This window comes from Myxocyprinus asiaticus, chromosome 3 (genome assembly GCF_019703515.2).
Source record: "Myxocyprinus asiaticus isolate MX2 ecotype Aquarium Trade chromosome 3, UBuf_Myxa_2, whole genome shotgun sequence".
Lineage (NCBI taxonomy): Eukaryota > Metazoa > Chordata > Actinopteri > Cypriniformes > Catostomidae > Myxocyprinus > Myxocyprinus asiaticus.
In genome coordinates this window covers 60,580,007-60,634,386 of record NC_059346.1, presented here as the reverse complement: position 1 = coordinate 60,634,386, position 54,380 = coordinate 60,580,007, and the positions used below count along the sequence as shown (strand labels likewise).

At 36.6% G+C, this 54,380-nt stretch overlaps 1 protein-coding gene and 1 long non-coding RNA gene across 3 annotated transcripts; one reads left to right on the top strand and one right to left on the bottom strand.

Annotated features, from left to right (window-relative positions):
• The first annotated feature begins 2,125 nt into the window (after positions 1–2,125).
• On the top strand, positions 2,126–47,320 carry LOC127426463 (transcription factor COE2). Of its 2 annotated transcripts, none has more exons than XM_051673308.1 (16): positions 2,126–3,050; positions 4,978–5,134; positions 5,657–5,714; positions 6,066–6,121; positions 6,240–6,313; positions 8,186–8,254; positions 33,463–33,544; positions 36,387–36,528; positions 36,882–37,012; positions 37,137–37,263; positions 37,717–37,805; positions 39,612–39,677; positions 40,460–40,637; positions 41,403–41,588; positions 43,809–43,976; positions 45,859–47,320. In XM_051673308.1, the coding sequence occupies exons 1-16, from the start codon at positions 2,917–2,919 to the stop codon at positions 45,888–45,890; spliced, it is 1,749 nt and encodes a 582-aa protein (XP_051529268.1). In that variant the 5' UTR covers positions 2,126–2,916; the 3' UTR covers positions 45,891–47,320. The 2 variants fall into 2 exon arrangements, with proteins under 2 accessions (XP_051529268.1, XP_051529259.1); XM_051673299.1 differs by having other exon boundaries at positions 5,651–5,714.
• LOC127426516 (uncharacterized) lies at positions 4,641–22,498 on the bottom strand. Its single transcript, XR_007894791.1, has 3 exons — positions 22,317–22,498; positions 5,301–5,400; positions 4,641–5,084 (listed from the first exon to the last, which is right to left on the bottom strand). It is a non-coding gene; the product is annotated as an uncharacterized LOC127426516 (long non-coding RNA).
• Positions 47,321–54,380: the final 7,060 nt, after the last annotated feature.

Below are 54,380 nucleotides of genomic sequence, written 5' to 3'. Positions count from 1 at the left end.
TAGGTAACAGTACAAGCAACATTAATGTATTTTTAGTAGAGTCCAGGAAGTGTTGTAACACATTTAGTTTTAAAAATCTACAGCTCTCATATTTCCAACTGATTGGTTAATTGGTGTTAACCTCACCCCTCACCTAACAAAAAAAGTATTTCTACATGATACATAGGGCTATAATATAATAAATAAACTCAGAAAATATGCAGCTTGTCACAACTATTTTAATGTGATCAATTAACGTCTCCAAGTTATCAACAATCCTCAAATTTTGGGCTTATAGAAAAACATTGAATAAAACGCTTAAAATTCTTGCTATTTTAAAAGATAAAATGCCTCAAAATAATCATTTAAAAAAAAATCAATATAGGTCTAACGTAGGAAGCAAAATGTACAATTAAATAAGCTTATGAAACATGACATATTGCGTAAGCTATTTCAGCAATATGCCACTTTAAATAAATTGCCATTGAAGCAGAGCATGCTATAACCTATGCTTTGAACTGATATCCTAGAAATTCTTATTTCATCTTAAAAATAAAAAAAATCTCAAATTTTATAAATTGAAGAGAATTAACTTATGTGACTACTCGACCATTCGACTGATGATGGAATATTTATTTATTTTATTCATTTATTTGTCAGGGACTATGCACAAAAAAACCAGATTTAGCTACAAGCTAATTTCCATCTGCAGTCCCTGGACAGGTAAATAAAATACTATAAATAAAAAACATGCAAATAAATGTACATACATACACACTTATACATTAACAGGAAAATACTAACATCGTACAAAATTAATGATGACAAGTTTGAAGTTCTAAAAGACAATTTTTAACATTTCTGGAGAACGTATAAAAATCTACACAAATTTTAAGATAATCGGGTATCTTATTCCATTCTTTAATTGCCTTGTATGAAAAGGCAGATTGTGCAAATGCAGAATTCAATATTACGCATGTGAAAAACAAAAATCTAATTAACCTACAAAATAGACTTTATAATTATTATTTATAATTATGTTCTCTTAGAAAATCATGCTAGTATGTAGCCTAAAACACAATAATAGCCTATTAATTAGTCTTGAACCAACTTTTCGCCGAATATTGGATTTAAAAGTCCGAATAATAGCCGAAATATGTATTCAAATATTATAATGCGAACAGTAACACTCAGCTAATAAACACCTGCCGACAAAACATTATCACTGGAAAGATCATGACTTCAAACATCATCATGAATTCATATTACCGATATTATCGTATTTTTTATTTTTTTTATTTTTTTTTTTATGGAAAGGCGATAGCGTTAAAGTCGTCTTTTCAAGCTTAGACGGAATTTAAGACTGGGATTTTTAGAGCCCCAAAAATGCCTTTGTAGAGTTTTCATGGCCCAAGTTAGCGCAGAGTTCAATAAATTGTGACAGCTGGTATTGCAGCCGCTTGTAGAAAATATTAGCAGATATTAGTAAAATATTATATATATATATATATATATATATATATATATATATATATATATATATTTTTTTTTTTTTTTTTTTTTTTTTAACGCAACAAGCCTATTTATTCTTGATGACAAAATATTTTTTCATAAGGCATGCAAATGCGGTATAAAACAATAAGCAAGTTGCAGAATGCATGGATTCCGCAACAGGTCACATAATAGGGTGAACAGCTGACTTCGAGGCGTGCTGGCAGATGGTTGGTATAAGCCGGGTGGTGGTAGTGTGTGTGTGTGGGGGGGGGGGGGGGGGGGGGCTCTTACTTATTGTTTAGTTTTTTGAGCCTCACGCACAGACAATAACCCCATCCAGTAGCAAGAAAAGATGGAAAGGCTTCTTCTTACAGCGTGAGCGCAGTTTTGCCCGTCTGCTGCTTTTCTGCCCACAGATGTCAGTCTTTCAGACTCATTTACGATACGTTTTTCTTTGTAATAGATGCGTTTATTAAAAAGAAAAACTATAAAAAAACACGCACAGTTTGTACGAAATCAAAGCATGTAATCCTAGCTATTCATAACATTAAAACAATTAAATTTTAGAATTCATTTATTTAAAGAAAACACTATAGGCTCAAAAAGATAGGTGAATTTGTCGCATCCAATTTCTAGTAAACTATGCAGACTTTATTAAAAATACGAATTTCTATCATTTATTTACATCCATTACAACACACAACCTGTCTTATATAATAGCTAAGACTTGACATTTAAATAAGCCATTTTATTTCAATCCGTATGCCTCAAGAATGCCTCGATATCGTTAGTGTTCATAGACGTGTCCTCATTCCGGTTTATTAAGGAAGTTTCCATGAATTCTGAAGTCTAACTCTAAAATCAGACCTCAGCGTCCAAATATGACTGCGGGTTTTCTCCAAATACGGATTTGCCCCTCCTCTTTCTCGAGATCTGGCAGTGGAACCCATTCATAATCCAGGTCCCAATAGACACTGGCTGCATCATCACGTTGTCGTGGTTTTAAACGCCTGTTCGCTGCATCCTCATCATTTACAGGAGGTAATAGGCAGAGCACGCCGCCTCAAGTTTTGAGCCTCTTGTGGATGTATATTGTAGCAGTGTAACAGTATATATTTGCAGAGAAAGACACTATTTGGGAAGGGTTTGTTGCTCCTATAGAACATGTGACTGTAGTTAACGGACGAAGTACTTAACTTTGGCTTCAACAATGCATGGGTACCGAAAAAGGACAAGTCTACGCAGCAGGTTCCCTGATAACTTATAAAAAGAAGGAGAACATCACAGCCTTCTCTTGAAGAATATCGGAATTCTAAAAATCGGAGGAAATCGTGATATCTTGACATAGTGGCGAGCAGCATCTTCAGATACTTTTGAATTTTTGTAGTAGTCCTTCTGCAGTTTTTCACCGGAGGTTGTCTTGTCATTCCGATTTTATTTTAAATGTTTTGGAGTCAAGATCACTTGGCAAGAAACACCAGTGGGGCGAAAGTGCAAACTTTGGAAGAAGAAATGGATCCTGTCCGTTCTTGGGTGCGGAATGTTGGTGTTATTGATGCAAATATTGCAGCACAGAGGTAACTGACTTCTGTCATTTAGTTAAAGCTTTCATATATCAAAGTACATCACATAAAGACTGTATGAAATTGCCTTTAATGCTATCCATGTATCCCAAATAACAGAACCTAATAGAGCCCAACAGAGCAGAATTTGGGCTTATAGCTGTATTAACATATGCTAAATATTTGCCGCGCTAGTCTATATTATAAAATTTGCACGTGCGATTTCCGAGCACTGTTTATATATATATATATATATATATATATATATATATATATATATATATATATATAATGATAATTATTAAGCTAATTTCATTTATCATTTACAATTTAATTGCACATTTTTAAACATCCCCTTGCAAAAAAAAAAAAAAAAAAAAGTTGAAGCAACAGCAATCTCTTTGGCCGCGCAACCATAAAATGGTACAGAGATAAATAGCTCTGCTCGCCTATAGTGCTGCAATTAGCTGAGGGTGACACGAGCCGACTGAAAGAGCCAAAACAAAACAAGACAATACCACAAAACACGGGTTGTCTCACGGTGATTCACTCATTTATAATGTTATCTTATGACGCTTGAGCGCGTCACTTGAACGGCGGTTGCTTGTGGAACTTCTCGTTCCCCTTTCATTTCTTGCTCATCCAAACAGTAGTCGTTGTCTACTGTTTATTTTCGTTGTCCAACAATTATACCGTGCTTATAGCCTAAGCACAACTGACAAATCTCAATATTGAAATGTATTTATTTATTTTCATTCTTAGACTGCAGTAGTTATATCAATAGCCTAGTAATAACCATCTATTAAGTCTATTGTTAACGAATTTAAACTAACGTCTATTGCATTTGGATTTTTAAGTTTGGATCCGTCTGTTCTGGAGCCTAATGATAGTAGTTCTGTAAATAAATCGATGACAACAACCATCTGCGGTTGTTCGTTGGTCTACCTTCTTTTTCTTTTTTTTTTAAATATTAGCAGTCAATTAACAAGTTATCATTTCGGTCTCTGAACTAAATGTTAAAAGTTGTAGGTTTGAGGTGATAATTTTTATAGCAGTCAATATTCGTTAACGGTCAGCAATTTATTTAAAAGCTTTGATGGCTAATTTTGGATGGTGCAACAAGTCCATACTGTATTAAAGTTTAGACTTTTATGATGACTATTTCTGATGATGCTGCAAACACAAACGTTTGTTCCGAATCTTCACGTCACCCAAAATAAGTCGACGATTTTCGAAATCTTATAGAAGATTGAGTCTTATAATCCTGTGATTTAACCAATTTGAAAGTTTTAGAAATTAACGAGAGCACCTAAATATGCGGAATAAGGTCAATAGAGATTCAGATCCATGCTTCATTACATTATCTGTATTTACAAACGAGTCAGTGAAGTTAACAAGATGCTAATACGAATCTCGAAATCCTCATCGTTTTTGATACGTACATGCGCTCAAGGTGTTCACGTTTTTCAATGAGAACCCGACCAAGAGAAAATCATGAATTCCATAATAATAATAATAATAATAATAATAAAGCAATAATAATCTAAACTATGTAAATGGAGTTTTATGAAACAGCTATTCTATAAAACAAACTTTTAATCTCACAACTTTAAGATATTTTTTATCACCTTAGTTTTCTATTACTACATTATTAATGCAAACAGGTGAATATGTGAATTCATGCATCACAGAACTATCCAATTCTAAAATACAAATGTGGTTCAAAATCATGCGTTTTGTGCGCAAATGAGACCACTAACAACTAACAAATCTGGAGCTATATGACAGCAAGAGATTTCAGTGTGTGTGGAAGGATTTGAATTAAGAATTGTATTGAAGGCAATGTTGAGTGAGTGGTCAAGCTACAGTATGCAAATTGTGAAAGCAGTGTGTAAAAATATAAACCGTCTACTGTTTATTCTCCAAAACCCCTCATCCACAGTGGAGTGGCCTTATCCCGAGCTCACTTTGAAAAGCAGCCTCCCTCCAACCTCAGAAAGTCAAACTTCTTCCATTTCGTGCTGGCACTCTATGATCGCAATGGGCAACCTGTGGAGGTGGAGAGGACCGCATTTGTTGACTTTGTGGAGCAGGATAAGGTATATTCTTTATTATATTTTACATTGATTAGACATTACTGAATGGTAATCAATAGATTGAACATTACAAATGTTCTGTCTGTCTAATATACGGTATGTATGAAGGCAAATCCTACATTTTTTACCTAAAAATGAGTGTTATTGTTAGTTGTTGTGGTACTCTGACCTTATTTACTGTATATCTTATTCTCTGTCTCCCCATCCACTTTTCTTCTCTACTTTTCATCACTCCTTGGGCTTTGGTAGATTCTCTGTAGGCCAGTTAGCTGTCAAGTTAGAGAAGAAAGAAAAGGACAAAACACAGATTTTGATAGAACAGCCTTCAGAAAACATGTTCAGGGACTCTAAAACACACACATAAGAGTTTATTACCTGTTAGTTACTGTAGTCATTACTCAGTCATAAACTTGTATGTTTTCCTGTTTTGAATTTGGAATGCATGCAGTCTCCTAAATGTTAATTTAGCACAATCAAATTCTTTGTTCTTCTCGCATCTGTTTTTGCCATTGTTCGAAGGAGCAGACTGGAGAAAAGACCAACAATGGCACTCACTATAAACTCCAACTCCTTTATAGCAATGGTATGTTCATCAATTTTATCCACCTATATACCTGTATGTCTGTGTATATTTTTCTGTCCATTGGGACTTAAAGTTTATTCACTCAAACAAGCATTGATCTTGTGATCTATTTTATGCATTAAATGAACATTTTATATTGTTTATTGATGTTTCTCAACAAAGACACAACTGACTCTACACTACTGTAATAAAACTACTGACACATCTCACCCCACATGCTCCTGCTATTTGACCCAATTGCAATGTTGTTCCATATTTATCTGACATACCCTTTTCATTCGTCACATAATTTTTGCTTTCATTTAGCTAAGAGAGAGGTGTCAACAAAGTCTGTGTTGTTTCTGTTTACAGGTGTTCGCACAGAACAAGACCTTTATGCACGACTAATCGATTCTGTCACTAAACAGGTAATGCTCCACCTTGTGTTTCTGAGGCTAATGTCCAACTAGCAACATTAAAAACTTTCTTAGTTTTGCTCTACAGTGTGTTGATAACTCCTTTTAAATTCTCTTCTCCATGGTTTAGCCCATATCATATGAAGGACAAAACAAGAATCCAGAAATGTGTCGTGTTCTGCTAACTCATGAGGTTATGTGCAGGTGAGTAAAAAACACAAACCAATTCATACTTTTGCTGCACAGGTCTTTTTGTGTCTCCTGTTTCAGAAAAATTTAGCAAATCTGGTTTGCTTTAGCACTGTCTATAGTAATTTCAAGATCACTACTTACTAAAACCCCAATAAAGATTAAAAATGTTAGCGATGACTGGACTACCATTCAATTGAAGGTGACATTATTTAATATTATCTGTAATACTCAAAGCTCTCCTGTTAACAGTGCTTGCTGCACACAAACATTTCGGAGGTGATGGGAGTTCATTGCCAGAACTTTGCTCTGTCAGCATCCTGTGGGAAGTCATGCAACTCCTTGGTACTTTTGTGCCATGTAAATACACATTTGTCACCTATGTTTTAACAACACAGAAAAAAAAAATAAAAAATACTCTCATCGGCAAGGTATTGATGAACAAATTGTTTAACCCTACATCACTTTCAACAATGTTTAATATTTTCACCAACAGTAGTGTCATGACAACTCATAATAATTTGTATGAGATGGCAAAATCACAAGATATTATTATGTCTTGGCTAGTATGAAAAGGTATAACTTTTAGACCAACTAATCAACAAACATTATTTCAAATTGGTACAATACAAGCATCACATATTTGCTTGCCTCCAACCCAACACTTTATTTAAAAAAAAGGAAATGTCTGTGAACAAGTTTGGTCACTCATTCCACACTATTTATGCAATACAGAGGACTGATGTATGTCAAAAACTTTAAAATATGCTTTCCTCATCTAGTTAGACTTTACTGTTAGATTACTGTTTGGGTTTGGGTTATTTAAACTGTACAAAAAGGACTTTAAGACATTACAGCATAATTTTCTGTTAAGCTGCTTTGAAACAATATGTGTAGTGAAAAGCGTAAACAAATAAAAAATATTTGACTTAATTTCTTACAATTTCACCATCTCGTACATTTATTATTATTATTGGATTGGGTTGAATACCCCCCCCCCCCCCAAAAAAAAAAAAAACTCCCTAAATTAACCACTATTCACTGAAATGTAAAAAATAATGCATGCTATCATTGTTATCCACCTTGGGCAACTTGTACAAAACAGCAGTAGTAGCCACGCTGCTTGAATACATTAAAAAATCTATCATCAGGGAACATGCTGAGAGTCCAGCCTTCTTCTAAAATATTTTCCTAGACTGATTCTTACTCTAAACTTGTAACAATGACTCAATACACAAACGAGGTACGGTATCATAAGCAAAACATTTTCTGTACAGGACGAGCACAAGTTAATGTCTAAGAGCACACATGACAGCTGGGTTAAAAGAAAGATCGACAGAAAGTGTCACAGGAGACAGAAAGAACAGAGGGTGTGCGGTGACCTCAGGCTTGAGGACAGCATCAGGGAGGGCAAAGGGGGAGTCAGAATGGTTTCTGCCCCCATTGTGTAGCCAGCAGATGCCCGAGTGGGCGCTCACAGCTGGTTAATAACAGAGCTGATGGGGAAGGGGGTGCAGAGGGCAGGCGACACAGCTGGGGAGTGATTCTGTCTGACTGGGGGGGTTTGTGGGGCGGGGGAAAGGAGAAAGCATATAGGCAGATGGCCAGGGGTGGGGGGCACTTTTTTATGCTGGTGGCGTGGTGCAAGAAGGGGTGGGGGGGTGGGGGGGGGGTGGATGCCTGGTGTGTGTGGGTTGTCTGCTCTGTGTAGGGTCGTGTGTGTATGTTTTAGAAGCGGGGCTGAGCTTGATCATTCACAATCAATGTGACAGATTGCTGGCCTGCCTTTTTCTGCAGAGTCCCTTAATTATCTCAGTAGTAGTGGTTTTATGCTGCCTTTCAGAACAAGTCTTAACTCTTTCATTTTGTTCTCTTTTTCATACACAGTCGCTGTTGTGAGAAAAAAAGCTGTGGTAATCGCAATGAGACGCCATCTGACCCTGTCATCATTGACAGGTAAGTTCAGTTTATTAAACTAGGGCCACATCCACACCAATCTGTTTTTGATTGAAAACTCTGTTTCAGTTTCATCGTCGTTTTCCAAAGTATGTGGTAAAGAGAACGTTTTTGATGCGCTCCATTTTTGGTGGAGAAAAAACAACTTTCTATTGTGGACATTGCCTAAAACAAGTAACAAATAGTTTGTGTGATCTCCACAATTAGTTTGACTAAAGGGGAAAATAAACATGAGAAACTTTTATATTAAGAGGGTTTGTTTGAGAGTATGAGCCTGAGCTGCTTATCTCAATGTCAGTATAAAAGTCTTAATTATAAATGTAGAAATAGATATCAAAACAGATATTTTGTCTGTTTGGGTTGAAAACAGTTTGGTCAATTTACATTATGGTAAAAAATTCCACCACTGGAGACCACTAGTGAAAATGCTTCTATTTTGCATTATTTTCTCATTATTATTTCAATTTTAATTTTTTTTTGCTTACCAAATTATGGTTTTGGTGGACTTTTTGACCGCTCTGTACTGTTTGTTTTCAGTCAGTGTCTGTGATTTGTGTTTTTTATTATTTGCCTCCTGACTGAAATAGGATCAGTTTCGTACTTATTTTCGAAATAAGTACTTATTTCCACCATGCTACTTAAACTACAACTCAGTTTTAAAGGGATATTTCACCCCAAAATTAAAATTCTCTCATCATTTACTTACCTTCATGCCATCCCAGGTGTGTATGACTTTCTTTCTTCATCAGAACACATTTGAAGAAAAACAGAAAAATATCTGTAACAAGGTTCTTAAGATGTACAAGGAGGAGGCGGGAAACAGCTGAACAGTCGACGTAAAACTTTAATAACAAACTGAACTCAAACATAACATAAAATGAGCTTTGTGTGTGTCTCTCTCTCTCTTGAACTGACGTCTCCGGCCCCCCTTATCTCTCTCCCGCTGATTAGTCAACTCAGCAAAAGGCATGCATCATCAAGGCCCTGCCATGCCCCCCTCCTCATCACAATATCTTAGCTCAGTAGGTCCTTAAAATAAAAACGTACTTAAATATTGATCTTTTCCACAACAAAAGCGATCATTTCGCTTTAGAAGACATTAATTTAAATTATTTGGAATTTGGAATGCCCAATTCCCAGTGCGCTTTTAAGTCCTCTGGTCGCGTAGTGACTCGCCTCAATCTGGGTGGCGAAGGATGAATCTCATTTGCCTCCGCGTCTGAGACCATCAGCCCATGCATCTTATCACGTGGCTTGTTGAGCATGTTGCCACGGAGACATACCGCGTGTGGAGGCTTCACACCATCCACCGCAGCATCCGCGCTCAACTCAGCACACGCCCCACTGAGAACGAACCACATTATGGCGACCACGAGGAGGTTACCCCATGTGACTCTACCCTCCCTAGCAACCGGGCCAATTTGGTTGCTTAAGAGACCTGGCAGGAGTCACTCAGCACGCCCTGGGATTCGAACTAGCAAACTAGCGAACTAGGCGCGTAGCCAGCGTATTTTACCACTGAGCTACCCAGGCCCGCCCCCTTGCATTTTAAGGACTTACTGAGCAAAGATATTTTTCTATTTTTCTTCAGATGTGTTCTGATGATGGAAGAAAGTTATACACACCTGGGATATCATGAGGGATAGTAAATGATGAGAGAAATTACATTTTTAGGTGAACTAACCTTTTAAATGTCTGTGTGCGCTACATAAGCTACTTCTTTTGCTTTCTCATTCATTCTGAATCTCTCGCTGTCTCAACCTGATCACCCCCCAAGCTATCTCAAGTCAAGTCAAGTCAACCTTTATTTACAGAGCACATTTAAAAACAACAGAATTTGACCCAAAGCGCTTTACAAATCAATCAAATAAATATACAATCCCAGAATTATACACATAAAATAATAATAATAATAATAATAATAATAAATAAATAAATAGATACAATTAAAAACTGCATCAAGTATTTACCTAATTTAACCTATTAAAAAGTCCTATTCAAATGCTAAAGAATAAAAATACGTTTTCAAAGAGGATTTAAAAATGGCTATTGAAGAAGCTGACCTCACATGGTAACGGAGACTATTCCAGAGTTTAGGACCTACCACAGAGAAGGCACGATCACCCTTAGATCTATAGTGACAACAAGGAACCCTCAAAAGAAGTTGATGAGAAGACCTTGTTGCTCTGGTGGGGGAGTAAGGGATGAGAAGACCACTGATGTATTTGGGTGCGAGACCAGATAGTGCCTTGTAAACATAAAGCAGATTTTTAAAATCAACCCTGAATTTTATGGGAAGCCAGTGTAGAGATGCTAATACAGAGGTAATGTGATCCCTCTTTCTTGACCTTGTCAAAAGTCTAGCTGCTGCATTTTGAACCAGCTGTAGGTGGGATAACGCAGTTTGAGGGAGGCCAATGTATGATGAGTTATAATAATCTAACCTTGATGAAATTAGTGAGTGGATCACAATTTCCAGGTCTTTGCTGGAAAGAAAATGTTTGACTTTAGCGATAGATCTCAGGTGGAAAAAGCTACCCTTGACAATGGCACTAATTTGCTTATTAAAAAGTAATGATGAATTTAAAATCACTCCAAGACTTCTTACATGATCTTGTACATTCGATGACAGAGGACCTAACTGGGTGGCCAGGCCAGGTAAGGAGGACATGGAGGGACCTAAAATCAGAACTTCAGTTTTGCTTTTGTTTAATTTAAAAAAATTGTTTGCCAGCCAATGTTTAATATCTTCGAAGCAATTTAGGATGTTATCAAATGAACACTTCTTGTCTAAGCTCACTGGTAAGTAAAATTGGGAATCATCAGCATAACTGCTGTATATATGCTGTACTTCTGGAAAATAGAGCTCAGAGGAAGCATATACAAGGAAAATAACAAGGGTCCTAAAAGTGACCCTTGAGGGAAACCACATGATAAATGAGCCTATGTAGAAGAGAAATTCCCTACATTTACAGAAACATCTTACCTTTTAGATAAGAGGCAAACCACTGGAGGGCCATACCCTGGATGCCAACCCTACACTCGAGATGATTGAGAAGAATGTTATAGTCGATAGTGTTGAACGCGGCACCAAGATCTAACAAGACTAAGGCAACATGTAAGCCTGAATCCACGGAGAGAAAAATATCATTAGTAACCTTGAGCAATGCAGATTCACTGCTGTGCAAGGGTCTGAAGTCAGACTGAAATGTGTCTAAAATGCCAAATGTATTTAGATAAGAGTAAAGCTGTGAATAGATAACTCTCCCCAAGATCTTGGAAAAAAAAAGACAATTTAGAAATTGGCCTATAATTATTGTGTATTGCCAGATCCAAAGAATGCTTTTTTAACAAAGGATGTAGAATTGCATGCTTAAAACTGCTTGGAACAACTCCATTTACTAAGGAGTTGTTAACTATCGCTGTCACACTGGAACTAATAGTTGTAAAAACGTCTTTAAAAAGGCGCGGAGATAGAATATCCAGCTTGTAACTGGAACACTTCATCTTGGAGACTACATCTGCTAACTGTTCTGACGAAACTCAAAGTGAGGCAGAGAGCTGGATGTATTAGTGGTTGATCAAATTGTGGAGGTACAATAGCACCTTTAATATGCTCGATTTTGTGAGTAAAAATGTAAAAAAATTCATCACAGGTCTCTTGAGTAGCGTCCAAAAAAGCATCTGTCATGGGGTTTAAGACAAAATGGATAGTATTAAACAGTACTTTTGGTCGATATGGATATTACAGTTTCACTATATACAAGTCTATCACTGCATCCAAATATGCATATTTCCCTAATAGTATGCCAAAAACAGTATGCCAATGGAGTAGGGTGTCTGAATCTTCACTATTCATAAAAGAGTAAGTGCCATTTATACCAAAAAAGATGTTCCTTGTGCTTAAATTGTGCTTGTTGTTGTTATTATTGCGACATATATTTGGGTCATGAGACAATGCCCATGTTCCCAGATTAAGTATATCAGGAATGTATACATACTACTCACCTGCATACCTAAAAAACCTGCAGAGAAGTGCCTTCCTTCATCAAATGCAGTACATACTCTGAAAGTAAGCAATTTCAGATGCAGTGTATACAGTATATCCCTCTCTACCTCTCCCTACACTGTTCAAGCTAACAATGATGACAGAGCATCTCAGAGGATTTGCTCATGCTTTCGCGAAAAATGGTCTGATGTCTCTCAGATTTTCCCAGAATTTTTCAGCACCACAGCTGTTTTTATTCTTTGCTAAATTACTCTCCTCTCCTCTTCTCTCTCTCTCTCTCTCTCTCGCTCTCTCTCTCTCTCTCTCTCTCCATTTTCCTTCTATCTCTTCAGTTCTCCAAACAAGGCCAGACTTACCCAGAGGTTCCATAAAATGAAGGTTTTAGACAGCCATTTTTAGTATTGACAGATGTTTTGGGCTGTGTATTGCCTCATTAGTGAAACATTAGGATACCTTTTTAATTTGGCAACAGTATACAGTGTGTTGGAAGTGGTTGGCTTTTTGTTGTTGTTGCCATCTTTAGGGTGACTTACAACTCAGATCATCAGAATATATATTGTGTACAATTTTGAAAATCATTGGGTCAATGTAAATTTTTTAAACCAAACTGTACTGTGCAATATAATGTGTGAAAATAGCTAACATTGAGATTTGCACCACATCTTTTTCAATGACTGTGTAACAATATGAAACAACACAATAACTTTTGAAAGACCAAGAAGAGTTAAACAACAAATGAGATTAAGCAAAGAAGTTGGAAAAGGAGTTTAACACATCTGTTGGAAGCCATACTTAATTTTCAATACTAAATTCAGATTTATTGTAATTTTTATATTTTTTGCTAGTTATAGCCTGTACTAAAAAACAGAACAAACAAACAAAAAGCATATTCTTGATCAGTGCATTTGTCTTGTTTTTCTGTAAAAATATCTAAACATCCTTAAAACAAGATATTTTTTCCTGAGAAGCAAATCTGCATAACATATTAAGACTTCTTAAATGTAAGTGTATTTTTTCTCATTTAGTTGTCATGTTTTCTTTTGTTATATTTTGTTTATACTTAAAACAAGTGAAAAAAAAAAATCTACCAATGGAACAAGACAAAATACTCTTATCTATATCATACATTCTCTGAAAACAGGTTTCATGCAGTTTTGCTCTTTATTGGTAAACAAGACAAAGTCACTAATTAAGAATCTGAATATTTTTCACTTTAATAACCTTTGGTGTCTATGTTTACTCCTTTTCTTCTTGCCTTTCTTTTCCCTGCCACCTACAACCTTTTCCCCTAATATTGATATAATTAGTCAGCTCCATCAGGACACCCCCCCAGTCCATGTGGAAATTGAAATCCCAAAGCACCTACACCCCCCACCTTCTTTTATAATCTGCGTTTGTTTGGACCTGCTGCTCAGTCTGTCTCTCTCTTCTTCCCCCTTTCTGAACCCCCCCAAAACTAATCCTGTTATTAGTGAAAGGGGACAGAATAGCTCTCAGCTTATCCTCAAGGAGGCTTTTGTCACATTATGTTCCCCAAAAGTCCTCTTGGGCCTGCCAGGCTCATTGATGCCAATCAGTGTACTGTAGATAGAGCCGATTGTACATAAAAGGACCAAGATAACCAGGATAATTCTCTATTTCTTCTAATACTCTAATGATTATTTCACCTGGTGTCTGTAGAGACTTTTGGATCCACACACTAACATGTAATCTTTTGTCAAGGCTGGAAAAAGACATTTTTTTCCCCAGAATTTTGAGAATCCCCCAGTCATCATAGCAAAGAACAAAGGAAATTACATCATTGTGATAAGTCATCAATAATTATGACTTCAGATAAAGAGTCAGAACACTCGAACCCTTGTTTTATCTTTTTATGATATTTTTAAGTGTCTGATTTCCATCAGTATCCTATACACATTTTTTTTAAACACATTTGGAAACCTTCACTAGTTTTTTAGTTTATCTGCTTTACACATTCTTTTTTCAGAGGGTCTTATCATGTGGTTGCCATGTGTAAGTGATAAATTGATTGATAGACCAACTTAGTCAATTTAACACAATCAATGACTGATCAATAACACACCAGCAGGTTTGGCTATTCACTTTGATCCTGTGGATGCAAGCTGTTACTTCGAAAATGCTTTCATGCAAATTAGTAACAGGGGTGATATGTTAATGAGCATTTGGGTTTGCATACTTAGATCACGAGCTGTGTGTGTGAATCAGTGTCAATTATATTCACTTCATCCTAGTGTCATGCAAAGCATAAGTCAGGCAAATTAAAAGCACTTATTCCATATGGGTGCTAAGTAAATCACATGATAAAGGTTTCTCTGGGCATCATATATCTGAATTTCTCTAGTAGTGAACATACAGCTGTGTGGATAACAGCTTGAGGGTTAGCAAATCAGTACCACACTAGGTTCAATAAATGGATGCATATAGCCAGTGGGGGTTAAAAAGGAGCCGTTGAAAAGAAGCAGGAGAGGGTTGGAGTGGGTAATCAATTCCTTGCAATATCCCTTTAATTGATTGTTATAAGGAACAAAGCAGATGGTTAAACAAACAAAATAATCAATATGATACAATTTAGTCAATAGTTGCCTCTTAACCTCAAGAATAAGGCTATTGGATTGGTATACATACTTGTTTCATTTTATAATAACAGCCCTTCAATTGTGATTGCCATTGGTGGAGCTAGGGTGGGCTACTAGGTGTGTACTAGGTAGAATGTTTTTAGTAAAGCTAAGAAAGTTTTCAAAAGTGCCAGTACTTCGGTATCAAGTCGATACTAAAATATTAATATTATTTAATATTAAAAAATATATAAAAAGTAAGGGTACCAGTCTTTCCACGGTTTCAGTAATACCAAATACTACATGGCTGAGTGCATAGTATATTTTGTAAGTGCATAGTGTATAGTGTGTCATTTGGGACACAGCTACTATTTTCCTTGTGTTTGCCATCCAGCACTCACTGCGTATTTGCACGTCCAAGAAGAGCACTCACGACTCGTGATTGCATCTGTGTGTGAACGATCAAAATACCTATCTTTGGAGAGATATTGGATATTGGTGTTGACTTGGTCCATTTATATATATAATAAGTACCCAAAATGTAGATACATATCCATGAAAACAAACAGTAATATAGAGATGTGCTTGAGGAATGCGCAAACTTTTTCGCAAAACTCTTTAATGAAGACACGATGCCGTGGACCTCGCAAACTTCAATTCCAGCAAGTTTTTTTTTCTGCATTCACCACCAATTTTAGCCTATATAGCCAGCTAACCTCTTAACTAACTAAAAAAAATTAAAATAATACATCTCAAATTTAAGAGCCATCATACCAATTAAAGGACTTCCACTCATTAAAGAGTACTAACAAGCTTGAGTCTGTTTTTAGAGGTCTGAGGTAGAGTTTCATTTGCATCACTAGCTCTGTTCTGTTCTGTTCTGTAATGAGTGCACTGATCTATAAAATTCACACAGTGATAGGAATAGTAGCATCTGTCCCATCTCACTTTGCTAATCAAACCCAGGGGAGACCAAAACCATTAAATAGATGGAGAGAAAGATTTTGGACAAATCCTGATTAGGACATTTAGAGTGCACCAAATACAGCTACTTTTCTATATATTCTCTACTGTTCTGCAGTTACATTTCTACATTCCTTTATGATTAAACTAAATTTTATGATAAATAGATTTTATTATCCATAATAAATAGATCTCATTTGTTAGATGCTTTGAAAAAGAATGTCTTCTAAATGAATAAATGTAAATGTAATGTTCAACATAAATGTGTCTGTTGAAACCAGTAGTCACAATGAATGTGTTTACATGTACATCAATACGCAGATAACTACCAGAAATCAACTGATTTAAAATATCTGACAATGCAAGGAAGCCATGTTTACATTAGACTCTTCTTTTCTTGTCAAAACATAAATAGGCATATGTACAACAGTAGCGCACATTCAATATATCTGCAAGTGTTTAGAGGCAATGCAAAATCGGGATAATGGGCAAAAATCTACACGTGTAATTTAAGTTGTTTATGAATTTACCAAGAAAAAGGAAAACCATTTAGGGCGTTTACATGACAACATAAGCTGTCGGCTTATTAACATAATGGGATTGTGCATGTAAACACACTCATTGATAATGGCCTTCAACTGGATCCTATGGTAGATTTGTACCACTTACTGGACAGCAGGATTTAAAAACATTATTCTGGGCCCCGCCTAGTCACCGGGCATCATCGTGTGAGAGTATCATAAGTGCTTTTTTTTTTTTTTTACACTACAGAAGCACATGTAGAAAACTGCCTTATTTGTTTTGCCTTTTGTTTTTTCTACTTTGAACCATATCACTGCATATTCCCACATAGAATATTAAAGAGTGCTTAATTAACCACCCAGCAACCCTAGACATCTATGTGTTTACAGGTTTAAAACAAGCAACATTTATTTGCATTTAATCATTCAGTCATTTGCATTATTTAATAATTAATTACAATGTTAAAGGCCCAAACAGGATATAAAAGAGTTCATTTGAACCTAACTAGATCTACACTTCTTCAGCCAGTGATGAAGCCAGCCTTAAGTTCAGTTATGCAGCCATGTGTGAGGATGTGTATTTGTGCCTGTGTGTGTGTGTGATGGCACTGGTGTTTGACTGTCTTAAATTTCACTAATGAGTTAATTATGCCCCCCGCTGCTAGCCTGGCCCCTCTGTTTGTTTGTTTGTGTGTCTGCTTGGCAGCAATTGGGAGGAAATCCAGAAGATCTCATCCATGTGAAGGTCTCTGAACATTTCTGTTTGCCTTAACACCCCAACTTTCTTCCTTGTACATTCCTGTTTTTGTAAATACTGGAGGATTTGGTATTTGGACAAGTGATGTATTTGTGACTGAATAGATTGGCATATTGTACAAATGATAAAGACATGCCCCCCACAATATAGACATTTTGAATTTGATGAGCGGAAAAACTTTTCTTTTCGAAAGTAACTTTAAAGTAAAGTAATAAGTAATGTAATTATTTTTTTCCATGAAGTAATGAGTCAAGTAAACTGATTACATTTTTAGAGAAGTGATTAGTCATTTGTAGCGGATTAATTTTTTGAGTAACACGTTCAAACTTTTTTTGACTCAGAATTGCTTCTCTTGCCCTTGCCTTTAGGTCAGTGCTCAGTGTGCTTTGAGAGGATTTAATACTTTTATAATATAAAATCAAGAACTAAAGGGCATAACCTCAAAATCTAACTTTCTAATCCTTAGAAAGATAGTTGGGCATACAGCGTATCCTCCTGAGACCCGAGCATTACTGCTGTGTGCATTTTCCATTTCCCTTTTTGATTTGTAACTAATAGCACCTAATAAACAAGCAACAAAATAAAATAAAACTTTTTAGAGCAAATAGTTGTCCTCATATGTGGACAGTGAGACTACGTTGTGAAATTTTTAATAATACCAAGCTATAGAAAGTCTGTTTTTTTTTTTTTTATCAAATTGTTTATTTTTCCAGGAATGTTGGTTATTCATGTTTTTGAGATGTTACAGACATTACATCAGAAATTATCATAAATAATTCTGATTCATATCATTGACCAGCATCACTGCCAACTAGGGGTGTAACGGTACACAGAAGTCACGGTTCGGTACGTACCTCGGTTTTGGGGTCACGGTTCTATATCAGTTCGGTACAACAGGAAAAAGCAACAAATCCCAAATGTTAGGTTTCTTTTCATTTATTTTGAACAGACAGTAGTGCAAATTACAGTTTGTTCCACCTAGCGGCATTTAATCCCCCATGAGGTAATTGGTACAGTACAGCCTCCTTTAGTGTAGTAGCACTAAGCAGTAAACAGAATGCACTCTTGCATAGGCCATATTTTTTTGTAGGGTGGATAAAAAACAAAAGGTATTTGGTCACAATCAGCTACAAAACTGAAAAGCAACTCTTGTGTTATAAAAGTACAAAATAAATAGAATAATGAAAAATAAAACTTGTGCATTAGGAGAAGCCATTCTTGTTTTGGGTTGGTGCATAGATGGTCTCTTTTTCTTCTGCTCTTTTTCCTGTTGTGGTGGTTAGCAAACAGAGTTGCATTACCGCGCGCCCCCTTCTGGATTAGAGTGTGGATCGCCTGTGACTGACTCAGATGTATTCTTCGTCTGACTGCATGCACCGAACCGTGACGTCAGTACCGTGACGGTTCTGGACGAATACATGTACCATTACACCCCTACTGCCAACCATGCTAAAATAAAATTATATATTATAAATTATGAACTCAATCTATGAACTGATTACCATTGTCACATGTCTGCCAAACATGTTGAGTGGTCCAAACATAATCTGTAGCTTGAAACTGAACTTTAAATAGGAAGTAAATCCCTTGCTCCCTATTTAGTGAATGACTTAACCTCCAGTGTGCTGTTTGTCTGCATTGGTCTCAGAACAGTTTGAAATGCACCTTATTTTCATCCTTACTCCGTATACCGCCTCTGAATGGAACATTTTCCATCTTTTGGGTGCATCCATTGATTCTCAGTGTGATAATGCACAGTGAAAATAGGATGTTTTAAATTAAGCTGAGCATACAGTCCATGTACATGGTCATTGAGTTTAACAGTGTGTCATTTTGTGATAAATTGCTCAAATTTTAAAAATGGCATATTGGATGAAACTAGAGACTCTAATCTATTGACTCAAACAGGTTTCAATTAAAAAACTTAATTGGGTTTCTTACCAGATGTAGTTTTGTTGACGTTTCAACCAAACTCAATCTTCAGTGTGATCGGTGCCATGTTGTTTGGTCACATGACTCCATGCATCAAAAGTTTAACCCTTTTGTGACAGCACAGATTCTCCTGAACTGAGATCAGTCGGTTTAAATGAAATTAAATTATGCGTTGCGTATAGCGAAGCCAAAATACAGTGTCCACATGTGGACGCGGGGTTGCATGAGGTTAATGGATGTATGAAGCTAATGGAGGTGTCCTAGCAGAGTAACCATATGTGTATTTTATGACATTACATGTTTCACCAGTGTTTGACAGCCAGAAAATGGCCAGTATATCTATTGTTTTATCATTTAAAACCCAAATGGTGAAATGTATTACTTGGAAAGTGTACTTATGCTTACTTTCTTTAAAATTAATGCCACACTATGTGTGTGTGTGTGTGTGTGTGTGTGTAATTAATCGGTCAGGACTCAGGCCAGGGTTGATGGGGCCACTGACAGCCTCTCAGCAGGCCTGCTGTGAGCCCCGTTAGTCTCTCTACTCCTCTTTCTTTCTCCTATACCCCTCCAGCACAGTTCCTCCCTCTCCCTTTACTCCTGTCTGCATCTGTGCACATTTGCTATGGATTAGCCATGGACATTACATTACTGCCAGATCTCCACATATTCCGTCATGCAGTTTTTCTCTTATTATTATAGAATAATTATTTATAATATTATTTATTTGCATGGAAATAAAATCTGTACTTTCGACAGAGGCACTGTGGTGTTTATGCTCTTTAGCTTCTGCTTTTAAACAGCATAACATCTTTCGAATTTTACGTAGCCCTAAACCACAGAGTTGGTTGGAGCAACTACAGTGGAGAGAGACAGACAGTATCAAAATTTGTGAATGAATCAAGACAAGAACCTTTTTTTCTGTGATTTCTCGAGCATTATACTTCAGGCGAGGTGTCAGTGTCCAGAAGAGTGTGACGTCACTGCATTAACAACTAGTTGTTCAGGTTTTGAACATGCTTCACGGATTTTATGATAATTCGGTTGTCACTTCCTGAATTTTTAGGGCATGAGTTTGGTCCTAGAATGGTTCACCCAAAAATGAAAATTCTCTCATCATTTACTCACCCTCATGCCATCCCAAACGTGTATGACTTTCTTTCTTCTGCTGGACACAAACAAAGATTTTTATAAGAATATTTTAGTTCTGTAGGTGCTCACAATGCAAGTGAATGGGTACCAAAACTTTGAAGCTCCAAAAGGACAAAAAGGCAGCATAAAAGTAACCCATATGACTCCAGTGATTAAGTCCATACCTTCAGAAGCTATGATAGGTGTGGGTGAGATGTTTCTCAATATTTAAGTCCTTCTTTACTATCAGTCGCTACTTTCACATTCTTCTTCTTTTGTTTTTGGCAATTTGCATTGTTCATGCATATTGCCACCTACTGTGCAGAAAGGAGAATTTATGTTAAAAAAGACTTAAATATTTATCTGTTTTTCACCCACACCTACTATATCGCTTCTGAAGATATATATTTAATCACTGGAGTCTAATGGATTACTTTTATGCTGCCTTATGGGCATTTTTGTACCCATTCACATGCATTGTGAGGACGCACAGAGCTGAAATTTTCTTCTAAAAATCTTTGTTTGTGTTCAGCAGAAGAAAAACATTCATACACATCTGCGATGGCATGAGGGCGAGTAAATAATTAGAGAATTGTAATTTTTGTGTGAACTATCCCTTTAAGCTATCAAAATATGAGTAACACTTTGCATTAATGTTCCCATTGTAAAGGTTTATAAAGGGGTTCATTAATGACTAATAAGTAATTTACAAGATGAATAAAAAGAGTGACTAATGCTAAATAATGCTAAATGCAAAATGCTAAAAAATCCTCTTATTTATACTTATCTTAATCAAAACCATAAAATGCCCTTATTCATGCTTTATGTTGCAATGCAGCAAAAAAAAAAAAAAAAAACTATTATAAGGAATGTAAAGCTGAATACCTTATTCGGAAAGGTGCGAACAATGACTTCAAAGCGGATAACGAAATCTATCGAATAACAGAAAACATATTTATCAGACTGATTATCCAATAAGCACAGGGATAGAGCGATATTTTAAATCAGCATATCTAAAATGACAATGCAATGGTGAGTCTATGCACACTCCAAACGATTATAGAAAGATTAAAAGGAGAGATAATGTCATTTTGCTACAGTCCACTTTGTCTTTATATTAATTACTGTAATGCCTTGATTCACTTGTGTTGTCACTTTCCCTGTCACATTGATGCCAACAGAATGGTGCTACTCTGAGTGGTGTCCCAAGTTACCTAAAATCCTCTGTAAAAACACTTTTCAGGTCTTTATGTTCATTCACAGGCAGCATATATCATATAATAAAGCCTGATGATCATTACATCATACTGAACTTTATGATAATAGGTTTCTAATGTTGGCAACTCCTTAATAAATGCTTATTATGTGTCCACTTTCCATTAAAGTACATTTTCATAGGTTACTTATGTTGAATAAGTGTTATTAAGTAATTATAACATGCCAGGTAAATGGCTCACTATTTGGCAGGTATTGCATGAAAGTCACCCTTCTTGTATGTTGTTATAAATGCATATAAATTATTTATAATGCATTTGTAAATGCAATATTAGTCATTAATGAACCCCTTCATAAACCATTAAAGGTGCAGTATGTAAGATTCAGAAACCCTTGTTATTAATGACACCTGTGGCCGTTAAGTGAACTGCAGCCAGCTACCTGTTGCTCGTGCTCGCGCTCATGCACACACTCCATAGGGACACAAGCGAGCGTCAGCCAAAACAATGACGCAACGTACAAAGAGACTGAACGTGATCCACCGGCATCATGCTGACAGATGAGGTAACATAATTAAAATTACACAATTATGATTGTTTTACTACAAACTTTGAGACTAAACTAAAACTACTTATCAGCTAACATAGCATACTGATACACACATACAGCTACATACTACCGAATTATACCAGACAGTTTACTATTGCACTGCACTGTTATGTTGCACTATTGTATGTTTTGTATGTCATATGTTGTACTACGATCAAGAAACAATCGTATTTGCTTAAATTTATCCTGTTTACCTGACTTTTAGTATAAACAGAAGATTGTTGAAATTATTTAAGCAAGGTAGCTTGCAATTCGTCAGCGTTAGCAGGCAAGATCAAGTTAGCTAAAATTACACAGATCAATCCTTATGGCACTATATTTCACATGCTTTGCAGTTATGTAAGCTTACCTGTCCAATAAGTTTTGATCCCCAAAACCAAAAGAAGGTCCCTCCAGATATCAAATGCCCTGTCGATGTTCATTCTAGTTTTCAATCGACTGCAATCACGTTCCCGCTTAGCCAGACGGATTCAGTAGATAAATGTTTTGTTTTTTTTGGCTTACTCTGAGTTTGTGTAGGAGTCGGTGTTGTGCTGGGAGCCGGACGTTTGCTGGATTCCATCTCTAAGATAACGTTACATAGTGTTGCAGTTTGTTGTTGCTGTTGAATAGCGGAAGAGAAGCTATTACTGTCTGAGGCAAGGCTCTCGGGAGCACGCATAAACGTCACATCCTTTGGATTTTTCCGGCAAAACCGACCCGCTCCCTTCACATGAAAATCAGTCTACAGGCTTTAATAGGCAACCTAGGAAGTCTGGGAAGGGCTCATTTTTTAAGTTGCGTTACAAGACGTTCACACATTGGCAATAAAAAGGGGAATATTACATTAAAATTGTTACATATTGCACCTTTAACAAAGGGAACATTAATGTAAAGTGTTACTAAAATAGGAGTGACTTAACTACACTATGTACATGGCCAAAGTCTTTTGTTTTTCCTTTCTACGTTGTGTTTACCTCTTTTTGTGCCTGCTCTCTTCTCAAAACTCACATCAAGCTTTTCTGTTTGACGTTCAGTGAGTGCTGGCATCCTTCATTCTCTCTTTCCCCTCACCCCCAATTTTGAAACAGATGTTGTTTATCAGATCCTATCATTACTAGCTAATTAAGCAGACATCTCTTCCTTCTCTTTTCCAGTCTGTCACTCTGTTATTCATGCAGATAGCCTGGTCTTTGTTTCCCCTCAGTGATGAATGCCTAAGCAGACACTTTATTTTTGGTGTTCTGCATCGGTTAAATAAATCTGTGCTAACATAGACATCCAGTGCTACTGTACAGTCAGGAGAGTACTGAGAGTTATAACAAATGTAAAAACATATTAACGTATAACTGTTATTGTTTGTATAAACTGCCATGTTAACATGTACAGCAAATTTTAAACCTTCAAATTTTAAATGATTCTAAAACAATGTGGACAAATTGGACAAATAGGCTATGTTCCAAAAGCTAATGAGCCTCTGTCTACTTTCTGTCTACTGCATACATAGGCAGCTGACTTCTAAGGCAGCATCCTAACAGAAATGGAACCTGACAAGTGATTCTTTACATAGGCAGCAAGTCATACAAATAGTGCTTCTCACATGAAGTGCACAGGAAACTCAACTCAAAATTGATTCCAATAGTTTGGACGTCCTTCACTAGAGTTTAACATCAGCATGACACTCTAATAAGCATAAAAACACACAGCACACACAAATAATGGGTAAATTAGTCCATCTTAATTAGAATTTTTGCTAACACTTTACATTAATGTTCCCTTTGTTAAGGGATTAAATATATTACATATTAATTAGTGACTAATAATACATTTACAAATGCATTATGAATCACTGATGTACGGTTATAACAACACAAATATAAAGAAAAATTTAAATTGAAATACCTGCCAAATATTGGCATTTACCTCATTAGTTAAAAATGCTCAACACCTATTCAGAATTAATAACCTATGAAAATGTATCTTAATGTAAATTGGAAACTTGTGGAGCATTTATTAAAGCTGAAATATGTAGCGTGACAACACAAGTGATTCAAGACATTAAAACATTACAGTAATTAATATAAACACAAAGCAGACTGTAGCAAAATGATACAATCCCTCCTTTTTTTTTTCTTTTTTTTTGATGTAATTATGAATAAGTGTATTAATGAAGCATTTCTTACATGTAAGTTAAAATGCTCACTATTTGGCAAGGATGAAAGTTACCCTTTTAACGCATGTTGTTATAACTGCATATAAATAATTTATAATGCATTTGTAAATAACATATTAGTCATTAATGAACCCCTTTATACAAAGGAAACATAAATTTAAAGTGTTTCAGAATTTGTTTTTATCAAAGTATTTTGGTACTCTTGCTTCCTCGGACATATTGGATGGATTGTTTTACTTGGCCCAATGCATGGATTACCTTCCTTGTGAAGGATAAATGCAAAAGCAGTTTTCTTAGGAGGCTGCCTTAAAATACTGCCGATGTAGGTATCTCATTGGGTTTTAGTACAGAGCTAATGTAAACGCAATATTGTGCTTGAAATTCCTATTTCAAGTCCTATTTTTGTCCTATTTTTTTTTTTTAATCTAAGAGTATACTGAAATGTATAGCCTACCAATTGCCATTTAATGTACTGCAGTTTAAGAAGTGCATTATTACTAAACTCTTAGTAAAAAAAAAAAATCTTTAGTTTTTTAGGAAAAAGCTGTTTGTTGCTTGCTTTTATTTTTCTTAGTTGTGGAGGCAAGTGTGAAAGGTCTTGGTGTGGTATGTGGTGATAGAGGTATTTCTTTTTGGAGTCTCCGTGTGTGCCCTGTTAGAGGGGTCAGAGGTTGGGAACCTGCCCTGTTAACCCTACAACCAGTCTGGCCCCAAGTCTGCCAAGGGATTCTGAGAGCCTGGGTATTTATGACCCGTCCCGAATAACCTCTGCTACCCAACACCCCTCAGAGGCTACCCCCACAATCCTCACCTACAACACTGTCTGTCTAGAGTAAACAAGAAAGTTATCGCCCCATCAACATATTCAGACTACTGTCTACCATATAGACAGAGCAAGGTATTTAGGTAAAGCTGAATTTACAGTGGGGTTCAGAAGTCTGAGACCATGTTGAAAATCTGGGATTCAAAATCTATGTTTGACCCTGAAGTAAAGAGAAAGTTTTCAAAGTAATGTTATGATGTAAACTGAATAAGAAATATTTCTGATTCAGCATGATTTCGAGGTCACTAATCTTGTTTTACTGAAACCATGCCAGTTTGAGTGCATGTTGCCATTAAAGCAAAAGAGGCACACACCAAACCTTAAGAACTTGTTTTTTTATTTTTTATTTAACGTTTCACTCAAATTGCTTGCTGAAAATATAATTTGAATTACAAAATTGTATTAAAATAGAAAAATTTAAAATAGAAACATTTTCACGAGTAGTCTCAGACCCACTGCATCCATTTTAATACGATTTTAATATATTTACATTTAGTCATTTAGCAAACGCTTTTATCCAAAGCAACTTACAAATGAGGAATATAGCAAGCAATTTGTCATACAAAGTTCAACAACATCTGCAGTGTTGTACTGCCAGGTTGTCAAGGTGGCTGGAGTAGTATAGGTGTCTCTAATAAACAAATGGCTGCATTTTTCATTGTTAAATTCAGAATGTTGTCTTTAGTGAATCTCTGTGTATACGAGTGGTTGTGTTCTCACTCGTGGCATACAGTCATTTATGTGTTGCAGCTGAAGATTTTCAGCATGCCAGTGTTTCGATGCTGCACATCTGGTTTCCTAATTTTCTTTCCCCTACTCCTTCCATGTCATGACACTGTTTTGTTTTTCTAAAATGGGATGGGGGGATGTGGAGGGGCTGATGGACAAGGGGAAATACTGATGAATGATGTCCTGAATCTAAAATATCAACAGCCTCTTTCTCTTTCTCAACCTTTGTTTTTAGACTTTGGTCAACAGTCTCACACATATTTCGTCCACTTCTGAAGTATGGCAATATGCCAACTTATAGGCATCAATATTCTTTAAAATAATCCACATCGTACAAAGAAATGTTAGAGATTTAAATGGAAATCGGTGTTATGCTGTGCTACAGTATGAGTCATTCTTAATTTTTTACATTTTGGAAACATGCGCATAACTGTAATTTTAGCTTTCGGAAAATTTGGAAACATTGATTTTAAAATTGACCTCCTGTTGTAGACTTTCCAGTGAAATCAGTCTGCCAGCATACATGGGAAACAGTGTTCCCATTAAGCTGCCTGCGTGGTTGGCTACGCACTTCTGGTGTTGGTCCCATGTGCACAGAAAAAATATCTGCACAGATGGCAGAATCAAAAATGTATGAGAGAAAACCTAGACATTTCTTGAATAAAAGCTAATTGAAATACAAAAATCCACTTTTTTTAATATGGAGAGGAAGCTGTGAGAAATCTTGGAAAACCGAGAGGCATCTGTGGATCTGTGCAGTAGAACTTGCAGAGATGATGCCTAATGTACAGTACATGCCACTGTCTATTACAGGCTGATCTCATGAAATTTACATGACAATGGCATCATATTTGCAAACCAAAATTACGTGTTTTATTACATGTTAGACTGCAGTTTCCCAGTGAAATGTCCAGCGGGGGGTGCCAAAATTGAGTGAAATGACATTGTAATCAGACAAGGTTTTTAAGGTGAATATTAAATGGATGTTTTAATCAGTAAAGCCCAAAATATACTTCGGTCAGGGCAGGACGTGCAACACAAATCTAATTATCAGCAGAGTGCTCGAGCACTGAACATGCGCAGCCCGATTTTAATAACTGCACTTCTTTGAATGTGCAGAATGCATATGTGCCTAGAGTTATTTGCATTAATTAGTGGGTTCACAAGGTGGCAACACTCCCAATTGAGCTGTTGCTGTCACAAAGAAGCGCTAGATGAAAATGTAATCGCCGATAAAAATCAGGAGATGAAGGTAAAAACAACAAAAGTGGAGGTGCAAGTCAAGAGCACGTGTGTGAGGTGGCCTGGAGATACCTGCTTTTGTGTAACTCGAGTCTTAAGGAATATAAAGACATCTTTATGGGTCTAAACTCCCGAAGAGAAATAGTCCGGTGTCTCATAACAGTCGTAGCACGCATGCGCCAACTGCTTGTGTATCCACGCATAGTTATATGGAGTATACTTTGACAGGCTCGCATTCGACTTTACGCAGTCATCGAGCATTCATGTAAAATTGGAAGTATCCCTAGGGCTTAAAACTTACCTGCCTATAAACAAAACCAAACGTGTCTTAAAAGATAAATGAGAAGTAAACAAAACAGACATGCTTACTCTAAACCAACACCTAAACCTAACTGATAGTGATCAAAATGGGATGTGAACGAAACAGAGATACTAACCTTTAACGCTTAAACCACACAGATTTTTTTTAAAGCAAATTCGACATGAAAGGCACTTTCGCTTCAGTTTCACTATCGTTTTGAGCATCCTTGGCTGGGCTCGAGGCTTGGTCTCCAAGTCCAGAGTCCAACACTCTATCAGGTGAGCTTGTTATTCATATTGGAATGTTTAAATGTAGGTGGGTCTATAATACAAAAATGTATAGTTTTTCAATTTATGCGTTAGAGTAAAAGTGTTTTGATAAAATAACATAGCAGGGTGTGAGTAATAGAGCGAAAAATAAATGTTTATTATGTCATAAACAGCTATAGTACGCCTGATTTGTGTGAAAGTGAATAAATCACTTGTAGTTGTAGTGCCGCTAGTGTTAATTTCACCATTAAACTGCAGCACAATGTAGAAAGCGGCACGTAAAACACTGCATGTAGTTATAGTAACGTTCATTGTATGAGACTAGGTTGGTCTATAATGTTGTCAATATAATTTTTTTTAAATACAAATAGTAAATTAATAAACAACAGTATAAATATGTAAATAAAATGAACACAATGCAACTCCACTAAATATTTTACACTAATATTTACTCAAAGCAATGTAATCTTTGTAACTTTTGCCTGATGACTGATAAAGCATTTTATATATCACATACAGTAAATGTGGATATTTGGCATTGTGATTTACAAGGCTAGATGAGACTACATGCTCACCTCCTCCCATAGTTTGTGTGGAACTTCTTGTTTAAAGCCATTTAGACAAAACTCAATAGAACTTGGAAAATTTTTAATTTCAGTTAAATTCCTATTTTTCGCCAAAACTTTCAGTTCAGTCAAACAAGTCTGTAGGTTGCAAAAATATTTCTGCTGTTGTCAAGACTTTGTTGATTTGCGAATATGCAAATATGGTCGTTTTTAAAGCAAGGAGCTTATGTGGTCCCATTCAAAAAGGTTTTGTGTGTGAGTGTGTGTTTTACTTTTTGGGTTAAGCATGTTGTCACCTTCAGAAGGCAGCCCCATGCTGAGCGGCTCGTGTTTAGTGTTGAGAAGCGGAGCAGATGCGCACAAAGCTTAGAGGCCTGACCAGAGACGCCCCACTGAGGCAGTGTGGAAACTGACCCACGCTTTAAGATGAGGGTCTACTTTCTGTTTGGGTTTTCTAACTAGTGATCCTGAATCTAAGAATCAAGTGTTGTGCTGCCCAAAGAATGATTTGTCTGGCGATATCTGCAGACTACAGGCATCACATCCACATAGATTGTGAATTTGTTCAAGTAAAACTAAGAAACAAGCTCTCATAATATTATAAATGGGCTGTTTTTAACTAAGTTCAACAAGAAATTAACAAATTGAAAAATAGAAAATTGTGCAGTGACCTAAACAACATGATCACACAGGAATTTGGCATATTGTTTCCGAATGTTCCAATACCCTGACATCGGCCCCAATATGCCGAGTTACTGACAAGGGGCATCTCCCATCAGACATTTTTGCCTCGGTTCAAGTCTGTTTACCTTCTTCTGTGACCTAACCTAAAGCACACTGGGCCAACTGCATGGTAGCACGCGGTTCTCATCCTGCATTGAAACCAGGAAGTAATTGCGTTTGCAATGTTGCAATTGTGAATCAGTGATGAGTGTGATTTGGAGGTTCATTTTTCACTCTAACATTATGTTTTTACTCCACTAACAGTTAGGTTTAGGGTTGTGTTAGGTTTTGGGGTTTGGTGGAAGAGTTGATAAAATTACATTCCTCCTCACTGTACTACATCAGCTAAAAACAACTTGCTTTACATTTTTTTTGGCGCCTCTCTGTGGTCATTTCACCTGGAAACTGGAGCTCACACGTGCCATTCGTTCAAAAACACTTCCCTCATCGGCCAATGGGGGGCAGTGCTTCGAATTTTGGTAAGCACAGACTAGTCTCAGCCTCAGACAGCACACCCACGGACCGCCCACAGTCCGGCCTGGCTACGTGAGACTAGGCAAAGACCAACTTTAGCTCAAGAAAAGTCAACCTAAACAATATTTTATAATTGAGATTCTTCAAAGTAGGTACTTTTTGCCTAAATTACTGCACTGCACACACTGGGCATTCTCTCAACCAACTTCGTAAGGTGAACGCTACAGCACTAATCTTTGGAAATGTATTGTAGCTAGTTACTGGAAAAGCTACACTATTGTGGAAATAGCTTAGCAACTGTCATGCTACTCAGAAATGTAGTTAAAAGTGTCACAAATTTTAGTTAGTTACTCCCCAACACGTACAGTATATACTGTATGCACAGTGGAGCAGAAACCAAATGCAACTAAGATCCAAATGGACCCAACTATTTCCAAGATTTCAAACTTTGTGAGGAAAAATTTAACTTTTGAAAGAACAAAGCATCAATTAAAGAATGATTGTTTTTGAATGAGCACATCATAAAATTCATCTGATCTACATGCTTTTGAGACCAAATATTCATTAGCAGCACATTTAAGACCTGCCTCCACTGAGTGTAATATCACAACAATGTAAAAACGCATTGTTGTGATTAAACTTTTGCTTATGACACAACAGAGATGGAGGGTTGTTGTGTTGAAGAAGCAAGGAGTCCTAATTAATTATGCAAAATAAGTCTAATTATGATGCTGTGAATGGACGCATGGCAGAAGGTGTGAGGCAGTGAGGCTTAGAGATTTGCATGCTAAGTGGGTGAGGGAGTGACTAATGCATGTTAATGTGTGCTTGGCCAATGTGCTTTAATTTGCCTGCTTACAGCTGTGCGTTACAATTTGAAAAAGTTGATCATATACCTGAGGTGAAAAGAGTGGCACAGTGACACGGGCATGAAACAACACATAGACCTTGGTGGGTCTATGGTAAGGGACTATGAGAAGTCTAGTCGCTCAGTTTTAGTTCATCTGGATGCTACATAAACTCTCTCCACAAAATTCGGTATAAGGGGCCCAAGCAGGAAAATTCCTGGGGTCCTTTTGCTTTTAATATGTTTTTTTCATTCTCTTATTCTTTTTTTTTTTTTTTTTTTCAAAACAGCCATGACTTTGGGACCATAGCTGCTGAACTGATTTGCACAAAATTTTGCATGAATGCTCTTTCGATATCAAATATTGTGAATGGTTAGTTGAAACAAAAACAATCACAGAATTATTAGAAAATTACTGTTTCTGTGTTGCTTATTTATGTTGCTAAATGTATTAATTTTGGGTTGGATTAGTGCTGTGGTTGCTATCAGTGATGAAAAATTGGTTACACTACATTAATGTTCCCTTTGTTAAGGGTTTATAAAGGGGTTCATTAATTACTAATAATGAATGTACAGATCCTTAATAAATCATTGAAATACATTTTTAACAACATGAATAAAGGGGCAACTTTCATGTAATACTTGCTAAATAGTGAGCCATTATATTGAATGTTATAAATGATTAATAGCACTTCTTCGACATTACAAACCTATGAAAATTTACAGTACCTTACTGTAGAGTGGACACATATGAAGAATTTATTAAAGTGATAGTTCACCCAAAAATGAAAATGCTCTCATCATTTACTCACCCTCATGCCATCCCAGATATGTATGACTTTCTTTCTTCTGCTGAACACAAACAAAGATTTTTAGTAGAATATCTCAGCTCTGTAAGTCCATACAATGCATGTGGATGGTGGCCAGGCATTTCAAGCTCCAAAAATCACATAAAGGAAACATAAATGTAATCCAAATGGACTCCAGTGGTTAAATACAGGTCTTCAGAATATGATAGGTGTGGGTGAGAAACAGAACAATATTTAAGTCCTTTAACACTAAATTTCTGCTTCACTTTCAGATGTGAAAGTGAAACTAAACAGGCAACACAAGTGACATTCAGATGTAAAAGTGAAAGTGGACATTTGTGGTAAAAAAAAAAAAAAAAGGACTTTTTTATCCAAATTTTGATCTGTTTCAAAACTACAGCAATGTTATAAAATACTCAGAAGTCAATATTATGTTACAATAACTACACGGGAAAACGTAGATACATCGCAATCAGTAAACATGAGTAATGTTCGATTCAGTAAACCATGACAACCAGTATAAGCTTTAACAACCCTACCTGAAAACACATCCAAGCAGTATAGCAAGTAAACAACTTTGCCAAACAGTTAACAGATAAAAATCCATCCAGTCTGCTTTCCTGATGCTGCTGTCCTGAACTGTGTGACTGACTGAACAGCGTAGTTTCTCCATCTGGAACACACGAGAGCCGGTACTTTTTTTTTTGTTTACAGACATGACGTAAAGACGCAAGGATGAATGAATGAAAAAAAAAAAAAGCTTCCGTAGCGCAGCTTTCCCAAAAGGGAATATAAATGTAAAGTGTTACTGAAAAAAATCTTAACCAATGTGAAGACAACATGTGGAAGGGAGAGAGACAGGGGATATCTGTTGCCTGTGTTTTTATATTTTTAATAGTATATTGCCTGTTTCCACTTGCAAAATCACAATAAACCTAACTGGTTTTGACTTTGTCAGAGAGTATGACAGAGAGACTAATGATTTCTAACACAGCAGCCAAACTTTTTAGAGCAGAGGTCTTGACCCCTAATGGTAAATCATTATGACACAACCAACAACAACAACAACAACAACAACAATATTGATTGTCTTTAGTTTTAAAAGCTCAAACCCAGAGGTAGAGCATATTATAAAAATAAATAAATACATAAAATATAAAAAAACGGCAGTCATTTTTGTTTAACATACAGTACTGTCAAAAAGTTTTTAGGCAGTTGTGAAAAATGTTGTATAGTTAGAATGTTTTTTCTTCCTATTTTCTATTGACACACTAAAGCAGAAGATATAAATAACCATCTTAAGACAAATGTTTTTGTGAAATATCTCATTTGCATAAGACTTTTGCACAATACTGTATATACTGTATATACATTTCTGTGCAAAAGTCTTAGGCACATAAGATGCTTCAAAAAAACATTTGTCTTAAAATGGTTATTTATATCTTCAGCTTTAGTGTGTCAAAAGGAAATATACATTTTAGACTCCCAAACATTTCTTTTGCAAATAGAATAGAATAGAAGAACAGGGAGCCCTGCAACAGATGGCATGGTCCCCACAGAGCCCCCCACTGAACATCATGTCAGTCTGAGATTACATAAAGAGACAGAAGCAATTGAGACAGCCTAAATAGAGAATTGTGACGAATTCTCCAAGAAGCTTGGAACATCCTCTCTGCCATCCAGGTGTACCTAGGAGAATTGGTGCTGTTTTAAAGGCAAAGTTGGTCACACCAAATATTGATTTAGCTTTTTTATGTTTACTGGACTTTGTATGATGTTAACTGATAAATGAAAACTATTTATGGTATTATTTTTGAAGATATCCTCACTATGCATCATTTTTCCCAAGTGCCTAAAACTTTTGCACAGTACTGTAAATATTTATTTGATCAAACAGGACTTATATCAACAATTTTAAAGAAACCAGGGTTTTTACTGTAGTAAAGTCTACAGTAGATTTGAATCAGGGCTGCAACCATCATAGACAATGAGGGGGAGACATTGATTTGAAAACACTTAAAATGTTGCAAGCTACACTTATTACTGTTTTAAATGTAATTTTCTCACTCCTGGAATGTTTGTCACTGATGTGTTTTTATGTATGTTGTCTTTCTCTCTTACACTGGGAATTTTGGGATTGCGTCAAAGCTGGGTTACCATAGTAGCAGGCCATTATTGTGGTACAATTCACTTCCGGGATTTAAAGTCTCTTCCTCTCCATCTACTCTTCCAGATAATGATGTGTCCTTAAACATGTCCGTGTTTGAAAGCACACAAACACACGTGAATCTGCATGTGCTTGATCACTGTAGATCATTTGAAAATATGAAATGAACACGTATGCCTGTCTCACATTGTAACAGACTGCTTGATCTGCTCATCCTGTGGGAGTTTCAAGCACTGCATTGTGGGATACAAGTGTCTTCTGGTCCCCTGAGATTTCCCGGTGGTTTTTAATGTATTATTTCCTGCATATTTCAACAGCTTTTCTGCTTTCTTGCTTGAAATTTCTCCTTGAATAAACTGTTTACAGTTCGGCTGTCTTTTATATTTCCCACAGATTTTTCTTGAAGTTCTTCCTAAAGTGCAATCAAAATTGTCTGAAGACAGCAGGGAACCCCCGAGACATGAGGAGATTTCAGGTATGGATTAATACATACATGAAAATCAGTGTTGGGGAAGCTACTTTCAGACTGCTTCCATTACTACAAGCTACTCATAACTTAAAGTCCACATTTCAACAAATAGCGTGACAACATTAAATTGAACATAGATTTATCATTTATATACATTAATAAAACAAGAAAGCCCCCTGTTTTATATAACTGAAGTGAAATATAGTGATAAACAGCAGAAAAATAATGCAAAGTCCCTCCTTTTAAGGCTGTGCGTCGCTCAAGTGAATCAGTGAATCATTTAGGTGAACTAGTTCACTTACATGAAACATCCAAAAGAACCGGTTCATTTACACTGAATCACTTAAATTGTTTGCTTTCCCATCACTACATGAGAGACTGGATGGATTAGGTGAGTGTGTTTCCCAATACAATGTGATAAATGTAGCATTTTGTGACGCTACAGTGCAGCTTGTTGGAAAAAGTAGCTTGTTACTTGAAATAGCTTAGCTATTGTAACGCTATATACTGACAAATGTAGTTCATTTAGTAGAGTCACTACTTTTATTTAACTATTCCCCAACACTGACTTTAAGGCAGAATTAGTCACAGCCTTTTTTTTTTTTTATGTGGCCCATTTCTTTTCTCTACACTGCAAAAAATCCTATTCTCAATCAGTTTCTTTGTTTTGTTTCCAGTAAAAATATCTGAACATCCTTAAAATAAGATACATTTACACGTGCAGCAAAATTACATACAGTATCAAGAATTTATCTTGAAAATAAGAATGTTTCAGTTGTTTTTCTGTAAAACAATACAAAATTACTGATTAGTTTTGCATAAACTGAGAGTATTATTGTGTTTTATCTTGAGTTAAGAGAGAAAGTGTGAGTATAGTATCTGAGACTAGACAGTGAAAAGACTCGCCAGAGAGAAAGCAGTGGAGTGAGAAAAACAGGGAGCATCAGGAAATCAGTCGAGGTGCTTCAGGAAGTCGTCAAGATTTGAGTGATGGGCTCCAGATGGGAGGGGTCAGGCCCTGTGACCCAGGAAATGCTCACTAGGGACCCTCCTGCTGCACTTCCTCCCACTTGTCTTTCACGAGTCTGACATTTCGTCCCTCACTCTTCTTTTCCTTGCTGTTCTTTGTTGGTTTTTCTGAGTTTGTTTTTCTTTTTTTTTTTCTTTTTTTGTAGGTCTTACTGCACTAAATGTATGTGGTGCTCTGACAATGTTGAGAAATTATAATTATTTACTCTAGAATCATGTTGTGCTTTCCCACTTTGCCACATTTTTGTAGTATCTTTCATATGTCTTATTGTCATTTGCAGTCTTTTATACATAATAGTTCTTAACTTATCTAACACACAACAATAGGACAACTATTCCTTTTTTAAGTAGGCCACAGATACAGAGAGATAAGATAGAGAAGGGAAGATCGAGGTGGAAAGATGGGAAAGAAAGAGAGAGAGAGAGAGAGAGAGAGAGAGAGAGACAATATACAGAGCTACTGTAAGAATATGACAGCACTGGGAGAAGAATTCATGAGAAAACGGAAAGGAAATAAGTAGGGTGCCAGAACAATGACTAAAGTATTTGAATCTGAATTTTGTTCATTTGAATTCTAGACATGTGACATTTAACAAAATTAAAGGAACATGGAAACTTGACCTTTGGTCTAGTTTGTTTACGATCTGAATTTGATAGAATTGTATTTGGAGTTCTGAATTTCTTCTTAATTTGAAAATGGTATTATCTGAATATTTATAGCTAATTTCACCCAAAAAAACCGGCTGTTTAAAAGTAGATTTTTCACACGGTTAACGCATTTAACAATTTAACATCATATTCTGACATTTTATTCAGCTCCATGTGAGTTCTAAACATTGGTTGGAGTAGGTCGGAACCTTTGTGATGTGTCCGGATTATTACACTGATGGACACACTACAAACAAGCACACAGCGATTCTGTGTCAGTGATCAAGTGATGGGGAAAGGACCTCTAAATGCTCTTTGTAGTACAAAACAAAACCAAATGGGACCTGTGACAGAAATCAAGTACTTTCCAGCCTCTGTATGGTGCAATTTAATTACCACAGAAGCATGTCAAGTCTTAACTATCACCAAAATGGCAATTCTGATAAAGCATCATTATGTGGGCAGTGCCAGTGCTAAAAGCAGAACAAGACATCTGCATCGCTTTTCATAGCTGAAAAATTTTCAAAGCTGAAAAAAGCTCAAATAAACACTGTTCAAAGTGGTGCTTGACATTGGTGTTGATGCTCTGACGCGAATCATGAATGCGTCTTCACGATTGCTATAGCAAAGTTGATTCATACTGTTATATTGTGGAGGATAAGAGTTTAAGAGATTTAATGCGCATTGCTATGAATACCCAACCCATGGGGACTAGTTCTTTCAATTAGTTCTCCCACTTAGACTTTGGTAAACGTTTTATGTTACTTGAATTGGTGCTATTTTAGTTCATTTCTGTCCTTACACTGTGGAAGACTTTGACTTGATAGGCAAAGAGAGATTAATGGGGGATTGTAAAACCACAATTTTCTCTTCTGCTCTTTGGTTTTTAATTTGTGTAATGCTCTTAAAGGCAAATAGTTCAACAATACCAATAACACTGTGGGTTTTAACTCAACAGTAATCAGTTTCTCAAGATGACATTGCAAGTACTGTATATAATTTATCATCATAGGAGATAATAAATCAGATCATTTATCATTATCACTGTTTTTTTAGTTGACAATTAAAGCATATTCTTCTAAATGCTTCTTTCATTTTGTGGATCACATGAATGTACTCCCTCAAACTGTTTTTGCAATCAACATGTCTTTCTCGCTCCACATTCTAACAGGTGGTTTTGTCCACCACAGTAAGTGTGGATGGTCCCGTTTTAGCCATTTCCGATAATATGTTTGTACACAACAACTCCAAACATGGACGTCGTGCTCGTAGAATGGATTCTGGCGAGACTGTGGAGACTAACATGGAATATGGTGAGATTTAGAAGAAATAACATTGACATTGACTTGTTTGCTATAATGAGTAGTCATAAGTTTGATATACTAATAAGTTGTTGAATAACAGTGTAATATACTTATATATAGTGTATGTATATACACTAATATGTGTCTTCAATGTTTAATTGTATAGTGGTGGTCATTAACCCACAATCGTATACATGTAAACAAATTCAAATTTAGCTTGTATACTGTTGAAAAATGGAGATCTATGTTGACATGGGACTTTTGGAAAAAATACTGTGAGATGTTTCTTAGACCTTAAATAACAATAACTTGGATCACTGACATTATGTTAATTTTCTTCCTCTCTTCTCTCTACACTTCAGCTACACCCTGTATCAAAGCCATCAGCCCTAGTGAAGGCTGGACTACAGGAGGAGCTATGGTCATTGTGATTGGAGAAAACTTCTTTGATGGTCTACAGGTGGTGTTCGGGAGCATGCTAGTGTGGAGTGAGGTAAATATGAAGAGTATATAGGAGCATACTTAAAGTAGCTTAGAATGAGGATAAGCTCAATGATTAACTGAAGTTTTTCTACAATGTAATTGAAACACTTGTTTTTCTGTCATTGTTTACACAGTTAATCACTCCTCATGCAATCCGTGTTCAGACTCCTCCCAGACACATTCCAGGGGTTGTGGAAGTCACACTATCTTATAAATCCAAGCAGTTCTGTAAAGGAGCTCCAGGACGCTTCATTTACACGGGTAAATACGCACTTAGACATCCTTATAATCATAAATTTAATATGCAGAAACTATAAGTAAGCCATTCATAGATTGACATCCTGAATTCCTGAGCATAAACACAGCGGCTCTGTCAAGCTTGCAAAACATTGCCTTGTTTGTTTGCGTGGCCCAACATGTCAACTTCTGACTCAACCAGTGGTGTGAGTTTGTGGTGTGACTATCTATTTAGGAAACCTGTTTGTAAACAATAATTATTTTTCCAAATCCATTTGGAGTCGCATGCAGGAATTACATACTTGACCGTTAACCATTTTTGAACACAAGACATTGATATTGTCAATTAGAAAAAGAGTGTTTATCGTATCATACAGTACATAAATACATTACCTGATTCCTATTTAAAGTACATACAGTGGAATTTAAACATGATAGCAATATTTGGAAAATTCTCACTCATTATGATCTTTTTAGCACTGAATGAGCCAACTATTGACTACGGCTTCCAGAGACTTCAAAAGCTTATCCCCCGACACCCTGGTGACCCCGACAAATTGGCAAAGGTTAGTACATTAAAATTTGTGCATTTGACAGACACTTAATTCCACAGCAACTTGCAGTGATTTCAAGGTATAGCCTACATTGAACCAACATCCCTGTTTTGCTAGCTATATGCCCTACCAACACTAAAAATAGTCTTGTTGTTTCAACATAAATAAAAGTGTCCATGCTGCCATAAAATTTCAAGTTTTGTCAACTTAAGATGGAAAGTTAAAAGTTGACACAGTTGACCTAAATGTACCGTATCTTGTTAAATGAGCATTGTGTCTGTTTAAATAAACTTGATTTTCTTTGTTCAGTCAACTTGATTTAAGTTTAGTTCAACCTGAAAACTGAAGTTCATCTGATTTTATCATTATTCTTGCTGCATACCATAGCTGTAGTTTGGGTGTAAGATGCAACCTAAGGATAAATAGCCTTTAATAGACTAGAGACGGACTTAAGATTGTCAAGCTCTTTAGATGTAAAGCAAGTATTCACATGAAAGATAAGTTCTGAATAGTCAATACATGATAAATAACTGAAATAACTGAGTCATGACATAATCTTTTTTTATAATTGTATTATCTTCCCTGAGGTCCACTAGAATGTTAGTAAAGTTTTTTTTTGTTGTTGTTGCACCAAACAGTCATAATTTAGTTATGTTAAATACTATTCCACCCTATCTCTGACCCTCTGTCTGAAACGCATGGTTTTAAGCTGTCTGGCCCTTTAAGACTTAAATGTAAATGGCCACTGTTGTGACTGGCTAACATCATGCAGCCCCTCCATTACAGACATATTTGAAATGCAATCCGAAGAAAATTAACACTCCACAAGACCACAACATTTATAAAACTACATTTCAGAGTTAACACATAACATACACCCAACACATTTCATCTGAATGTATCAAACTGCATAATCTATCAAACAGTCATGACATATAATGAAATATTCATGAATGAATTTGGTTACTTATGTTTTTTTTGGTCCAATAGTCCAATTTTAACTGCCCCATCTTTCAATAACAGTTCCTTTGCAAAGCTTGAATCATATTGTGACTGTTTCATAAGCAATCAATGCTGAAATCTTCTGAAAACATAAACATAATACAATACACGGTGATGTTGGGTGCTTTAACCGGCTTCAACAGGCCAAAGCAGAGGCGCTGGGCTTCACATCTCACATTTTCCTGGTTTGTTTACACACAGGACTGCATGTATTTCTCCCAGTCAGTGGCAGCAGCAGAATGAAACTCGTTTTTAAAAGTTGCGCTTGTACCGCTCTTCAAACGTGGCACACATCGCCAGTGTTGTGTGGAAAGGCATCAATACGATCAAAGATGTTTAAAATTTACAAAAGACCAACAATTAAAAATAGCACAGATTGGTGCAAAAACTGTCCAGGATGCCTTCCAAACAGCACAACAGCAAGACAGCGCAGCTGAATGAAACACAACGGGGGTCTTCATTTTAGAGTTGTAACTTGACATCGCGTCTTTTAAAAGTGGCATGAGATGTATGATAACGGTCAAAGCCATTCAACTAGCGCAAGTTTATGCAGAAAAGCATTTAAATCCAGCACATTAAGGTGTCCTATGTAAGTCCACTTTGGTTGAATCTTCCATGACAGGCCCATCTCTCTGCTCTTCACCTGTGTGACTGACTGAGCACCAGTGGGCGGGGCCATGGGTGCAATGACAGAAAAATAAGCGTTGCATATGCAGATGTATTTGGACCTTGTGACGTCACAACTGCTCTCTCATATATACTCAAACATAGACCCACAGATACTGCGTCATTTTTGTATTGACTTCTGTATTTTAGGAAATGTTACTTAAAAGAGCAGCAGATGTTGTCGAGTCACTCTATGGAAATACCCCCAGCAATCAGGTAATCACTAAAATGCAATGATTTTTGTTTTTATGATAAGTTAGATCTGTAAACACAAATATCATATATATTTTAACAAATTATTTAAACAAGTATATTCATTGAACACGTACAATGGGGTCCAAAAGTTTGAGGCCACTAAGTGAAAATGCTTTCATGTTGCATTTTTCTAATTTAATTAAAAAATTGTCATTCGAAATCAGATAATAAGCATAATTTAAATGAACAGCTGAATTAAATAATGTACATGAATTTCAGAATTTCTTAGTATTTGGTATGTTCCCTTTTTTCTTTAATAACAGCATGCACTCGAAATAGCATGGACAAACTTGATTATCCATGTTATCCCAGCATGATTTGACAGTGTTCTAGAGCATCTTGTGTACATGAACTTTTGAAGAAAGACCTTTTGTAATATGGTTAATGTCACAATTTTTTTTTTTAATGGACTAGTGACAATAAAATGGAGCTGAATTTAAAAATGTTCTCATTAATTTTAAATCATAACGTTTCTTTGTTTTAAATTTGACAAAATCGTTTTATTTATTTATTTTTATTTCCAGGTTTAAATGTGATTTTAAATCACAGATATTCAATGTGGTCTCAGACTTTTGGGCCTCACTTTTGTAAAGCATGGATGAAAACTAAAGTAATCTGTCTGTATCCTGTGCATTTTACTAGCTAAAATTTTATAACATTAGTAATGCCACCTAATGTGTCTAGTTTTGTTGTTGTGCTTTGCATTGAATCAAAATGTGTTTTATTTATTTATTTTGGGGTAGGACATTTTGTTGAAACGGGCTGCAGACATTGCTGAAGCTTTGTACAGCGTGCCGCGACCCCACAGCCAGCTGCAGGCCATGCCAAGTTCCCCTGTCCATGGCAGTGTCATGGGCCTCAGCTCCTATCCTACCCAGCTGGGCATCAGCATTGGGGAACCTGGGCAAAACAATAGCCAAGGTTAGAACCCAAAGAAAATTTAGAACTGTTAGTCCCAGTACCATTAAGGGAAGTCTGTTCATGAAGAGTTCTTCCTGATCACCAAATATCCAAATATTTTTATATTGAAAAAATAATACTAGTTACCCTGCCATTCAAAAGTTTGGGGTCACTTGACTGAAATGTTTCTCATGATCTTAAAAACCTTTTGATCTGAAGGTGTATGCTTAAATGTTTGAAATTATTTTTGTAGACAAAAATATTATTGTGCCAACATATGAATTCGATTAATTACAAAAAATGTTTTATATATATATATATATATATATATATAAAGTTTTTGAAATGGATGACTTGGAATGAATAATAAAGAAAAGCAGCCAATAAGTGCCCAGCATAGAATCCCAGGTTGATACCTCAAGAAGTTGGTTGAGAAAATGCCAAGAGTACATGTCTGAAAATTCTAGGCAAAGGGTGACTACTTTGATGATGATAAAATATAACAGTTGTTATTTATTTTTTATTTTTTATTTTTTTTTTTTTTTTTTTTTGTCACAACATAATTCCCATAGTTCCATATCTGTTATTCCATAGTTTTGATGACTTTACTATTATTCTAAAATGGGGAAAAAAATAATAATAAAGAATGAATAAGTGACCCCAAACTTTTGAACGGCAGTGTATATTCTTCCACAACAGTAAAGAAGACCTCATTGGTATTGATTTTTTTTTTATAAATTGGCTGGATTATTAATAGCCTTGTAATTTCTCTCACTTTTTACCAAGGTTACACTCGTAGCTCAAGCAGCTTGTCACCACGGGGCTACCCTTCAGCCTCAACTCCTCACCAGTCAGGTTATGGGTCTAATGGAGGCATGAGTTCAAGTTACGGGGCAGTACCCATGAGTAGTCTGGGTGTTCCAGGGTCACCTGGCTTTAACAGTGCCTCCCCAAACAGCTCTCCATATGGTAGTGAGTATCAGTTTTGATGTCTTCTACTTAACCCTTAAATGCATACCTTGGGTCTTAAGTGACATGGGATGCCAGTTATGCCCCCACCTTTAGTATTCCTCAACTTTTCTCAAAAATAAGTACTATATTCATAAAAATTACTTTGGTATCATGTCGATTTTCTGCGCAACGATGGTGAATGATCAGTATCCCATATGCGTGTACACATACATATTATACATGGTTTTTGTTCATCAAGGTGGCGCTGTTGTTTCAGTGATTTACTTTATTTACATATGACATTGCTATTTGACAAAAAAATGTGGAGGTAAACTATAGCAATTACAACACATGGAGAGTATGCAACCTAGTCTCATAGAACAATGACTATATAACAGTTACTATAACTACATTTTTGCAAACTGAGTTTTACGTGCTGCTTTCTACATTTTGCTGCAGTACTGCAATTTTGCACTATGTAAGATTCAGAAACCCTTGTTATTAATGACACCTGTGGCCGTTAAGTGAACTGCAGCCTGTTGCTCATGCTCGCGCTCGTGCACACACTCCATAGGGTGAGCGGGCATCGGCCAGAACAATGACGTAACATACAAAGAGACTGAACGTGATTCACCGCTATCATGCTGACAGATGAGGCAGCATAATTAAAATTGCACAGTTATGATTGTTTTACTGCAAACTTAAACTAAACTAAAACTACTTATCAGCTAACATTGCATACTGATACACACATACAGCTGCATACTACCGAATTATACCAGACAGTTTACTGTTGCACTGCACTGTTATGTTGCACAGTTGTATGTTTTGTATGTCATATGTTGTACTACGATCAAGAAACCAGCGTATTTGCTTAAATTTATCCTGTATACCTGACTTTTAGTATAAAGAGAAGATCACTGAAATTATTTGAAAGTTACGAAGCAAGGTAGCTTGCAATTCGTCAGCATTAGCAGGCAAGATCAAGTTAGCTAAAATTACACAAATCAATCCTTATGGCACTATATTTAACATGCTTTGCAGTTATGTAAGCTTACCTGTCCAATAAATTTTGATCCCCAAAACCGAACAAAGGTCCCTCCAGGAATCAAATGCCCTGCCGATGTTCACTCTAGTTTTTGCTCGACCATGATCACGTTCCCACTTAGCCAGATAGGATTCAGTAGAAGGCTCTCGGGAGCGAGCATAAACATCACATCCATTGGATTTTCCTGGCAAAACTGACCCGCTACCTTTGCATGAAAATCAGTCCACAGGCTTTAATAGGCAACCTAGGATGTCCGGGAAGGGCTCATTTTTTAAGTTTAAGTGCCATAGAAGAGACACGAAATGACATGGTTGCTTCGGTAAATGTGCTTTTCATCTCGAATTTCGGTTAGGTTTAGGAGTTGGTTAAGGGTCAGGATGTCTCTTTTGTTCACCTCTCATTTATATTTTAAAACATTATCGGTTAGGTTTAGGTGTTGGTTTAGGGTAAGGATATTTGTTTTGTTCACCTCTCATTTATCTTTTAGGACACTATTGGTTAGATTTAGGCTAAAGCTTTGGGTAAGGGAGGTATGTTTTACTAATTAAAACCTCCATATAATATTCACCTTAAAAACCTTGTCTGATTAAACATAATTTCACTTGCTTTTGGCACCCCCACTGGACATTTCACTGGAAAATTGCAGCCAAATGCGTGATGAAGCACGTAATGTTGGTTTTATCATTGCAACTTTACCATTGTCACATAAATTTCATGAGATCAGGTATGATATGGCTATAGCCAGTTGGGTAAGATACTGAAATTCAATAAGTGCCTGAGAAAATACATATTATGTGTTGTGTAGATTAATATGTGTTTGACAGCCAGTTGCGACTAATAAAATGTCAGTGTGGAAGTAATGAATCCTGTTCTATCAGTTGTTGCATCATCTCTTTAATATATGAAAAATAAAACATCAAAATGTCACAGAATGTATTCTATGCTATACGTTTCTAATTGTCTTAAAAATGCTTTGAAAATTTTAGACTCTCTGGGCATTTTGCAGATCCATTTGTGGTAGATATACAAGTCGGGTCGCTAAAAACCCAAGGTATAATAATGTTTTGTTAAACACCCATGCATTTAAGGGTTAAAGTTCCTTTTCTGTAATTTTACAAAGAAGAGATTTTCTGCGATTTGAAAATATTGTTTGAAATGTGAAAATAAGGCACTGAGATAAAAATCTTTTTTAGTCATGCCACCTAGCCCAACTGTACCAGGGTCCAGTTCCTCATCCTCCCTCCTGCCCTTCTCTTCTTTCCCGTCCTCGAACAAACAAAAAAGTGCCTTTGCTCCTGTCCTGAGACCACAAGGTTCCCCTTCACCTGCCTGCCCAACCACAGGAGGAAACAGCTTTAGAGGTGAATATTGCAATATATTCCCAGATCTTCTTTGTAACTTTTCCAAAAATCTTCAAAGTTAAGTTGTCTGTGGGTGATGGGTTTTGCTTTGACATATAACTTTTTTAACGTTTATTCACTTAACAGTTGCGGCACTTTTGCGCATGGTATTTCAGCGCAAAACAAATGTTTGTGTACATTTTCTGTTGATAATGGTAGCAGTAATTCATCAAATAATGATCAAATGATGGAGAGGAGTGTTATAACCTGGCATACATCCAGCTGCGCCGTGTAGTCAAGTGCACTTTTGGCATGTTAAAGAGATGATTCAAGTGTCTGGATCACAGTAGTGGAGTGATGCTGTACAGTCCCAGCAGAGTGTGCCATGATTACGGTGGTCTGCTGCATCTTCCGCTGTATAACGCTCAAAACCAGTCCAAAAGATCGTAACTGTACCATGCAAATAACAATCAGCACAGATTTTACACTGATGCTTGATCTGCATAATTCCTGTTGTGAAAAGGAAGCTAAACCAGCGCAGACAACATGTGCAAACAAACAGTGCTTTTACTAGGCGAAATTCTTTCTTAGTGAAACTCCCCTCAATCAGGATACCTCACTGATAAATTGTCATATTACACAAAAGACCACCATTACTTAAATTCACGGGGCCCAGAAAAATATTTTAATGGGTAAGAAAACACCCTTCCCTCGGGCCCGATTAGTTCACTATACTATGACAACCTCTTAAATGCACAACTTCTTTAACTTTCTAAGACCACAGCGTGACTGCTGTGTGCATTTTCCATTTCCCTTTTTGATTTGTAACTAGTAGCACCTAATAAACATGCAGAAATCTGGACATTTTGTGGACAAAAGCATATGTGGACATCAGGACTAAGCTGTAAAATTTGTAATAATACCAAGCTATAGAATGTTTTTTTTTTATTTATTTTTTTTTTATCAAATTGTTTATTATGTTTCCAGAAGTGTTGGTTATTCATGTTTTAGAGAAATTAGCATAATTAATTCTGATTCAAAGTAATGTCCAGCATCATCCAATCACTGCCATCCATGTTAAAATAAAATTACACATTATAAATTCTGAATCTATGAACTGATTACCATTGTCCCATGTCTGCCAAACATGTTGAATGGTCCAAACATCATCCTAACTCCATATAAAGCCTCTGAAAGCAAAAATTTTCAACTTTTGGATGAACCCAGTGATTCTCAGTGTGGTAATGCACAGTAAATATAGGATTTCCAAGGAAAAGATGCACTAAAGTACACATTAGAGTACATTGTGTTTATCAGTGTGGCGATTCGCGATAAATCGCTCAAACTTTAAAAATGGCATATAGTCTGAAACTAGAGACTCTAATCTTTTGACAAACAGGTTTCAATGTAAAATCTTGATTAGGTTTCTTACCAGATTAATTTTTATTGCCACTTCTGCCAAAGACAAACTCCGCTGTTGTTGGCGCCATGTTGTTTTGTCACATGGCTCCGTACGTCGAAAGTTTTACCCTTTACTGACAGCACAGAGTCTCCTGAACTGAGATCACTTGGTTTAAATTAATTTAAATTATGTGTTGCTTATACCAAATCCAAAATACAACATCCAGGCATTTGTACGCAGGGTCGCAGGATGTTAAACAAATACTGTAAATAAATGTTGAGCTAGTGAGTCTTCATCACCACAGGGCCCAGGACAGCATACCCAGTTGTCCCCTCGTCACCCACTCTGTTGTAATCTCTCAATATCAGTTTCTTGATTCCAGTATAGAACTATAACGAATTATATAGGCATAGTGAAGGAATTGTTCATTGAATCAAATCTAGCAAAACTGTTACTGTATTTAATACAGCGTGTTATTGTCATTTCTTTCTTTTTTTTCAGCAATGACAGGACTTGTGGTGCCCCCAATGTAGAAGATGAGTCTTTACCAACCATAAGCTTCACAGCCAGTGGCCAGAATCAACCTGAGACCAATGCGGCCTCTGCCTCCCACTTATTATAAACCATCCACTTTGGCAAAACACATTGAGGGGATAAACATACTTTAGATATTGTGTAAGATAAACAGTCACAGTCTGTTCACACAAAAGTTTGATGTCTACAAATTCAAAACATTTTTGGGAGCTTTCTCAAAAGATATCCACACCAACCGCCTTTTGGCCTGAACAAACTTGTGTGGATGTCACCAAAGGAATGATGTTTCCTTAGGGGTCTTCCACCCACAAAATGTCAAAAATATGTATACTGTAATCAGGGTTGGGGAGTAACGAAATACGTGTAATGGGAATACGTATTTAAAATACAAAATATAAGTAACTGTATTCCACTACAGTTACAATTTAAATCATTGGTATTTAGAATGCAGTTACATTCAAAAAGTATTTTGATTACTGAAGAGATTACTTTGCATTTTATTTGTTTCATTTAATATTTAGTCCTTTCAGATGGAAAACATTTATACATATAAATGATGCGATGCAAAGTACATTTGAACAGTGGTGAAATACTTATGATGTGTTACATTCATACGAGCAGACAGAGAAGTAAGTTTGAAGTAAGTTTGGAGCAGAAGAAATAGAAATAAACCTTGTGTAAATTGTCAGCTTTACGCTAAGCTAAAATGCTATTTCTAGCCATTTTACATGCACGTTACCAGGCACGATCATATTTTTTTTATCAAGAAAATTCACGTTGGATCATAATTTCTTTTTTTCTAGTAAGACCTTTGATATTAGGGCAAAAATCGTGTTCTTAATATTAATTATAAAAATTCATATAAAAATATCTGAAAATCCTTAAAACAAGATCAGTTTGATTTATCTTGTTTTAGAAACAACACTGCATAAGATATTTAGGTTTTTCAGAGAATGTATTTTTAACATGTGTATTTTGTCTTCCTGTACTTCCTTCCTGTAGTTTTTATAGTCAAAACAAGTGAAAAAAATCTACCAGTGCTGAAGAAGTAATCCAAAGTATTTAGAATACGTTACTGACCTTGAGTAATCTACGGAATACGTTACAAATTACATTTTACAGCATGTATTCTGTAATCTGTAGTGGAATACATTTCAAAAGTAACCCTCCCAACCCTGACTGTAATTTCTTCATGAAATTTAAGACTTACTCTTCCTTGGTCAAGTGCTCAATAGACTCTTACCACAGTGGATGCCAGTAAAAGGGATGGCAGTAGTGTCCAAAGCTTTTACAATGGATTTTCAGATGCTAGAAAAATTTACTGTGGAGATTTTCTACCATATACTGACACAAACATATCCTTAAATTGAAATTGTGTTTTTAAAATGATATATCCAGCATTTCATTTAGAGAAACAGAAAATGTTTATTTAGTTTTAGGTTTATGAACTGATTACCTCATATATTGACTTATTTAAAGACAAAAACTATATAAGTTATATTTTTAGGTTAAGTACTAATATAAGAAACATTGAACTTGTATTTGTATTGTTTTTGCTATTGTTTTGTTATTGATATCTTTTTTTCTTTTTTTTCTGTAAACATTTTAAATGTTGCCATTTTTTATTGGTATTAAAATAGTGGTTGTAGATTTTTACGAGTAAAAGAGTTTCGTTCTTAAATATGTAAACAATATGATTTTTCCCCAACTTTATCAAGAATCAAATCACTTTTATTGTCACACAACCATATACACGAGTGCAATAGTGGGTGAAAGTCTTGGGTGCAGTTTTGAGCAACATAGCAATCATGACAGTGATGAGACATATACCAATTTACAATAAACATCAGATTTACACAACACAATTTACATATCTAATATACACATAATTACACACAACACAATATACAAATAATAATATACAATGTACAGTATACAATACACACAATATAGAATACACATACACACAATATAGAATACACATTTTGCTTGGGGGAAAAAGCTGTCATGAAGTCGGCTGGTGCGGGTCCTGATGCTGCGATACCGCCTGCCTGATGGTAGCAGTGAGAACAGCCCCTGGCTCAGGTGGCTGGAGTCTCTGATAATCCTCCGAGCTTTTTTCACACACCGCCTGGTGTATATGTCCTGGAGGGAGGGAAGCACACTTCCGATGATGTGTCTGGCAGTTTGCACCACCCTTTGCAGGGCTTTGCGGTTGTGGGCGGTGCTATTGCCATACCAGGCAGTGATGCAGCCAGTCAGGATGCTCTCTACAGTGCTGGTGTAGAACCGTGTGAGGATGTGGCGGTTCATTCCAAACTTCCTCAGCCGTCTCATGAAGAAGAGGCACTGATAAGCCTTCTTCACAACGGCCTCAGTGTGGAAGAACCATGTGAGTTCCTCAGTGACGTGAACACCGAGGATCTTGAAGCTGCTGACTCTCTCCACCGGTGCTCCATTGATGGTGATGGGACTGTGTTCTCTGTCTCTTCTCCTGAAGTCCACCACAAGCTCCTTTGTCTTGCTGACGTTGAGGGAGAGGTTGTGCTCCTGACACCAGCGTGTCAGAGTGTGCACCTCCTCTCTGTAGGCTGTTTCATCATTGTCAGTGATCAGACCTACCACCGTCGTATCATCAGTAACCTTAATGATGGCATTGGAGCTATGTGTTGCCACACAGTCATGTGTGTACAGGGAATACAGGAGTGGGATGAGAACACAGCCTTGTGGGGCTCCAGTGTTGAGGGTCAGTGATGAGGAGATGTTGCTGCCCATTCTAACCACCTGGCGTTTGCTTGACAGGAAGTCTAGGATCCAGCTGCACAGCGAGCTGTTTAAGCCCAGAGCCCGGAGTTTCACATCAAGCTTGGAGGGCACTATGGTGTTGAATGCTGAGCTGTAGTCTACAAACAGCATTCTCATAAGTGTTCCTTTTTTCCAGGTGGGAGAGAGCAGTGTGTAGTGTAGATGCAATGGCATCATCAGTGGAGCGGTTGTTGTGGTAAACAAACTGCAATGGGTCCAGTGAGGGAGGCAGCACATAGCAGATGTAAGCTCTGATTAGTCTCTCAAAGCATTTGCTGATGATGGGGGTCAGAGCAACAGGACGCCAGTCATTTGGATTGCTTTGGTACAGGCACAATGTTGGACGTTTTGAAGCATGTGGGGACCACAGACAAGGAGAGGGAAAGGTTGAAAATGTCCGTAAAAACACCAGCCAGTTGGTTTGCGCACACTCTGATGACGCGGCCTGGAATGCCGTCTGGACCTGCGGCTTTATGGATATTCACCTGTCGGAAGGATTGGGTTACGTCCGCTACAGAGACGGAGAGTGAACTAACCTCTGTAGCTTCGGCTGCGAGAGCTCTCTCCGCGAGGGCGGTGTTATTTCCCTCGAAACGAGCATAAAATGTATTTAGCTCATTCGGGAGAGAGGCAGCGGTGTTCATGGTGGAGTTTTTATACCCTTTAAAGTCCGTGATGATATTAATTTCCTGCCACATGCTTCTAGAGTTGGTGGTGTTAAACTGTCCTTCGATCTTGTTCCTGTACTGGTGTTTGGCTGCTCTGATAGTTTTGTGGAGTGCATAACTGGCTTGTTTATGCTCCTCCGTGTTCCTGGAATTAAAAGCGGAGGTCCGCGCATCAAGTGCCGCGCGAAAATCGCTATTTATCCATGGCTTCTGGTTGGGGTAGATCCATGTTGTTTTGGTCAGAACAACATCCTCTATGCACTTTCTGATGAAACACGTTACGCTATCAGCGTAAACCTCGATGTCGTCATCAGAGGCAGACTGGAACATCTCCCAGTCCGCGTGATCAAAACAGTCTTGTAGCGTAGAATCTGATTGGTCCGACCAGCCCTGGATCGTTCTGAGGGTGGGTGCTTCCTGTTTCAGATTCTGCCTGTAAGCAGGCAGAAGCAGAACAGAAGAGTGGTCTGATTTGCCAAATGGTGTGCGGGGGAGGGATTTGTAACCATACCGTTAGGGAGAGTAGCAATGGACCAAAACCCGGTCCCCTTGTGTGTTGAAACTGATGTGTTGGTGGTATTTTGGTGTGACTGATTTGAAATTGGCTTTGTTAAATTCCCCGGTCACAATGAACGCGGCCTCAGGGTGTGCGGTTTACTGCTCACTTATACTCCCATACAGTTCCTTGAGTGCCCGGTCTGTGGAGGAGAGCAGCTGTGAATTCCTTCGGTAGCCAGAATGGTCGACACAGAAGCATGAGAAATTCCAGATCAGGAGAGCAGAAAGACTTGATAGAATGTACAGAAATTGGTTTGTTAGAATGTGTGTACTTCGTTAAGAACAAGTCAACAAGAAAAAACATCACTTTTATATTAAGGTTTATATAGTTTTTCAAATTCTGTTGACCAAAATTATGATATAGTTAGTATTCACCGCTTTCAGATCTTACACTACATTATAGTTGTTATACACTCACCTCCCACTTCATTAGGTACACCTGTACACCTACTTATTCATGCGATTATCTAATCAGCCAATTGTGTTGCAGAAGTGTAATGTATACAATCATGCAGATATGGGTCAGGAGCTTCAGTCAATGTTCACATCAACCATCAGAATGGGGAAAAAATTTGATCTCAGTTATTTTGACCATGGCATGATTGCTGGTGCCAGATGGGCTGGTTTAATGCTGATCTCCTGGGATTTTCACACACAACAGTCTCTAGTGTATAGAGAATGGTGTGAAAAACAAAAAACATCCAGCGAGCGACAGTTCTGTGGGCAAAAATGGCTTGTTAATGACAGAGGTCAGAGGAGAATGGCCAGGAGAATGGCCAAACAATTTAATTTTTTGATAATCAAATAACAACATCTGTTTTATGTGTGCAGGTACATGTTTTGGCATATTCTCACACCTGAATGTGCTTGCAGCACACATAAAAAAAATTATCACCAGACAGACAATGTAATACATTTATTTGAGATGAAGAAAGAATGTCCTGTTGTTGCCTATTGCTTTTCTTTTTTTTTTTTTTTTTTTGGATTTTTCCCCTTTTTCTCCCAATTTGGAATGCTCAATTCCCAATGCACTTTTAAGTCCTCATGGTCGTGTAGTGATTTGCCTCAGTCTGGGTGGTGGAGGATGAATCCCAGTTGCCTCTGCATCTGAGAGCATCAACCTGCGCATCTTATCGCGGGCTTGTTGAGCGCAGCTACTCTGGTAAAATCTACTCTACATCTACTCATTCAAATGGCAATTTAAATGAATGCATCCCAATATTCTGCCCTCTCCTCCTGGGATATGTTACATTAATCTCAGTAATTAGTTCTGTGGTCACTACTCTGACAAGGCCAACAACCTCTGAGTAAATGTGCATGTATGTTTATACAATAAGTTCCATTACCATACCTGCTGAGTCATTGCATTCTATGGACAAAAGGAATTAAATGGGGGTTACGATTATGCCTTTGTGGGTTTAGAGGATAATGCTTTTATTTATTAATTTATTTTAGCTCAATGCCTTTTCTACACTTTTGGCAAATCCTTTATTGAGGTCTATTTTAAGTCTTCCAGATTTGCAGCTTCTCTCAGTGTCCCCTGGGCGTCAGCGGAGTGGGTTGGCAGATGGAACAGACAGAAAGAGGTCCCTTGTGTGTTTCTCAAAACAAATCAGAATCTCTCTCTCTCTCTCTCTCTCTCTCTCTCTCACACACACACACACACACACACACACACGCACACACACACACACAAACTTGTTTTTACATCATTGTGGGGACTCTCCATAAACTTCCGTGCATTTTATGGATTTTATACAGAGCTAATGATAACTTCTATCCCCTAACCCTACCCCTAAACCTAAACCTCACAGAAACCTATCTGCATTTTTACATTCTCAAAAAAACATTGTTTAGTATGTTTAATAATTTCCCACATGGGGACCGCTGGCTGGGCCCCACAAGGTAGGTGATCTCAGGTTTTACTATCCTTGTGGGGACATTTGGTCCAATTTCCCCACAGTGTAGCATAAACATGTACACACACACACACACATATATTATTGGAATATATTATGTTACTATTACTAACCCTTACGAAAATCGAGAGTTCATGGCAAATTCGCCACTGATCATTTTCACATGCAAATGAGCTTTGCGGCAAACTTGCAGCAAAATGTCCATTGTTGCCAAAGGTTTGCTGGAGGTTCACCACTACTGGCGAAGAGCTGCAAACTTCTAGCAAACATTTGCAGAGAATCAAAAGCTAATTTGCATGTGAAAATAACTAGCGGCAAGTTTGTGGCTAGTTTAGATTTTTTGTATGTAGCAGAGATGGGTTGTGTGAAGTGAGAAACTGGAACGCCCAACGGTCAACGGATGTAGAAAGGAAGTCCCACCTTACAGGTAACATCTACCTTTTAGATACAGATTTTGCCTGTCGAGAACACACATGAAAATTAGTTATATGAAAAGGGTTTTTTTTTTTTTTTTGCGTAAAGAAGCACAATTTATGATACAAGTGTTGTCAGATTTGATTTGTCAGATTTCAATAGAAAGAAAAAGTTAGGACGTGATAAAAAAAAAAAAAATTGAAGCACACTAAATGCTCTTTGGAACATTCTCAATCATGCTGGATAACATAGATAATCAGTAAATAAATACATTTGTGTTTTAAATAAAAATGTTTAAAAAAAAGTGATAAATAGAAGTATTATTCACTAGTGGTCCCAGTCTTTTGGACCCTACTGTAAAAATGTATAGGCCTATGTATATAAAATGAACAACAACAACAAAAGAAAATAAATAAATAAAAACAAACAGTGAAAATAATGTCAAATATCTGAACTCTGAGACAACTCAAGTACATGCAATGGCAGACCTAAATTTGGATGAACCAATGTTTTTGTAATTGAAGTCTTAATTATGGTGAGACGGTTGCTGGTTGAGTGTTAAATTTAACAACAGATGGATCTCAAACAATACCAGGGATGGAGGAAAGCCCACAAGCTAATTGACCTAGGGTTTGTTGGGCTATCAATCACCCAGAGCTTTGACTGGCCTTCAGTCTATGGCACTAATGTAAAAGCAGGCCTGCCATAATTTAATATTATTAGCTCTGTTTAATTCACCATCCACAGATGAGCACTACATACAGAGACAGAGGGGGAAGATAGCAGTTGAGAGTGATTGTTGGTCTCACATGTGTGTTTAGGATCAATAGCCTGAAGCACATATGAGATGAACTATACGGAGAGGAATCCTAAAATTACCCATATGAATTACTTTCTACTGTGGAACACAAAAGGTGAATATTTTTAAAGAATATCCTGGTCGCTCTTTTCCATATAAAGAAAGTGAAAGGTGACTGGGGCTGTTAAGCTCCAAAATGATAAAAAAGCACATTAAAATCATCATTAAAATAGTCCATAAATTATCATAAACTTGACTTGTATGCTATATTCCAAGCCTTCAAAAGCCATGCAATAGCTTTGTGTGACATTCTTCCAAAACATTGAAGAAATCTTTAGTCATATAGAAATGAAGTCATGTTTGGAAAAACATGAGAATGAGGAAATGATGACAGAATTTTAATTTTTCAGTCTAGGGCTTTATCCATTGCTGTATAATTTTGACAATTATATCTTCTGTATATTGATGGCTCAAACTGTATGTAATAAAGTAATCTGTCACTCATTTTCCATAAAGTTTCTATATATACAGTATATATATATATATATATATATATATATATATATATATATATATATATATATATATATAATACTGAAACTACATTCAGTGATTCTTGTTGCATGTTTTTGCGAAACTAAATAAAAAACTAAAAAAAACTGATAGTTTATGTGGTGTTATTAAATATGGAAGGCCATATATGAACTGATTATCCATTAATTAAGAGGGGTTGTGGATGTTCCCTCTCATGCATTAATTACATCCTCATTAGCATATCAATTAGATGAATCAGAGATCATGTAATTAAGGCCCAACCAGGAGCACCTGCTGCCTCTGTTTATGTTTGTGTGTGCATATGTGTTTGTGTGTACACTTGCCAATCAATTTCCTCTTTATTTCTTCTTTTTTATTTATTTATTTATTTATTTATTTATTTATTTATGCCTCTGATGGAATTTTTCATATTTAGATAAGATTTTATACAAGTCTATCTTAAAACTCCCCTTCATCAGTGTTAGTGATTTGCATATTAGAAACACTGCTTTTAAAGTACAAATATTTCTAACAAAGATTTACATAAAAAATGTACACAATACTTTAAACTCATCAAAAATACCTTTGAGCAGAGTGTGTTAAGTAGCAGACATAAAATTACTTTTACAATAAGCTAAACCTCCTGAGACCCACGTGTGACTGCTGTGTGCATTTTTTAATTTCCCTTTTTGATTTGTAACTAGTAGCACCTAATAAACAAGCAAATAATTAAATAAAAATAAATAAAAAATAAAAAATTCTAGAGCAAATAGTTTTACTAAAAATTGATAT

Coding starts and splice junctions, on each gene's coding strand:
- LOC127426463 (XM_051673299.1), top strand. CDS start 2,917: ATGTTTTGGAGTCAAGATCACTTGGCAAGAAACACCAGTGGGGCGAAA. Junction 5,715..6,065: donor CCAACTCCTTTATAGCAATG/GTATGTTCATCA, acceptor TTCTGTTTACAG/GTGTTCGCACAGAACAAGAC. Junction 8,255..33,462: donor GACCCTGTCATCATTGACAG/GTAAGTTCAGTT, acceptor TATTTCCCACAG/ATTTTTCTTGAAGTTCTTCC.